Raw genomic sequence first — 72,089 nt, 5'->3', positions numbered from 1 at the left:
TTCTGCATATGGATTAAAATCCAGGTCAGGCAGACTAAGCAAAGATTTCGTGACTGACACAAACTAACAGTCATTCCTGATTAGGCATACATTTAGTGATATACCTCGATTTTAGACAGTATCAGTTAGCAAATATCAACTTTAAATCACATAACGCAAACAATTTTAACGGATGCTAATTCCTCCCCAGCATCTATAGTCCCTGTTAACGAACTACGAGAGATCATAAATATTGCTTCTTCACATGTAACTTACTTGAAATTCCGTAAGGTAAAGCTTTGTGTTGGACAGGGATTCGAACCCAGAATCTAGTCGGACTGGTATCGAAGCACAACAAACTGTGATATATTAGATTTCCTTGGCGGTAGCTAGATGTTTTAACTGAAATGACGAGACGAAACGTTAATTTTTTCCTTCCGAGGACTCCAACCCGGCACCTATCGCTGTTATATTCTAGAGAAAACGAACGTTAAATATGGGTTTGTTGCACCAGCAACGACATGTGAGCATGTTTTAACTAGAAATAATATGACGAAAAGTTCAGTGCTCACTGGGAATAGAGCCCCACACATATCGTTGTTGACTACACACAAAGAGACGTCAGCTACCCAATTTTCCTCCACCAGCAGCTCGGAATGACATGTTGAACTTACAGTGATCTCGCAAATAGTTCTGTGTCCCACTGGGACTCACAAACGTCAGATATCGTTAGTGTTGACAACGAAAGAAAAAACATTAAAAATCGAAATTATTATCCACCAGCAGATAGGTGTTCTCATGCTATAGCTTGATAATACGTGACGAAATCTTTAGTGCTGGATCAGGATTCGAACCCATTTACGCGCAATATGTGGAGATGTTGAGAAATCTGCAGTTTTGAATATACAACAAATTGTAGCCGAGCTGTATTGTCATGAAGGGATCAAATTCCGCGTTAAGGGCGGTCTGAGCTACATTCTCAGTTCAGAACCAATTAAATCGACATACAGAAGCTCGGATAAAAGATGGACTAAGTGTCCTGTGACCCTACGTAGTGTTTGTTTCGTCACTAGAAATAAATAACTAGTATAAGAAAGTTTACTTGTGATAAGAGTTTCTACATGTCGCCATTCCAGACCTTATTGTGGTTCAACCTAACGTCTACTTGGCAGAGAAGGAACATCATCTTTAACGTGAATTTCAGACCACACTGCCATTATATCTTCTTTACTTGGTGTAGTCAGAAGAGAATGGAATCTTACTCTCCCTATCTAGAATCATTGACAGAAGTGGGAATCGAACCCAGACTATAGGTATAAGAGCCTTCCATCAGTCCAACAGACCACCAAACCCCCCTTTCTGCGACTCATTTTCCTATCGTAACGCCGTTGCGCCACACTGGATGAGAATTCTGACACACAGGCTCTCTGCAGTTAATTGCAGAGTGTTTAGTAAATTCATTTACTGACCGAATCACCATGGACTAGCTGCCTCGGTTACCCAGTGCATACCTTCGACTCTATTTTGTAATCACCCAAATAAAATCACGTAACTGCCACCTACACAGAACTGCCAACAGTGTAGGATGCAGAAATTTACATAGGAAGTGTTCCTTTCCACTTGAGCTATTCTATTGCGCTATCTATTTGTAAAAAACGTCGTGCAGCGCAAAAGAAAAGCTGTAACTGTTTCTTTCGGAAGTCTAGACCCGGCCATTTGCATTATCTCGCAGCGCTGTGGTAGGCAGAAGTTCTGGGGGACTTGTTGTTCAGCTCTGGAGCTGTGTCAACTGGTAGCGTAATGGTGAGTGTCGCGCACCATCCATAAGATGTCGCGAGTTCGAATACATTCACTGTTAATTTTTTTTAAAACGCAATTCTACTGCCTGCTGAAGTTACCAATCTAATGGAACTTTGAACGTAATTCCCTTCACTTCTCAACCCAAAATAGTCGCATGTGGAAAAAGGGCTAACTTCTGTGACAGTTTGTTCATTTCAGGTTTAATAGACAGCCAGGCAGCAGATGCATCTCGAAGCTTTTGTATTATGTATGGGGAGAGCGCATCGTGCCCAAATGCGTCAGAAAAGTATTTTCTACATTAGCTATCGTGTGGTAGTGGTATTTTATTCTTCTTGAAACACTGTTTGACAGCTTTAACTCAGAACAAGTTTTCTACATGCATGTAAGCAATAAACTGCATGTGCATCGTCAGACTGTTATAGACAACATCAGAGGATTCGCATATATCGTTGATGATTAATTTCGCTCTCATGTTTGCTATTGTTTTCAAACGTCCCCTTAGAAATATTATACAAGACTGTGCTTAAACTGACACACAATATTTATAGTGCAACGCAATCTGACTTTCAATAATCCCTAAAAAAGAATGGCCCTGACTAACATTAACCTATACCTTTCACAAATCACTTACCTCACAAAAATCTTCGTTACTCGAACTACTGCAATACAGCGAGCGCCACAACTGCCAGCTAAATAAAAGATTCAAACTATGGAAGACACTAACTACTGATAGGCATAATTAGCAAATGAAAGATTTTAATAGAGAACAAACAATGTATTTATCTTAACAGTGTTGAAAATTCATAATATACATAGCAGTTTATGACATCCAGTCTTACAAATTTCAAAACTCCGCCATCTCTCTCCCCACATCCACCACTGCTGGCGGCTCATCTCCAACTGCGCAACGCTACGCGCTGTTCACATCCAGCTGCCGCTGCCCAACACTACAATGGCAGACAACAATGCAAACTAGCCACAGACTGCACACCGCACACCCAGTGATTTTCATACGGAGCGCTATGTAACGTTGCCAATAAGAAAACATAAACAGCCTACTCACAGTTTCAACAACACTAAAGGAAACCTTACCACAGAGCTGGCGACGATGTATGTGTCGTAGCTTCCTCTTACGAGGGCAATAGCGGCTAGAACTCATAGACCGCTATTTAAAGGACGAGATTAGTTGTGATTTCCACCTGCAACGACTTTCCTGGGCTGAAAACCGTAAGTTTACAATCTTTTGTTACACCTCAAGCGATAATAACTGAGATTATTCAATGGAAATGACAGGTAAAATCAAGTGAACTTTGAGGCTTAATTCCTTGCACACAAGGAAGTAACTCGTCGATCACAGAGTTGCCAAACATACGTTGCCTCGTTGCCAAGTCTCAGTTACAGTACCAGCAGTAAGAAGACGAACCGATGTGATCCTACAGCGGGCTGGGAAGTGACCATAGCAGGTGTCGCCAAGGCGCAGCTGCTACGGCCTGGAATACGTAATGCGTCTGATTCGTATTTCTGTGGCTAAAATGGCTCTGAGCACTATGGGACTTAACATCTATGGTCATCAGTCCCCTAGAACTTAGAACTACTTAAACCTAACTAACCTAAGGACACCACACAACACCCAGTCATCACGAGGCAGGGAAAATCCCTGACCCCGCCGGGAATCGAACCCGGGAACCCGGGCGTGGGAAGCGAGAACGCTACCGCACGACCACGAGATGCGGACTCGTATTTCTGTAACTAGGTTTAGGGAGTGGAGCGTAGTTACTAATAATACTCAGAATTGACAGCAAACTAAGCATCATAAATCAGTAACTCTCATAGTTGTTTTTATATTTCTTTCGCAAGTGTACTCAAAACTAAGAAACTCATTCACAGGCGTTTTTGTGCCTCGCCGATAGTCGAGCACAACAAACAAATAAAAAAAAATGTGTGTGTTTTTGACAGAGGGGGAGAGAGAGAGAGAGAGAGAGAGAGAGAGAGAGAGAGAGAGGGAGAGAGAGAGAGAGATAGAGGGGGGGGGGGGGGGTGCGAGAGAGAGAAATAAAAAAGAATGAGAGAGAGAGAGCGTGTAAACAGTTGTTGCAATGAAATTGAATCGTGGTATATAAAGAAATCTTTCATTTGAAATGACACGTTCCACATCATTACGAAATGTCGTATTCATGATCTATGGAACAAGAATTAATGTAATCTAGTGGTGGTGGTGGTTAGTGTTTAACGTCCCGTCGACAACGAGGTCATTAGAGACGGAGCGCAAGCTCGGGTTAGGGAAGGATTGGGAAGGATATCGGCCGTGCCCTTTCAAAGGAACCATCCCGGCATTTGCCTGAAACGATTTAGGGAAATCACGGAAAACCTAAATCAGGATGGCCGGAGACGGGATTGAACCGTCGTCCTCCCGAATGCGAGTCCAGTGTGCTAACCACTGCGCCACCTTGCTCGGTTTAATGTAATCTAATCTAATGTAATCACATCCTATTGATGACTAGCCATGAAGAGTCATGAACTACCGAAATTTTTGCCAATACCAGTAATCAAATCTGAACTTGAAAATAAAAGACGACAATTTATGTAATAAACCGGGACAGCTATCAAGACCCTTTCGTCCCTGTTAGCTAACCACGAAAGATGTCTGATATACCTCCATTCTTAAGTAACACAGTGTGAATGCATTTAAAGATGAAGTGCATGATGTGAAGTTCTGTGACGGAGATACGATCCCAACACGTAATCGAATGTTAATTAAGAAAAATGAAATGTTACGTATCGGTTTTTCTTACGAGCTGCTGGGTGTTTGAATCTAAAATAAGGATACAAACTTTTGTGCCTAAGCGACAGTCGAACTGCAAACCTACTGTGCTTCCACGAATATAGGTTAAGTATCAGTTGCTTACTCACCAACAGTAAGATGTGTGCGTGTTTGACCAGAAATAACGACACCTATTGCGATTGTTGGCAACACATGAACAGACATTAAAGATTCATGTTAATTTTCACTAGCAGGTGGGTGTGCACTTGATAGGGCTTGAAACGAAATTATGAATATTTTTGTACTGGATCCTTTGAAGGAGACCTAGAGATCATTGCAGTCTTGGGAAAAGGAACGAAATGATTGAACTATACTGTTCTGAGAGATTCAGATCCACGAAAGAGAAGATACGAATTCGAATCACAGTCCAGCACCAAATTTTTCAACGTCTCTAGTTCAATCAAGTACAAGTAAAATAAGAGACCTGTTCCTTTAAATGGCTGTCGGTTCATCAAATTAAATAAAATTTTCTAATGTAAGTAAGTTTACAGGCGACTGTATTTCTGTTTGCCATGACTTCCGCTATGTCATTTCCCAACGTAAACCGCCTCTGCCCAGTTGGTAATGAAGGAACGTGACGTTTAATCCGGATTATGGATTATAACGTCTTTCTCTTGAGGTTACCAGAAGTAAAATATATCTGTTTCTGCCTCTTAAAAGTAAATTCCTGAACCCACGCAGTGCGCCTGTGATAATTCGTTCCACCAGACCATTGTGGCCACATTTCCCAACATCAAGAGTGTGCTGAAACGTATGATGTGCTTAGCTTACAAAATTAGTCACGGTGGAAAAAATGCGAGTCTATTAAATGGTTACGTAGAAGCAAGCTTCTGACGCGGAGATTATGCTATTCTCATATCAGCAGGATGTAAAGACTCTTCTCGGCATCATAGGCTCGAAGTAAAGCCATTTTGAATTTTCACAAATTGAGCAAGTTTGTTCAAATGTGTGTGAAATCTTATGGGACTTAACTGCTAAGGTCATCAGTCCCTAAGCTTACACACTACTTAATCTAAATTATCCTAAGGACAAACACACACACCCATGCCCGAGGGAGGACTCGAACCTCCGCCGGGAGCAGCCGCACAGTCCATGACTGCAGCGCCTAGACCGCTCGGCTAATCCTGCGCGGCAATTGAGCAAGTTTCTTAGTTCGAGAAAATCCACTGTGAAGTGTGAAGTTACCGGATAATTCGATTACTACCGTCATTATTACTATCATTTTATTCATACCGCTGCTGGAACACATGTGCTTGAATCTCATTTAATGCCTTTTGGTCACTATAGAAGTAGTTTCCCAAGAACAGGTTCTTTCCCTGTCTACGGAATCCTTTTCATGTTAATATCAAACATCAGCAGTTACACTCGTAGATTACATTAAAACTAAAGTAATTGATGAAGACATTACTTGACAACAAAAACGCACTCCCTTTCTTCATTCACTTGCGCCTAGAAATGGCTATCGAGTACTGCCAAACCAAAAGGCAAGAGATCTTACTGCCTTCCGATATACGTCGCTGTCAGTTCTTCCATATGATTTGGTCGACATGACCTGTTTCAAGTTGTGTATGACAGACAATGTTTTAGAAAATCAATTGTTTTCCTTTTAAATAAACAGAAAAAATTTAATTCTAAGCTATCCAAGTACAAAATTTTCGCAGTATTAGTTCAAATTTAATATTCGCTTCTATAACGTAGGAAAGTAATTCACAGTTGCAAAACTCGTATCCGACTCATTGACCTTACACTTAGTTGCTGACCATAAGTTCTAGCTCAGAGTGATACCAGTTTAAGTAACCTAATGTAGCGAAGACTTTTTGCCAGTGCTCTTTCTCACCCGAAAACACGCAATTAACTCAGTTGGCTCCGTAAGTACACTGTAACAGTAATTTCTGAGTGTATGCAATGCATACGAATAGTAGAATTCAGTGGTGCTCTCTCTTTCATTTCTGTATACAATATGCCTGACCTAAACGTGCCCTTTATCATTACAGGCGCTGGGCGGTGCACCATCATACTGACAACAGTAATGTGCTTATACTGACAACCTGATTGTTCGTTTTACCTGATTTTGTAATCATTTAAACAAAAGAACATGACCTTCCACTGGGAGACATTTCGTCCCACTTTTCCTTCTGTGAAATTTGACAGTAAGCTTTTTGCCTTCCAACCAGCGAAACGCGGCAGAGTACGGCCGGTAAACGATTCACGAACCTTGATTTAGTGCCCTTAAGACGATTTATTTAAACATTGGCGTAGCTGAAGGAATTTAGTTTCTTCTTAAATCGTCTTACGCAGCAACGCTCACAGATATCGCAAATAGGAAAAAGCTCATTATCCAGGTTCGAAGGTTGTAAAACAAACTTCCCACAGACTGTGTCAGGTTGATCTTTTCGTCTGATAACACTGTGTAAGTATTTTGTCTAAGAGGTATCACAAGCAGTGTTCCTGCAGCTGTGGGAATCATTGGTTGAAAACCTACACTGGTGTCACTCTGAGCTAGAGTTTATGGTCAGCGACTAAGTGTAAGGTCAATGAGTCGGATACGAGTTTTGCAACTGTGAAATATTTTCCAAGATTGTAGAAGCGAATATTAAATTTGAACTAATATTGCGAAAATTTTGTACTTGGATAGCTTAGAATGAAAATCTTTCTGTTTATTTCAAAGGAAAGCAATTGATTTTCTAAGACATTGTCTGTCATACACAACTTGAAACAGGTCATGTCGACCAAATCATATAGAAGAACTGACAGCGACGTATATCGGAAGGCAGTAAGACCTCTTGCCTTTTGGTTTGGAAGTACCCGCGAGCCATTTCTAGGCGCAAGTAAATGAAGAAAGGGAGTGCGTTTTTGTTATCCAGTAACGTCTTCATCAATTATTTTAGTTTTAATGTAATCTACGAGTAACTGCTGATGTTTGATATTAACATGAAAAGGATTCCGTAGACAGGGAAAGAACCTGTTCTTGGGAAACTGCTTCTATAGTGACCAAAAGGTATTAAATGATCTTCAAGCACGTGCGTTCCAGCAGCGGTATGAATAAAATGATAGTAATAATGACGGTAATAATCGAATTATCTGGTAACTTCACACTTCACAGGGGATTTTCTCGAACTAAGAAATTTGCTCAATTTGTGAAAATTCAAAATGGCTTTACTTCGAGCCTATGATGTCTCGAAGAGTCTTTACATCCTGCTGACATGAGAATAGCATAATCTCCGCGTCAGAAGCTTGCTTCTACGTAACCATTTAATAGACTCGCATTTTTTCCACTGTGACTAATTTTGTAAGCTAAGCACATCATACATTTCAGCACACCCTTGAGGCTGGGAAATGTGGCCACAATGGTCTGGTGGAACGAATTACCACAGGCGCACTGCGTGGGTTCAGGAATTTACTATTAAGAGGCAGAAACAAATATATTTTACCTCTGGTAACCTCAAGAGAAAGACATTATAATCCATAATCCGCATTAAACATCACGTTCCTTCATTACCAACTGGGCAGAGGCGGTTTACGTTGGGAAATGGCATAGCGGAAGTCATGCCAAACAGAAATACAGTCGCCAGTAAACTTACTTACATCAGAAAATTTTATTTCTCTCTGTCTCTCTCTCTCTCTCTCTCTCTCTCTCTCTCTCTCCATCCCTCTCTCTTTCTCTCTCTCTCTCTGTCACACACACGCGCACGCACACACACACACACACACACACACACATTGATTTCTTTTTTATTTGTTTCTTGTGCTCGACTATCGGCGAGGCGCGAAATCGCCTGTTAATGAGTTTCTTAGTTTTGAGTACACTTGCGAAAGAAATATAAAAACAACTATGAGAGTTACTGATTTATGATGCTTAGTTTGCAGTCAATTCTGAGTATTATTAGTAACTACGCTCCAATCCCTAAACCTAGTTACAGAAATACGAATCAGACGCATTACGTATTCCAGGCCGTAGCAGCTGCGCCTTGGCGACACCAGCTATGGTCACTTCCCAGCCCGCTGTAGGATCACATCGGTTCGTCTTCTTCCTGCTGGTACCGTAACTGAGACTTGGCAACGAGGCAACGTATGTTTGGCAACTCTGTGATCGACGAGTTACTTCCTTGTGTGCAAGGAATTAAGCCTCAAAGTTCACTTGATTTTACCTGTCATTTCCATTGAATAATCTCAGTTGCCGGCCGAAGTGGCCGTGCGGTTAAAGGCGCTGCAGTCTGGAACCGCAAGACCGCTACGGTCGCAGGTTCGAATCCTGCCTCGGGCATGGATGTTTGTGATGTCCTTAGGTTAGTTAGGTTTAACTAGTTCTAAGTTCTAGGGGACTAATGACCTCAGAAGTTGAGTCCCATAGTGCTCAAAGCCATTTGAACAAATAATCTCAGTTATTATCGCTTGAGGTGTAACAAAAGATTCTAAACTTACGATTTTCAGCCCAGGAAAGTCGTTGCAGGTGGAAATCACAACTAATCTCGTCCTTTAAATATCGGTCTATGAGTTCTAGCCGCTATTGCCCTCGTAAGAGGAAGCTACGACACATACATCGTCGCCAGCTCTGTGGTAAGGTTTCCTTTAGTGTTGTTGAAACAATAGCAAACATGAGAGCGAAATTAATCATCAACGATATATGCGAATCCTCTGATGTTATCTATAACAGTCTGACGATGCACATGCAGTTTATTGCTTACATGCATGTAGAAAACTTGTTCTGAGTTAAAGCTGTCAAACAGTGTTTCAAGAAGAATAAAATACCACTACCACACGATAGCTAATGTAGAAAATACTTTTCTGACGCATTTGGGCACGATGCGCTCTCCCCATACATAATACAAAAGCTTCGAGATGCATCTGCTGCCTGGCTGTCTATTAAACCTGAAATGAACAAACTGTCACAGAAGTTAGCCCTTTTTCCACATGCGACTATTTTGGGTTGAGAAGTGAAGGGAATTACGTTCAAAGTTCCATTAGATTGGTAACTTCAGCAGGCAGTAGAATTGCGTTTTAAAAAAAATTAACAGTGAATGTATTCGAACTCGCGACATCTTATGGATGGTGCGCGACACTCACCATTACGCTACCAGTTGACACAGCTCCAGAGCTGAACAACAAGTCCCCCAGAACTTCTGCCTACCACAGCGCTGCGAGATAATGCAAATGGCCGGGTCTAGACTTCCGAAAGAAACAGTTACAGCTTTTCTTTTGCGCTGCACGACGTTTTTTACAAATAGATAGCGCAATAGAATAGCTCAAGTGGAAAGGAACACTTCCTATGTAAATTTCTGCATCCTACACTGTTGGCAGTTCTGTGTAGGTGGCAGTTACGTGATTTTATTTGGGTGATTACAAAATAGAGTCGAATGTATGCACTGGGTAGCCGAGGCAGCTAGTCCATGGTGATTCGGTCAGTAAATGAATTTACTAAACACTCTGCAATTAACTGCAGAGAGCCTGTGTGTCAGAATTCTCATCCAGTGTGGCGCAACGGCGTTACGATAGGAAAATGAGTCGCAGAAAGGGGGGTTTGGTGGTCTGTTGGACTGATGGAAGGCTCTTATACCCATAGTCTGGGTTCGATTCCCACTTCTGTCAATGATTCTAGATAGGGAGAGTAAGATTCCATTCTCTTCTGACTACACCAAGTAAAGAAGATATAATGGCAGTGTGGTCTGAAATTCACGTTAAAGATGATGTTCCTTCTCTGCCAAGTAGACGTTAGGTTGAACCACAATAAGGTCTGGAATGGCGACATATAGAAACTCTTATCACAAGTAAACTTTCTTATACTAGTTATTTATTTCTAGTGTCGAAACAAACACTATGTAGGGTCAAAATTCGGTAGCTGACGTCTTTTTGTGTGTAGTCAACAACGATGTGTGTGGGGCTCTATTCCCAGAGAGCACTGAACTTTTCGTCATATTATTTCTAGTTAAAACATGCTCACATGTCGTTGCTGGTGCAACAAACCCATATTTAACGTTCGTTTTCTCTGGAATATAACAGCAATAGGTGCCGGGTTGGAGTCCTCGGAAGGAAAAAATTAATGTTTCGTCTCGTCATTTCAGTTAAAACATCTAGCTACTGCCAAGGAAATCTAATATATCACAGTTCGTTGTGCTTCGATACCAGTCCGATTAGGTTCTGGGTTCGAATCCCTGTCCAACACAAAGCTTTACCTTACAGAATTTCAAGTAAGTTACTTGTGAAGAAGCAATATTTATGATCTCTCGTAGTTCGTTAAAAGGGACTATAGATGCTGGGGAGCAATTAGCATCCGTTAAAATGTTTGCGTTATGTGATTTAAAGTTGATATTTGCTAAGTGATACTGTCTAAGATCGAAGTATATCACTCTCTGTATGCCTAATCAGGAATGACTGTTAGTTTGTGTCAGTCACGAAATCTTTGCTTAGTCTGCCTGACCTGGGTTTTAATCCATATGCAGAACGAGAAGGTTCGTCGTGTCATTTGAAGTTCATGCATATTCTCAACTAACTGCTCGTGGATAACTTAAAATTTTAATGTCATTTTGTGTGAAATAATAAATACTGTATGTTACTTTGAAGAGGAAATCATGAATACGACGAACTTACTACGTGCGTTACCTATCTGACGTAATAATGAGAGTGGTAACATTTCAGGTATGTCATTTATTGTAATAAATGTGAGCTTACAAGCCTCAAGGACAGCCTTATCTGTGATAAGGTGTTCCCTAATATTAGTAGCACCGTGGTATTACTTTACATCTTCAGTTACTGCGATACAGAGCAGTGTTTTCTAGTGGTGACTTGTTGGAACCATTTTCAATAGTCAAACGACTGTACCGAGGAGCGATTAGAGGAGCTGCTAGACAGCTGCGGTATGCCGGTTGCATGCGAATCAGGCGAAATGCAATTCAGGTCGTTCGGATACTTTTGAGTATGACTGTACATTCGGACTATGATTCTACCAAAGTAATGATGAGGAAACTTCCTGGAAACTTGTATGTCAGATATTCTGTAATAATTTAAATTTTTTCATGCACATTTTCTTCCCTTTTTTCATCTTGTGTATTTGTGCACAAGTCCTATTAATTACGAATGATCTTATTTATTGTTTGTAGCTCCCTCTGTTAAATCTATCATAAAAGTAGAAAAACGTATTGTAAATGATATTTAAAGCTAGGGGGCCATGAGTACCCGCTGAAGTAACTACACTAAAGTGGAAAAAATCGCAACTCTCAAAAATAATTAATGTAGAGTAATGAAATTTCCTTAAAACATTTGTCTACGTATGGTACTTATGTGGTTAACACTGCAAGATCACAGGTTAGTCTAAGCGTGAGATAAGCCATTGCAAATGTGAAATGCTGGTACATTAATAACCGGTATAGCCGCCAGAATGTTGAATGCAAATATGCAAACGTGTATGCATTGTGTTCTACAGATGCCGGATGTGTGGAGTGTAGTACGATGCCTGTTGGACTAGGTCGGCCAATATACGGTCGGTTAATGCTGGTAGTGGAGGATGCTGGAGTTGTTGTTTGATGATGTCATATATGTACTCGGTTGGATACAGATCTGGTGTTCCAGCAGGCTAAGGCAACACGTCGACACTCTGTAGAGCATGTTGGGTTACTACAGCGGTATGTGGGCGAGCGCTATCCTGTTGGAAATCACCCCCTCCAGTCCTGATGATGAATGGCAGTACAACAGGTCGAATCACCAGACTGACGTACAGTTTTCTGCAAGGGTGCTCCTGATGTCTTACGAAATTGCACCCCAAACCATAACTTCAGGTATACGTCCAGTGTATTTAGCAAGCAGACAAGTAGGTTGTAGGCCATCAATTGGCCTCCATCTTACTAACATAAAGACAGAATCAGCTTTAATCAGGATACACAACAGACCTCCAATCTACTCTCCAGTGAGCACTCTATTGTCATCATTGTAGTCGGATATGTCGCCGGTTTGGGGTCAGTGGAATGCACGCTACAGGGCATCTTGCTAGGTGTCCTTGAAGTAACCGATTTGTAACAGTTCGTTGTGTCACTGTGGTTCCAACTACTGCTCAAATTGCTGCTGCAGATGTAGTACGATGCGTCAGAACCAAACGCCGAACACGGTGGTCTTGCCTCTCGGTAGATTCACGTGGCTGGACGGGGCCCTGTCTTCTCGCGACCGTAGATTTTCGTGACCACCGTCGCCAGCATTTGTGTACAGCGGCTACTTTCCTGCTAATACATTCTGCAGTCTTTCTGCAGGAATATCCACCTTGTCGTAGCTCTATTACACGACCGCATTGAAACTCAGTGTGGTGTTGATAACGGCGTCTTTGTCGCATTAAAGGCGTACTTGACTAAGATCAGTTCACCACTTGCAATCTGAAAGGTAACTAATACTCAAGACCGTTGCAGCGTATGGTGAAAGAAAAACTGATTCGAATCCTCATAGTGGCGCTAGTAGCGCTACTCTTATGCGAGTGGTGCGAAATCTGAATACACATCATCTTTCAGATATAGATACACGCCTATCATATTTCGTTTATGTCGCACATCTCTACATATACATCTACATGTACATGGATTCTCTACAAATCGCATTCAAATACCTGGAAGAGGTTTCATCCAACCACCTTCACAATTCTCTATTATTCCACTCTCGTACAGCGCACGGAAAGAATAAACACTTATATCTTTCCGTGAGAGCTCTGATTTCCCTTATTTTACAATGCCTGTTGGACTAGGTCGGCCAATATACGGTCGGTTAATGCTGGTAGTGGAGGATGCTGGAGTTGTTGTTTGATGATGTCATATATGTACTCGGTTGGATACAGATCTGGTGTTCCAGCAGGCTAAGGCAACACGTCGACACTCTGTAGAGCATGTTGGGTTACTACAGCGGTATGTGGGCGAGCGCTATCCTGTTGGAAATCACCCCCTCCAGTCCTGATGATGAATGGCAGTACAACAGGTCGAATCACCAGACTGACGTACAGTTTTCTGCAAGGGTGCTCCTGATGTCTTACGATATTGCACCCCAGACCATAACTTCGTTCCTCCCTATGCAGGTCGGTGTCAACAAAATATGTTCGCATTCGGAAGAGAAAGTAGGTGATTGGAATTTCGTGAGAAGATTCAGTCGCAACGAAAAATGCCTTTCTTTTAATGATTTCCAGCCCAAATCCTGTATCATTTTGGTGACACTCTCTCCCATATTTCGCGATAATACAAAACGTGCTGCCTTTCTTTGAACTTTTTCGATGTACTCCGTCAGTCCTATCTGGTAAGGATCCCACACCGCGCAGCAGTACTCTAAAAGAGGACGGACCAGTCTCCCTAGTAGGTCTGTCACATTTTCTAAGTGTCCTGCCAATACAACGCAGTCTTTGGTTAGCCTTCCCCACAACATCTTCTAAGTGTTCCTTCCAATTTAAGTTGTTCGTAATTGTAATACCTAGGTATTTATTTGAATTTACGGCTTTTAGATTAGACTGATTTATCGTGTAACCGAAGTTTAACGAGTTCCTTTTAGCACTCATGTGGATGACATCACACTTTTCGTTATTTAGGGTCAACTGCCACTTTTCGCACCATTCAAATATCTTTTCTAAATCGTTTTGGAATTTGTTTTGATCTGATGATGACTTCATTAGTCGATAAACGACCGTCATCTGCAAACAACCGTAGACGGCTGCCCAGATCGTCTCCAAAATCGTTTATATAGAGAAGGAACAGCAAGGGGCCTATAACACTTCCTTGGGGAACGCTACAAATCACTTCTGTTTTACTCGATGAGTTTCCGTCAATTACTACGAACTGTTATCTCTCTGACAGGAAATCACAAATCCAGTCACATAAATGAGACGATATTCCATAAGCACTCAATGTCACTACGAGCCGCTTGTGTGGTACAGTGTCAAAAGCCTTACGGAAATCCAGAAATACGGAATCTATCTGAAATCCCTTGTCAACAGCACTCAACGCTTCATGTGAATAAATAGCTAGTTGTGTTTCACAGGAACGATGTTTTCTATACCCATGTTGACTGCGTGTCAACAGACCGTTTTCTTCGAGATAATTCATAATGTTCGAACACAATATATGTTCTAAAATCCTGCTGCATATCGACGTTAGCGATATGGGCCTGTAATTTAGTGGATTACTCCTACTACCTTTCTTGAGTATTGGTGCGACCTGTGCAACTTTCCAGTCTTTGGGTACGGATATTTCGTCGAGCTGCCGGCCGCAGTGGCCGAGCGGTTCTAAGCGTTTCAGTCCGTAACTGCGCGACTGCTACGGTCGCAGGTTCGAATCCTGCCTCGGGCATGGATGTGTGTGATGTTCTTAGGTTAGTTGGGTTTAAGTAGTTCTAAGTCTAGGGAACTGATGACCTGAGACGTTAAGTCCCATAGTGCTCAGAGCCATTTGAAACATTTTTTTTTTTTTTCGTCAAGCGAACGGTTGTAATGATTGTTAACTATGGAGCTAATGCATCAGCATACTCCGAAAAGAACCTAATTGATATACAGTCTGGACCAGAAGACTTGCTTTTACTAAGTGATTTAAGTTGCTTCACTACTCCGAGGATATTTACTTCTACGTTACTCATGTTGGCAGCTGTTCTCGAGTCGAATTCTGGAATATTTACTTCGTCTTCTGTTGTGAAGGCATTTTGGAAGGCTGTGTTTAGCACTGTCTTCGATAGTATCTCCATTGCTATCGCGCAGAGAAGGCATTGATTGTTTCTTGCCGATAACATGTTTTTGCGATTTGTTTACCGTCAGCGTATTTTCAGCGCACCTGCCGCAGGTTTCAAAATGGTTCAAATGCCTCTGAGGACTGTGGGACTTAACATCTGAGGTCATCAGTCTCCTAGAACTTAGAACTACTTAAACCTAACTAATCTCAAGACATCACACACGTCCATGCCCGAGGCGGGATTCGAACTCGCAACCGTAGCGGTTGCGAGGTTCCAAACTGAAGCGCCTAGAACCGCTCGGCCACAGCGGCCAGCACCGCAGGTTTAAGCTTAAACACATGAGCCGGCTATTGTATCACTGCACTGAAACATGACGTTTGCTTGTTCACATGTCGCCCTTGTCAAGTCCGCAACCAGCAGCAAAAGGTAGAGGAAGACGTCAAGATCAAATATACCCTTTGAATGATAAAGAAAGAGAAACCTGTACTACTCACGACCTAAATTTAAAGACTGTCAATTTAACAAAATACAGAAGAATGAAGAAAAAACCAATATATCTGTAGCTTTTTTTAATTTATGGAACAAGCAAATCGAGACGCTGCAATGTCAAATCTTGCGATCTTTATAGGGCAATTCTAAAACGACCTTCCAACTTCAGTTACATAACGAATTTTATTGAGACGACTTAGAGATGTGGTTAAGGTGCCACCAGTACCAAAATACTCCAAGTTTCATTCACTGGGAACGACATAAATTTTATGAAAAAATCGTTAGAGAGTTCTCTATAAAATCATGTGGTTAAATTAAGGCAACATTTTGCAGCAGACATTTCAGTCACATGTTGCTGTAAAAGTTCCGAATTTTACCACCAGGAGCGATAACCCGTTGAAAATCGAAAATGCCAGACTTTACAGTTCCTGAACGTGTTCGTTGCGTAAATTAATTCTGAAAACGAGGGTTGAGCGTTAATATTATACCGAGCACCATAATACACTTCTTAGTAAACCTACAGTCGGAAATACGGAGCCATTTAACACATTATGAGCAGCACCACCGGAAGTGGAAGATGAGACAATGCTTACTCACATCGTTTGGTGACTAATCATCATTTCACATCAGGTAAAGTGAAACTAAAGTTGTAAAGGCGTTTTAGAATGACGAACGTAAAAAGTGGTGGAACAGTCCAAAAACGCACATGTTAGAATTATCTATCTGACGTCGGGAGCTGCAGCGGTGTGGTCGTGGTGGAGGTGAAGAAGGCGGTGACTGTCGCCAAACCTCTGGTCAATTCATCCACAGCGCAAGTAGTGGTGGCGGTGGTGTGATGGGTGGTGGTTTAGCGGTTGGTAACCCTCCACAAGCGTTGATAAAATAATGAAAAAAAAAAAACTTCAGCAAATTACGCAGGGACACCCACATTATTTCTAACAGTCTTCAATGTTATTTCGTAGGTCTTAAGAAAAAATATATCATTCACCGTCCAATAAAGCCACCATAAGATTAAAACCAATTGCAAAATGAATTTTTTGCATAAGCTATGTGTATGGAGTGGAAAAAGTGAGTACGGCCATCCACACGGGTATGGAAAGAAATCCGTTACATTTCGGTTACACAAAAAATTGCATGAATCTTAGAAGTTGTTATTTCAACTAACTATCTTGTAATTACAATTACGAACACCTTACAATGATGTTGTAGGTGTAGGATAACCAAAACTATATTTCTTTTTGTTGACATAACATTAAGAAGATGCAATAGGTTAACTAAAGAGAGACCGCCTGCACACACACACACACACACACACACACACACACACACACACACAGACACACAGACACACACACACACACACACACACACACACACACACACAAGTTGATCACTTACCCGTCCCCTATCGATAAGAGAGCCTGTCACTTTCCCGAGGACCATCTGTATTAGTGTTCATGTTTGTCAACTCCACTGTTAATGAGCCAGATTCTAGCGACACTTACTTAAATAGCCCTACAGATAAACGAAAAAAAAAATAGCTTAAATACCTTGCCATACTTACAGCATCGGTCAGGACAGACGGAGGTCATTGCCTACTACCAACCTCTGTGGTGAGTGATCAGTAAAGGCAGGTGGTAGAACCTCGTATTACAAAGACATTGTACTGCTAGAGGTGAGTGATAGAAACTTACATTATAAAGACACTGTACCGCCATAACAGCGAGTACATGTTCAACACTGAAGGGTCACAGACATTGGTATAGGCAGGGGTATTCAAATACTGAGATATTCAGACAGGCAGAATACGGCGATGCGGTCGTCAACGCCTGTGTAAGACAATAAATGTCTTGAGCAGCTGTTAGGTCGGTAACTGCTGCTACAATGGCAGGATATCAAGACTTAAGTGAGTTTGAACGTGGTGTCATAGTTGGCGCACGAGCTATGGGACATAGCATCTCCGAAGTAGCGATGATGTGGGGATTTTCCAGTACGACCGTTTCACGAGTGTACCGTGAATGTCAGGAATCCGGTAAAACATCAAATCTCTGACACCGCTGCGACCGGAAAAAGATCTTGCAAGAATGGGACCAACGACGACTAAAGAGAATCGTTCAACGTGACAAAAGTGTAACCCTTCCGCAAATTGCTGCAGGTCTCAGTACTGGGCCATAAATAAGTGTCAGCTTGCGAACCATTCAACAAAATGTCATCGCTATGGGCTTTCGGAGCCGAAGGTCCACTCGTGTACCCTTGATGGCTGCACGAAACAAAGATTTACGCCTCACCTGGGCACGTCAACACGGACATTGGACTGTTGATGACTGGAAACATGTTGCCTTGTCGGACGTGTCTCGTTTCAAATTGTATCGAGCGGATGGACGTGTACGGTTATGGAGACAACCTACAAAGAGTAGATAATGTTGAAATGAGAGTAGAAAATATTAGTACTAACATTGCTAACATTGAGAGTAAAGTAGCTTCAGTAACTTCTGGTAATGGTAGTATGCAACAAGTTGTAGCTGCAAACGCCGCTTTTATCCGGTGTCGGCAGTTCCTGCGGCTCGATACAGATAAAAATATCCACCCGCTAGATTTCTGGAACAATTTTGAAGATGTGATTCCACCAACTTGGTCTGAACGAGAGAAAATCTCATTTATTAGAAGTCATTTAGCAGGTGACGCCATGCGTTGGTCAGCTGATGTCATGTTGAAGTGTAAGACATTAGCGGAATTTAAAACAGCTTTCATTAATGAGCATTAGTCTAGTAATAAGCAAAATGAAGTGTTGAGAGAATTTTGGAGTGGAAAACGCTTCAATGTAGGCAAGGAATCTATTAAAGAGTTTGCCAGGTCATGGATCTCACGTTTGTAACATTTGGACGAAAAGCTAAAACCTGAAATGATAATACTAGGTCTTGAAGCCAAACTGCCATGGTATTGGCAAACTAGAATTATATCTGCCCCTAGAGATAATCTGGATCGTTTCATTGAATATTTGGAACGTGTAGAGCGTGTTGTTGCCTATGAGGAGCAAGCACGTAATAACAGAAATGCTAATAACACTAGTAGTAATTTTAAGAACGAGCAGAATGGCAATGTAAACATCAGAACAGTATGTGTTCGCCATCCTAACAGAGGTAGGAATTGGAGAAATAATTATCAGAAGAATGCCATCCAAATGATAGTAATTTTTTTTCGAACAAAATTATGCAGGTAAACAACAGTGCAGAAAGCAATGCGGTGACAGTTAACTATAACGCAAATAAAGGAAACAGTAGTAGACCGAGGCAGGAAAACTAGTTCCCGTCTATGAGGACACTGGCGCTCACCAGGCGGTTACTTTTCCTAAGCCAGTAATTACAGTAATTGGTAACACAGATCAGAATACTCAAACTGAACATGTGGATGAAGGATCGGTAGCATCTAAGGATACAACAGAAATATTAGATCACTCACACTATTTGATAGATACCGTGTAAGAGACGCTTTCTAAGTGGGAAGAGAAAGAGAAGGCACAGCAGTGTAACGGTAGGGAAGAGCTACAAAATACTGAATTGGCAGGTGAAGAAGCAGAAGAAATTCATGCTTATATTTACAATGAGGATGATGTGCTCTTATCTAAAGTGCCTGTGCAGGATGTTGATACTGTACTAATAGATTTAGGACAGGAGGTAAGTGAGAATGTAGAGGATAGCCTGTTGTGGGTCGATGAACCCAGTAACTGTGACCAGTTGTCACTTGAGAAGGAACCCGACGATGATAATGAAAGTGGTTTAGCTGTAACAAGTGTTATGCCCGGTCTGGAGGCGCAGAATCGCTCAGACCACAGTAATTTGGGTCATGTTCAGCAAACTAATTGTAATATAGTCGTGCGGTGTTTCGATTTAAAATTAATAGATCGACTGGAAAAGGCAGCTGAAAATGTAATTCAGGAAACCCCTACACACTTTGACCTAAATGTAATGAAGACAGATGTCGATCACTTTTGTTGGAGACAAATCCAAAAGGAACTATTGGATGAGTTTGAGGAACCACCTGTACAAACTAAAATAAGCCACCCTATAATAATAGTGAATATGTTGGGTATTAATGCACGTTGTCTCTTAGAAAGTGGAAGTGAGGTGAGTGCGATATCTCAGTCCTTCTTTGATGCATTACCTGCTAAAGACAAGCTTACAGTAATGAGGGTATCAGGACTAAGAATAATTGGTGCTACTGGCAAGGTGTCAAAAACGGTAAAGCAAGAAGCTTTGCTGCCCTTTAACATTAATGGTAATTTAATTGATCATCTATGCTCAATTGTAAACAATCTCAGTATTGAGGTTTTAATTGGCATAGATTTCTTGTCGAAATATCAGAGTGTTGTTGACTTTGAAAGAAGCCAGTTAAAAATGGTCTTGCCTATAACCGGAGTAATTACGGTACCTTTTATTGATAAACATGTAGTAACTAATGATGAAACTTGGGAGCTGCCTATACGAGTTCTGAAAAATACGAGATATTGGGACGAAGGTGTCAATCTTAGTAAAAGTAAGCTAAACACAGAAGAAGAAGAAGCAATTATTTTGGACAAAATAGAAGCTAAATTGCAGGAAATCGATAAAATTTCAGCTAATCAGAAGGAAGAACTGAGACAGGTTTCGAAAAGGCATAATAAGGTATTTTCAAATCGACCTGGCGTGGTCGAAGGTTATGAATGAATTCTGTAGGGAGGAGATTGTTCTGTAACCTCTACACAGTGTGGCAGCTGTGCAGTCCCAGCTGTGTGAGATCTTCTTTCCTTTTCAGGTCTCACTCATTCCTCATCTTTCCTGTCTACCATACTTTCGACTCCTACTTTGCAATACAAAAATTTTCCGTCATGGCTATCAAGTCATGAGTTCTGTAACAATTCTATCCATCGATTAGTGAAGAGAATACCTAATGTGACAAACCTAACAGTGACATAAACAATAGAGATGTATGACGTAATTAAAATACAAATGTATTTGAGTAACAAGTATGTATAGAACCCAGGTAATATTGTAAGTGCGAAGTTGTTGGTTTATTGGAAATGGTCCCACAATAATATTTAAAAAAGATATACAAGTTCGTTTGCAAGCAGGATCTGAAGTGACAATGTAAAACCTAGTGTATGCTGTAGAGCTAACTAATTAACAGTAAAAGAGATTGCTTAGTGTTATGAAAAATATGCAGATAAGTTGTAAGAATGAACTCACCTTGTGTAGCAAGGAATGGCAGTGTAATAGAATTGAGTAGTGTTTGTGGTTGAGACGTGAAGGACACGTCCCTGAAATATTTATAAGGTTGGAGCTGGCCGTTATTTGATGTAGTGTGCGACAGGACACACCTACACGTATTGAGGTTACTAGTTGGAGGCGTGAATGTGACCATAGGTACCCTTATGTTAGATGAGACAGAGCAGCTCATGGTGTCCTATAGGTTTAAGGAATTAGCATTACGCTCGTCCATAATTACTTAATGCACTTTAGTGGTAGGTCGAGAGAGACTACCTGCGGTTTCAGCGTCCGATCGAGTGGAAATGCATTGCCACGTGAGCAAACTGATCAGCTGCAATACACTATAGATATGAAATAAATGTGCTATCCTATGCTTTAAATGTTAATAGAGTGATTGTTAAATAAGTACATACACTAGCAACATAATTAAGTAACATAATGGCAGACGTGAAACATTATTTATAGCTCAGCATAAATACACTTCGATGAAGTAAGTACATAATTGCAGATGTGGAACTGACACAGCAGCAGAGGACCAATAAGTGGATTTAGTAGTCAACTAAACGTAGTATGTTTTGAACACTCAGAACTGTACTATTACCAAAAGTTACTCACATGTACAAAGAAGCTGAGAAGACAACTACTAATCAAATATACTCATACTATCTCTAAGAATAAGGAAATCGAAGATGAGTCAGCTAAGTAAATAAAATACAAATGTACCAAGAATGTACCGAGCATTGGTTCAGTGTTCTGGCCCGGAAATAACTAATGGAGATTACATAAGATTCATGATTGTATGCCTTGAGCATAAATTTTCTCTAGTACGTGACTAACGGCGTTTTAAGCCATTTGTTTACCGATTTTATTCGGTTAAGTAACCGCGAGAGTAAAATTGAAAAAGTTCTGTTAACTTTGTTCCAGTAACATATTGAAAGATAAAATGTATATATCCCCATTTCATTGTGACCTACCCTTAGATAATAAGTGAACAGAGTCTGAGGCACTCTTTTTGTTTGTTCTACAGGACAAACCAGATAACGGCAGCCTGGTAGCTGCGTGAAAGCGTGGAGTGACTTGGACACAACTCACAGTGACTCCTCCCCTTTCCCCATGTAATTTAGAGTGAACGTGAAGGACGCACACCATAGCAACTTCCCCTCCTCTATCCTTGTGAATTGAAGTGTAGAACGCCAGCCAAGCGGCTACAACCACGTGTGTAAAAATGAAATTGTCGTGATTTGTGAAATTTTCTTTCAGGTTTAGAAAAGACTGCTAAAATATAATTATCTGTTTATGTGTCATGAATAACTGTGTTATTTTCTTTGAATTTGTATATGTAAACATGTATTTAATGCATTTAAGATTTTAATAATTTTACATATTTTATGTGTTTGTCTGTCTAAGGCAATATGTATGCCAAAGTGTTTCATTGATTTTGCTTAAATTGTGAGTGATAATGTTGCTTAAGGGGCAGTGAACATGCCAGCAATTTAAATAATTGAAGTAGGTTATCAGTTTTCTTTTAATATTTCTATACGTCTACATTTAAATTTTAATTTTTCATAGGGAGTTAAGCTGTACTCTTGCTTCCCTTTTGTAATTAATTTATTATCTTTCCCATGTACATTCAAAAAAAAATTAAGTAGAAGGTGATATAGGGAAGCAGCCTACTCACGCCGTATAATATTCACATCAGTCTTTCCATTGTGTGCCAGACACTCCGCTGTAACTGGATCTGACGTCATAAATGTTGCGCAATACTTTAATGATCAAGTAAATAACCTGAAACGTTTCTAACATGTCAGGAGTAATACTAAATCAATATGTGTTGAATATCAGTTCAATAACTTGAACCATTTTCGATATTTGGACGTTTTTCTGTAAAAATCATTGGCGCAACAGAAAAGAGCTAGAAACTTAAAAATTTGTATTTGGATTCCTTTTGCATAATAATTTAGTAGAAACAGTATTCTGGATCTCACAAATTAAAATTTTACTTGAAATTCATGATTTTCTGGTTTTTGTCTTAGAAATAAAGGAAGCAAGATAGATTAAGTAGGCGAATAAATAATGCTAGGATGTTTATATTTAAGTAGAAGGGAGATCCGCTATAATCATAAAGATGTGAGAAGTTTCAATTGAATAACTATAAAACTATAGCAATAGCGTATCTCCAAAAGGCAAGTTCAGAGCTCGTCTACTGCGTGTAGTGTAATTAAATTAATTCTCTCGCCCAAAATATTTGACTTAGCCACGTCAGACTTTTATTACGATTACTTACCTGTGTGCTGATTGCACATTTAAATTGAGAGCTTCATCGGCCATCAGAAAAGGAAGCAATGATTTATTCTATAACTTAAAGTGGTGCATTACTAGCCCAGCGGCTAGTTGGGATAGCGGAATTGATCAGGCGTTCCCTTAGCCGTCCGCACCCCGGCTTTGTATATAAGAACGCTGCGCGAAAGAAAAAGGCCCCAGTTCTCTCCAGACGCTGAATAGCACACCACCTGTGCCGGGAGTCGCGTCGCGTCGGTATCATTGCTATAAACAGCCTCGGATGCCGTAATAAGTTACTCGGGATACGCGTAACCATGAAATCGTTTTCGAGTGAAGTGTTAATTCGGGGATGACTTTAATGATCTATCTTCAGTTTGCGTATGTCGTATTTTCACGTGCCGTCGCGGGACAGACATTCTACCATTATTTAGCGTGGCGTTTGATGAACATTATCATCAAATTATGGCGAGCATTCACTTAAACATTTAATTTGAACAGTTATAGTTGTATCAGCGCATTAGAAACTGCTCTGTTAGTTGGATTGTGTGGATTCTTTTAGGTCTGTGACTTTCAGAATATAGTGAACATTTTTAGAGAATCGTTTTTGATTATGAATCTTAGACAGAGCCAGTGTTGAGAACGGCAAAAGACTGCATAAATAATAGGAACATTTAACAGCAATTAATTCCACCTGCCGCCCCACATATGGTTAATCGGCTGGGAAAAACCAAACAAAATATTTAACAACAATTAATTCCACCCGCCGCCCCACAAACTTAATTAATCCATGGACCCTGCATGTAAGCAGGGGAATGTTTAAGCTCGAATGGTGTGGGGCGTGTGCAGTTGGAGTGATAAGGGACCCCTGATACATATAGATACGACTCTGAAAAGTGGCACGTACGTAAGCATCCTGTGTGAACAGCTGCATGTATTCATGTCCATTGTGCATTCGGGCGAACTTGGGCAAATCCAGTAGGTCAATGCAACACCCCACACGTGTAGAATTGCTACGGAGTGGTTCCCGGAAGACTCTTCTGAGTTTAAAGACTTCCGCTGGCAGCCAAACTCTCCAGACATGAACATTACTGATCATATCTGGGTTGCCTCGCAACGTGCTATTCAGAGGAGATCTCCACCCCGTCGTATTCTTACGGATTTATGGACAGCTCTGTAAGATTCAAGGTGTCAGATCGCTCCAGTACTTCTTCAGACAATAGTCGAGTCCATGCCACGTCGTCTGCATGCTCGCGGGGCCCTACGCGATATTAGTCAGATGTACCAGTTTCTTTAGCTCTTCATTGTACACTGCCGACCTGCTGCTCACACTGGCTTACATGCGCGGCAGCGTTTTTCTTCACAGTATCATTTTTTGTGTGTCATCGACTGTGGCCGCAGGAGTCGGCCTGAGTTCCACGTTTGCTCATTACCCGCGCTGAACTTAGCTTCCGAGGCTCTTCCTGTTTAACGTCGCTGTTAAAAAAACTCCCCATTTGCCTGGATTTACGCTATTAACGCATCTATTTCACTATTTTAAGTTTTTAAAAAAGCTGTCACTCCATCGGTTTTAAAATTCACAAAAATGTTTATGTTACTCGAGTCATAACGCTGCTATGGAGCGCAACCGAAATACCGTTACAAGCTCTTATTCCATCAGTTTTTTAAATACTGTTAACCGTTATCCCAAGACAGGCTGACAAGGGGAGGCCGCCAATTGTGAAATTCAGATTCGATTCATACTGCGCATAAGAAAAGTTCATGGCCAGAGGTGTAATGTGGCAAAGCGCCAAGATGCACTTCTCAGCCGTTGTCGAGAAAATCGACAGTTAAAAGAAACCGTTGCGGTGAAATACGCTCAACGATTAATAGTTTTCTTCAGCATCGTGGCGCAGCGGTAAGCGCTCGGGTTCGTTATCCGAAGGTCGCCGGATCGAATCTCGCACCATGCAATTTTTTTATAAACTATTAATGAATTACTTATGCATGTTGGTGAAATCGGATCGCTCTCCAATTGTACCGCCTCCATTTTTCCGTTTTTTTAACAGGGTGTACCAAAGCTCTCCCGTCCGCACTGATTTTCGACGATGTTATAAGTTGCGCTAGTGACCGCATCTACCTTCTTTCGAAGTTAGCAGGCAACGACGCTGTTGTGCGGCGGCTCGTTTCGGCCCATTCAACATCTGTCCTTCAAGTGTAACGAGCGAATAACGGAGTTTATATTTCATACATGCCGCAGCAAATTTGTGTTCGTGGGGTCTCTATTCTAATTCGAACGTTTGACTTACGCTATACGTATTCGTTTCGGAATACCGTTTCTACGTCTTCCGTTAACTATACGTGGTTAACATTATGAAGACAAGCCGGCCGAAGTGGCCGTGCGGTTAAAGGCGCTGCAGTCTGGAACCGCAAGACCGCTACGGTCGCAGGTTCGAATTCTGCCTCGGGCATGGATGTTTGTGATGTCCTTAGGTTAGTTAGGTTTAACTAGTTCTAAGTTCTAGGGGACTAATGACCTCAGCAGTTGAGTCCCATAGTGCTCAGAGCCATTTGAACCATTATGAAGACAATTAATAACATTTGTGAAATACAACTTTGTTTGCGGAAAACATAATAATGATGTTCGAAGTCGCCAGTTTTTCCACGACAAACGACTTTCAACAACTTATTATATGCATCATTGTTGCAACTGATTGCCGGGAATTATATATATATATATATACTCATCTGAATTTAAAAAAACAAATACTAAAAAAAAAAAGTTGCATGTCGCGAGATTCGATCCGGCGGCCTTCGGATTACGAACCCGAGCGCTTACCGCTGCCCCACGACGCTGTAAAAAACCATTGATCGTAGAGGGTATTTCATCGCAACGGTTTCTTTTAACTGTCGATTTTCTCGACAACGGCTGAGAAGTGCATCTTGGTGCTTTGCCACATTACACCTCTGGCCATGAGCTTTTATTATGCGCAGTATGAATCGAATCTGAATTTCACAATTGGCGGCCTCCCCTTGTGAGACAAGCAATTATTGCCCATTATTTACTGCATATTCATCTTGTATGCGTTTAATACATATGTAAGTACAGAGGCTCACATTGGTACTCCGCAAGGGCACACAACGTCGTCTGCTTAGATTAGTACAATCACAATTGAGGACACGATTTCTAACCACGTTTTCTGATAAAGATATCGAACACTTTATAGCTTTCAGAAGCTGGACACGGCGTGAAACATGACTCATCCGAGCGAATGACTTTCTTTAATTACTGGCCCGTAGTCTAAGTTTTATGGCTTCAGTACCACGTTATCCCTGCTATGGACATTTTCATCACTGATGACTGGTTGTGGAATTCTACATCTACATCTATACCCATACTCCGCAAGCCAGCTGGCGGTGTGTGGCGGAGGGTACTTTGAGTACCTCTATCGGTTATCCCTTCTATTCTAGTCTCGTATTGTTCGTGGAAAGAAAGATTGTCGGTATGCCTCTGTGTGGGCTCTAATCTCTCTGATTTTATCCTCATGGCCTCTTCGCGTGACATACGTAAGAGAGAGCAATATATTGCTTGACTCCTCGGTGATGGTATGTTCTCGAAACTTCAACGAAAGCCCGTACCGAGCTACTGAGCGTCTCTCCTGCAAAGTCTTCCATTGGAGTTTATCTATCATCTCCGTAACGCTTTCGCGATTACCAAATGATCCTGTAACGAAGCGCGCTGCTCTCCGTTGGATCTTCTCTATCTCCTCTATCAACCCTATCTGGTACGGATCCCACACTGGTGAGCAATATTCAAGCAGTGGGCGAACAAGTGTACTGTAATCTACTTCATTTGTTTTCAGATTGCATTTCCTTAGGACTCTTCCAATGAATCTCAGTCTGGCATCTGCTTTACCGACGATCAACTTTATATGATCATTCCATTTTAAATAAAAAATGGTTCAAATGGCTCTGAGCACTATGGGACTTAACATCTGTGGTCATCAGTCCCCTAGAACTTAGAACTACTCAAACCTAACTAACCTAAGGACATCACACACATCCATGCCCGAGGCAGGATTCGAACCTGCGACCGTAGCGGTCTCGCGGTTCCAGACTGAAGCGCCTAGAACCGCTCGGCCACTCCGGCCGGCGCAGTGAAGATGAACATAACGACACTAGTTGGCTCACTCCCGCCTCACTATGTCCACCATCATTCCTCAACAAAATCTATAGTCGAGGAATAATGTTGTGAACAGAATTGTAAAGCATGTCCAGAGTTATGGTGAAGAAATGGCCGTCGGATGTTGTCTTTCAGCATCCCCAGAGATGTCAGTCGATCACGATACACTTGCGACTTCAGGTAACCCCAAAGCCAACAATCGTACTGACTGAGGTCTGGGGACCTGGGAGGCCAAGCATGACGAAAGTTGCGGCTGAGCACACGATCATCACCAAACGACGAGCGCAAGGGATCTTTCACGCGTCTAGCAATATGGGGTGGAGCGCCATCCTGCATAAACATCGTACGTTCCAGCAGGTGTTTATCAGCCAGGCTGGGGATGATGTGATTCTGTAACATATCGGCGTACCACCCGTCACGGTAGCAGTTACAAAACCAGAATCACGCATTTCCTCGAAGAAAAAAGGCCCGATAACGGTAGATGTGGTAAATCCAACACATACCGTGACTTTCTCGTCGCGCAATGGTGTTTCCACGACAGTTCTAGGATTTTCGGTAGCCCAAATACTGCAGTTGTGGGAGTTGACAGACCCTCGGAGCGTGAAATGAGCTTCGTTGGTCCACAACACGCTACCCAACCAATCGTCATCTTCCGCCATCTTTTGAAACGCGCACACAACAAATGCGCTCCACTTCACTAAATCGCCAGGTAACAGCTGATGATGCTGATGGATTTTGTACAGATACCATCGGAGGGTACGCCTAAGTGCCAACCAAACAGTAGTGTATGGAATGCCGGTGCGACGTGCGACTGCACGAGCGCTGACTTCCCCGTGCATAGAAGAACCCGCTACAGTCCCCATTTCTTCCTGACTATCTCAGCACCATTACGCCTTGTGCTCTGTCAGCCACTACGGGGTCTATCGTCTAAACAACCCGTGGCTTCGAACTTCGAAATCATTCTCGCCACAGCTGCATTTGTCAAAGGACGTTTACCCGTTCGAATCCCCTTCCTACGGCGATAGGATAGTAACGCTGAACTAGCACATTCCCCATTCTGATAATACAGCTTCACTAAAAGCGCCTTTCCAGGTAACGTCAACATGCTGCGACTGCTGGCGCATCTGATTCTCTCTCTTTTTTTTTTTTTTACTTTATTGTTATTTTAACACCTGAACAACCAGGTAGGCTGGCAGCGGCATGCTACGCCGCTCTTCAGCCATAGTGGTGACAATAACAGTACAAGAACGGAGAATTAAAATGAATAGAGTGATGGGCAAAAAATAGTGGTCACAGAGACACAAAAAACACGGAGCCGTTCACACGCGACGATAACGACACTGAAAACACGTTGACATGGCGCACATAACACTGATGAATCTGACGGCACAAGTGAACGTAGAAGCGGGACGGCGGACACTAAAAACACAAAACGACATCACACACACGAGACACAGATGGCGATGATCTCTGGCGCGCCAAAGTCCATGTAGCGTGTGCGAGTCCGGGGACCTGCCAAGAGGGGCAGAAGGGTGAGGGCGGGTGGAGAGGTTGGAGAGGGGAGAACAGAGATGCCAATGGCTGAGGAGATGGGAGGAGGAGTAAAAGGACAGGGGAGGGGAGGCCTGGGGGAGGGGATTATCGGAGCGGTGGAGGAGATAGGGTGAGGTGTGGATGGAGTGGTGGGGTTGGAGGAAGGTTTCATTGAGGAGGAAGGCATCCACGCGGTGGGTGGCAAGGGTGTGCAGGAAGAGGTTCTTGTTGGCGGGAAGGGAGCAGATATTGTTGAAAGGGATACGTTGCTGTCGCGCCATGACAGGGATATAGATGAGGGTGTCAAGACGGGAGAAGATGAAATGGGCCTGATTGTTGGAGTAGGTGGCGTACATTTTGAGGTGGAAAATGGAACGGGCGGCGAGGGAGATCTGTTGGAGGGTGTGGGGGCGCTGAAAGGGATGAACATTCTGAAGGACGATGGTGAGGAACCTGATGATGTCCTCAGTGGTGGGGGGGGGGGGGGGACGAAGGGAATTGCCAGGAGGGGTGGGGGCGTCCAGAGGACAGACAGGTACGGTGAGTTCAGGAGTGGTCGGAGGGGGTCGGGCTTTACACTTTTGGGAGTATGTGGGATGGGGGAGATTGCAGGTATTGCAGGAGGGATGGGATTGAAGGTTAGGGCACTGCCGGAGGAAGTGCGCTTGCCTACAATGCGGGCAGGTGGGGGCCTGGCTGCACTCAGCTGTTGGGTGTGCGTTATAGCTCTGGCAGCACAGGGATTGAGGAGGGGAACGGGAGGGGTCGACCTTGTAGCGCTGGTTGAAGAGGAGGGCACCCTCCTTCAGAAGATGGTCAATGGAGGGGGCGTCCTCGGAGAAAACCCATATAATGTGGGTGGGGCCGGCCGAGTGGAAAATGCGGCGGACCGCCTGCATCTCCAGCGGGGGATGCGCCTTGAGCTCCGCCAACACCTCCTCCTCCGTGATTGACGAACTGAGCCGAGTGATCACGGTGGTGAGGGTCGGCGGGTGACGCAGGGGTTGGGGTTGGCGGGTAGGAGATGGAGAAGGTGCAGGGGCGAGGGAGGCATTGGGGCCAAAACGGGTGATGGGGAGGCGGGAGAGGATGTCAGTATGGAGGGTTGGGCTGGGGGAGGAGATGAGAACAGAATCCCATCTGGGAGTGAGGAGAGAGATGGGGGCACCAGGGAAATGTTGGCGGAGGAGGAGGGAGAGATTTCAGGCCTCGAGAAGGGAAGGATCGGGATGGGAGAGGAGGTATTTGTATAAACAGGGGGGGGGCAGGAGGAGGAGGAGGAGGTGGAGGGAGCAGGGCCAGGTTGGGAGACATCCATGGCACCCTGGGGGGGGGGGAGAAGGAGGACGGGGCGGGGCCTTTTTGGGAGCAGAGGAGGTGGTGGTGCCACTAGGCGTTTAATGGCAGCAGAAGGGTGGGTGGTGTTATGAGGGATGGGAGCTATAGGGAGGTGGTGGGAAGGGACAGGTCCCGGCGTGGACGCAGCAGTCGGCGCCAGAGATGGTGACGGTGACGGTGAAGGCGACAGCGATGATGACGGTGGCGGCGGTGATGGCGAAGGCGATGGGGAGAGCTCGGCATGGACAGTGGCCCGACGGGCCACCACCCTAGCTGGAGCTGCAGTGACAGGCTGGGGGAGTGGGGGGAAAGGATCAGATCAAGAGGAGCGGGAGGAAGAAGCTGGAGAGGGGGTGACAAAGAGCGAGGGCGAAGGGAGAGTGAGAAGAGGTGGGATGGAAGGAGGGGGGGGTGTGACTGGGCACACCATGTTATAGTGGTGGAGGCGGCGGAAGGGGAAGTATAAACTATGGCTGTGGTGGTAGTGGTGGCGGTGGTGGTGGGGGTGGACATGACGACAGGGAGGAACAAAAACGCACAGGACGAAAAAGAAAGGACACAAACTGGGGACAGACGGAGACAAAGACGGAGACGGAGACGGAGACGGAGGAAGACGAAGACGGACGAAGACCAGGGTCAGACGGCGGCGGCGACGACGACGGCGATGGCGACGGCGGGTGGCAGGAACGCCGCAGCTGCTGCTGCTGCTGCTGCCGCGGACGGGGCTGCTGCTGCTGCTGCTGCTGCTGCTGCTGGCTGGCTGGCTGGACCACTGCTGCTGCTGCTGCTGCTGCTGCAGGAGGACTGGCTGGGCCGGGACCGGGACCGGAACAGCTGCTGCTGCTGCTGCTGCTGCTGGACCGCTGCGGCTCTGCTCGGCTGGGCTGAGCTGGCTGGCTGGCTGGCTGGCTGGCACCTGAAAAACCTAGCACTTCGATTAGTGCTGGAATGGCACAATCGAAGGGCGGTAACCTTGCGGAGTACCGCCGGAGATGATTCTCTCTCTCATTGCAGCTCCTTTTATACACGATTGTCAAGCGCAGTCACTAAGGTTTGGTGTCCAGCGCTATCTGTCGGACATTTTGTGAACTTTGTTTGTTTCGGTTCTAATAAAACCCCATGTCATTCCAAGTACGTGTGTCAATTTTTACCTCTCTATCTACATTATTCTATGGTTTATTAGGTTTTCAAATTTATACTGACTTTTTGATCACCCGGTATTTCTACTCTGAGTCAGAGGGTTCGTAGTTGAGGGCCACACCACACCATTTTGATTTTGAAAGCCTGCAGTGTTTCGTGTCTTTTTTTATATAAACTGAACATCTTCGCAAATCATAAGAGAAAGATCATAGCATTTATTCGTCACTCTCTTGTCTCTCTGTATGTCAATGGACATATGAAACTTCGACAGAGTTCCGGTTCTGAGCAGATGAAAATTTGATGAGTTCGTAAGGTTACATCCCGTAACGTGTTCACTTAACATCAATACCAAAAAAGTTTCCGGCATGTCGAAAATTCGGTAACGTCATCGTAAAAATACCTTTTCTCAAAATGCACGCATATAATTTGTTGTCATAGTTAAAACTAAAATGAAAACATCGTGCAGCTCCTCCAGAACACATCGAGGCATTTTACATATTTATAAAGTGAGTGGTTGGCGAGTCTGAGCGATTTGAATTAAATGTCAGATTACGCGCGTAACTTGACACCTCAACGTGTTCCTTCCGAACTGTCAGTCCTCAGATAATTTTGAACAGGCTATAAGCACATTCAAACTGCGCGTCGTGCTCGGTGCCCTACGTAGGTGTATGACTGCATACAGCTTTAAAAAAGTACACCGCCTGAAACAAGTATGACATAGCTGCACTATATTAAAGTTCTTTGGACAGCTATACAGAGAGCGTCATGTTTACGTGGAGGTGACAAACAATGATGACCTCCATTTTTAGAGCACAAAATGTACATAATGTACAGTGTGACAATTATTGAACTATATGAAAAGAAACGTAAATTAGTTGCAAACTACGGCATGCACACCCATTATTCTACATGTAAACGTTACTACAGATATTCGGATTTAGGTTATGACATCTTCGATATGCCTGCTGTCACTGGCGATGATTTGGCGCAGACGAATAGCGAAAGACTGCATGACACGCTTAACTGTCGGAACATCGATGCTATTGATGTTCTCCTGAATGGCTGTTTTCAACTCAGCAATGGTTTTGGGGTTACTGCTGTACACCTTATCTTTAATATAGCCCCACAAAAATGAGTCGCATGTGTTCATATCCGGAGAATATGGCGACCAATCGAGACCCATGCCAGTGGCCTCTGGGTACCCCAGAGCCAGATAGCGGTCCCCGAAATCCTTGTGCAGGACGACAAACTCTCTCCTGCTTCGATGTAGTCGAGCTCCGTCTTACATGAACCACAACGTGTCGAAACCAGGGACACTTTGGATAATGGGGATGAAATCATCTTCCAAAACCTTCACGTACCGTTTGGTAGTCACCGTGCCATCAAGGAATATCGTACCTATTATTCCGTGACTAGACATTGCACACTACACCGTCACCCGTTGATGGTGAAGAGACTTCTCGATCGCAAAATGCGGATTCTCAGTCTCCTTGTTGACGAACCCATCCAAATGAAAGTGGGCTTCGTCGCTAAACCAAACCATGCTAGCGCATACTAATTCCCACCATGCCCCGCAGCCATCCGTGCAGTTTGAACGTCCTAACGCAAACCGTTAAGAAGTTATGACGATTTTGTTTCATACAGTTCAATAATTGTCACCCTGTATTTATACGTCAAATCACAACCCTAGAAGTGAACGAAGTGATCGGTAGGAACATGTTTGCGTCTATACTAGAGCGTATAAATGTTGTAAACGCTAATAAACGGCGTTTTACAGCATGATTTCATGTAACGTCGGCTACCAAGTACCTTACAGAACTCCTACTGTCAGATATTCCACAGCGCTCTGCAGTTTCTTTACTGGTGCACCGGGAAAACATCCCGCCAAGCATTATTATTATTATTATTATTATCTTTTTCCTGTCTCAGACGTTAGTCTGGTTAAAAATGGAAAGTGACGCGGACCTTGATCAAGTGTGACTTCCTTTTAACTGTGCGGTATATGTTATAATGCATTTAGGAACTTTCGGGTAATTGAACATGTATCAATAATTACAGATTTCTGTAATTGTGTATATAAGTTTGGATGTAGCTGTATTGCGTTGATGTACTGGTGGATATTGTGTGGTATAACTCCTGTAGTTCATAGTATAATTGGTATAATGTCAACTTTATCCTGATGCCACATGTCCTTGACTTCCTCAGCCAGTTGGATGTATTTTTCAATTTTTTCTCCTGTTTTCTTTTGTATATTTGTTGTATTGGGTATGGATATTTCGACTAGTTGTGTTAATTTCTTCTTTTTATTGGTGAGTATGATGTCAGGTTTGTTATGTGGTGTTGTTTTATCTGTTATAATGGTTCTGTTCCAGTATAATTTGTATTCATGATTCTCCAGTACATTCTGTGGTGCATACTTGTATGTGGGAACGTGTTGTTTTATAAGTTTATGTTGTAAGGCAAGCTGTTGGTGTATTATTTTTGCTACATTGTCATGCCTTTTGGGGTATTCTGTATTTGCTAGTATTGTACATCTGCTTGTGATGTGATCTACTGTTTCTATATGTTGTTTGCAAAGTCTGCATTTATCTGTTGTGGTATTGGGATCTTTAATATTATGCTTGCTGTAATATCTGGTGTTTATTGTTTGATCTTGTATTGAAATCATGAATCCTTCTGTCTCACTGTATATATTGCCTTTTCGTAGCCATGTGTTGTATGCGTCTTGATCGATGTGTGGCTGTGTTAGAAGATACGGGTGCTTGCCATGTAGTGCTTTCTTTTTCCAATTTACTTTCTTCGTATCTGTTGATGTTATGTGATCTAAAGGGTTGTAGAAGTGGTTATGAAATTGCAGTGGTGTAGCCGATGTATTTATATGAGTGATTGCTTTGTGTATTTAGCTAGTTGCTGCTCGTTCTATAAAGAATTTTCTTAAATTGTCTACCTGTCCATAATGTAGGATTTTTATGTCGATAAATCCCCTTCCTCCTTCCTTTCTGCTTAATGTGAATCTTTCTGTTGCTGAATGTATATGATGTATTCTATATTTGTGGCATTGTGATCGTGTAAGTGTATTGAGTGCTTCTAGGTCTGTGTTACTCCATTTCACTACTCCAAATGAGTAGGTCAATATTGGTATAGCATAAGTATTTATAGATTTTGTCTTGTTTCTTGCTGTCAATTCTGTTTTCAGTATTTTTGTTAGTCTTTGTCTATATTTTTCTTTTAGTTCTTCTTTAATATTTGTATTATTTATTCCTATTTTTTGTTTGTATCCTAGATATTTATAGGCATCTGTTTTTTCCATCGCTTCTATGCAGTCGCTGTGGTTATCCAATATGTAATCTTCTTGTTTAGTGTGTTTTCCCTTGACTATGCTGTTTTTCTTACATTTGTCTGTTCCAAAAGCCATATTTATATCATTGCTGAATACTTCTGTTATCTTTAGTAATTGGTTGAGTTGTTGATTTATTATTATTATTATTATTAATATTATTAACTATGTCCTGTCTATATACAGTTTTCATAAACTATGCTGACTGCGTCACATATGACACAGGAGCACTATATTTAAAAATGTGAAAAATTCAGATTGATGACTGGTACCTACAAACAATGTTATTTGGCAGTGCTGCCTTTCCCATGTACGTATTTTCTTATTGCATCCACTGGACTCGCATTCAGGAGGACGACGGTTCAATCCCGCGTGCGGCCGTCCTGATTTAGGTTTCCCGTGATTTCCCTAAATCGCTCCAGGCAAATACCGGGATGGTTCCTTTCAAAGGGCACGGCCGACTTCCTTCCCCGTCCTTCCCTAATCCGATGAGACCGATGACCTCACTGTCTGGTCTCCTTCCCCAAAAAACAATCCAATCCAACAACAATCTTATTGCATCATCTGGACAAGTCCTAAGAAGTTGGGGATTAGGCATCTCACAGTCGTCGGCTAATCATAATTTTGTGCGTACTTTTCTAAAGACTGCCTGAGACTAGTAAAAAATTGCTCCTATTTACCACAAAGTCAGCATGTATGCGTTTAATACTTCTGTAAGTAATAGAAGTAGACTCAGGTGTTGTGTAGGAGGGCACACAACCTTACCTAGCTCGCTTACTACAATCACAATAGAAGCAACGATTTCTAAAGGTGCGTTTACAGCTGTGCGCCTTGAGGCTAGCAGCCGTGCGACTGTAGCTTGCCCACACGGAAGTACGAGTATTTGCGTCCTGTGTAAACGTAAGTGTGAATGCAATCGCCCGCAAGCACATATTGAGGAAGAGGCATGAAGCTGCACACGTGCCTCTACTTGAGTGTGGGGTAAGCACAGTCGCATGGCGACAAGGCGCAAGCAGCACATGTGTAAACGCACCTTAACTATGTCTGCCGGCAAAGATATCAAATAATTCTGGCTTCTTGATACGTAAAGGAGTCAATGTGCATCGAGCAGACTTCGGCTATTACTTATTACAGACTTTTGCATTTGCACTTCTAAGGTCGCCCTGAAATTTTGTCTACTGGGATGTCATAACAGCTTCTGTGTTGACCTCATGCTAATGACGCTCCGAGAGATGCGTTCTGCATCGCGGTGTCGTTTATTGTTGAACTTCCGAGGACGTACATTTCTTGATGAGTCAACCAATCTAATGCTTCTCCCTACACGTTACTTATGAAAAGACCGTAAAAGTAAAAACAGAGATATTTGAGCTCACACGGAGGCTTACCAACAGTCGTTCTTCCGGCGAAACATAAGCGATTGGAACAGGAAAGGTGGAGAGCGACAGTGGTTCACAAAGTACCCTCCGCCACACAACGTAGGTGGCATTTCGGAGTATAAATGTAGTTAATAATGAACGCATTGTGATATGTTATGTCTCAGGATTGCTGCATTAGTCCATGTAAATAATAATTACGTTAGTCCGCAGCTCGTGGTCAGCCGGCCGAAGTGGCCGTGCGGTTAAAGGCGCTGCAGTCTGGAACCGCAAGACCGCTACGGTCGCAGGTTTGAATCCTGCCTCGGGCATGGATGTTTGTGATGTCCTTAGGTTAGTTAGGTTTAACTAGTTCTAAGTTCTAGGGTACTAATGACCTCAGCAGTTGAGTCCCATAGTGCTCAGAGCCATTTGAACCATTTGAGCTCGTGATAGCGCGGTAGCGTTCTCGCTTTCCGCGCCCGGGTTCCTGGGTTCGATTCCCGGCGGGGTCATGGATTTTCTCTCCCTCGTGAGGAGTGGGTGTTGTGTGATGTCCTTAGGTTAGTTAGGTTTAAGTAGTTCTAAGTTCTAGGGAACTGATGACCATAGATGTTAAGTCCCATAGTGCTCAGAGCCATTTGAACCATTTATTTTGTGTTAATGTGAATGCAGTTGCCATTTTTGACAGCGATCTTCGTTTGCAGCTTCTTCCACACCATTTTCTTGTGTGATTTTTCCATATTTTGTGTTCAAAAACTTTAGTGCTTGTTTGTTACATGTCATAGACTCCTCTTTGTCGAATGGTATTTGTAGTACTACTTTATCCGCAGCTTCTTTGAAAATTTCAGTTTGTTTTTGAGCTGTGGAAATATCCCTAGTTAAAATTGCCAGATCACTTGCAAGGGAGAGGCAATATACTCTACTATTACTTCTGTCTAACTTCATCGATTGATCTGTATTTTGACCTGATTTTTGACCTCGCCATTCTGAGTTCACCCAATGAGTCTACTCAACCCCACCTGATACCAGGTACAGTCATCGTGGAGCATTCTGATAATCACACAGTTATTTAGGCAATAACTACAGAATTGCTTAAAATATCCTCATTATAATTTCTAGAATACTACAGCAACTACAGCAAGTTGCTTCAACCAGTTTATCGTCATCGTTCCCATCACATCATGCTATCGACAAAAAAAGTAAATACGGAAATTTGAATGCTTAGCAGTGTGATGTGAGAATGACGAAAAAAACATGCAGTCGACGTCTTCATCAGTCGTTGTCGTTGTCAAGGCGCAAATGCAGCAGTATAACATCACACAAAACATAATGACAGTTATGGGTAGATACAGTATGTGATCAAAAATATCCGAACACCGGGCTGAAAATGACTTAAAAGTTCGTGGCGCCCTCCATCGGTAATGCTGGAATTCAATATGGTGCTGGCCCATCCTTAGCCTTGATGACGGCTTCCACCCCAGTCATGCGTCCAATCAGGTGCTGGTAGGTTTCTTTGTGAATGGCAGCCCATTCTTCACGGAGTGCTGCAGTATTTTTATTTATTTAATCGTATGGCTAGGGTCCCCCGCTGGGCAGGCCGTTCGCCGGATGCCGGTCATTCAGTTTCACGCCACTTCGGCGACCTGCAGTCGATGAGGATGATAGGATGATGATGAGGACCAGCACAACGCACAGTCCCTGAGCGGATAAAATTCCCCGCCCCAGCCTGGAATCGAACCGGGGCCCAGAGGATTGACAATCCGTCACGCTGACCATTCAGCTACCGGGGGCGGACAGTGCTGCACTGAGGATAGGTATCGATGTTGGTCGGTGAGGCCTGCCACGAACTCGCCGTTCCAAAACATCCCAAAGGTGATCTATAGGTTTCAGGTCAGGACTCTGTGCAGGCCAGTCCATTATAGGGATGTTATTGTCGTGTAATCACTCCGCCACATGCCGTGCATTATGAACAGGTGCTCGATCGTGTTGAAAGATGCGGTCGCCATCCCCGAATTGCTCTTCAACAGTGAGAAGCAAGAAGGTGCTTAAAACATCAGTGTAGGCCTGTGCTGTGATAGTGACACGTAAAGCAACAAGGGGTGCAAGCCCCCTCCGTGAAAACATGACGACGCCATAACACCACCGATTCCGAATTTTCATGTTGGCACCATACAAGCTGGCAGACGACGTTACCCGGGCATTCGAAATACCCACACCCTGCCATCAGATCGCCACATTATGTACCGTGATTCGTCACTCCACACAACGTTTTTCCACTGTTCAATCGTCCAATGTTTACACTCCTTACACCAAGAGAGTCGTCGTTTGTCATTTACCGGCGTGATGTGTGGCTCCTGAGCAGCCGCTCTACGATGCAGTACAACTTTTCTCACCTCCCGCCTAAGTGTCATAGTACTTGCAGTGGATCCTGATGCAGTTTGGAATTCCTATGGTATGGTCTGGATAGATGTCTGCCTATTACACATTACGACCCTCTTCAATTGTCGGCGGTCTCTGTCAATCAGCAGACGAGGTCGGCTTGTACGCTTTTGTGCTGTACGTTTCCCTTCACGTTTCCAGTTGACTATCACATCGGAAACAGTGGACCTAAGGATGTTTAGGAGTGTGGAAATCTCGCGTATAGACATATGACACAAGTCACACTCAATCACCTGACCACGTTCGAAGTCCGTTGAGTTCCGTAGAGCGCCCCATTCTGCTCTCTCACGATGTCTAATGACTACTGAGGTCGCTGATATGGAGTACCTGGTAGAAGGTGGCAGCACAGTGCACTTGATATGAAAAACACATGTTTTTGGAGGTGGCCGGATACTTTTGATAACATAGTGTAAATACTTACACGCTTCTTTCGTGAACGGGCATTTTTAACAGTTCCAACGTCTGCAACGTTTCGTGCATATTAGTTATAGTATGTGACAACTTAAACTTGCGCCCTATTGGCCATGCATTAGAACGGGGTCTTGCCTCCCCTCCCGTCCACTCCTCGCACTACCCCTCCTCTCTGCACTTGTCCCTGACACGTGGCTGGATGTCGTAATTCCTGGAATGATCTTGGAGCAAGGGTGCAAGCACACTTGTCTGAGCGTTGTGCTTGAAATGTTGGATGTAATATGACTCCAAAGGTCATTTGAATGTTGGCTCGTACCGGCGGTGCCCTATTACTTACACGTGTGCATTGTGTTTGCGGAATTGTGATAGGATGTACAGCATTACTGTGAATTTTGTGTGTTGTTTAGCGATTTATTGACGTTTCGTGATATTGGTCTACATACTCAGGGATGAATAGAGACTGAGGCAGCTTCGTATCTAGTCGAATGATACTGTCGCGTCCTGCTAATAACTCAGCAGCAAGCTTCCTATACGTGTGTCACAGCTGTAAAAAAATGTTATTTAGAACAGAAAACACACTATGCATTTCGTAGTTACTACTAACTTAAATGAATTTATAATGGGACAGATGACATGTGTACTACAAGTCTGATTTTCGTTAGAGTCTTTGTGTAGACAATAACATTATCTGAGAAAGCTGTGAGGACCTTCCAGCAAACACTAACACGCCTATAACAGTCCTTTGGCTCCAAATTATTGACACATCCGTCGATTTCGTCCACATATTTCAATTCCATCTACTACGAAGTTGCTGATTCCATTTATATTCCGTGTAACATTCAGCGTCAATGTTCTGCAGATAAATAGTCCGTGATCCAGGACCTGTGCGACTTTCTCTTTGTGTACGGACGTAGAAACCCACCCCTGGTGTGGGTATGGTGTAGAGTGGGGTGGGGAACCGTAGCCAATGTAGTTGACGTTCGGTGCCATGGTGCAGTTGGGATTCCTAATCTCACATCCCAGACATGCGGAACAATCGTAGTAAGTGGCTGCAATGACAGCCAGTGCGACATGCAGTTATTCGCAGGACAAGCGACGTCTTTCCTAACCAAGCTCACCAGCTGCAGTGTGTTTGTGTAAATAAATACGACTCTGACATACCTGTATGAGTGGGCACACAGTGCATGCGGCAGTGCCTTGTGGCCTCACAGCCGACTTTTGCACTCACTGGTCGCTATTGGCAGGCAGGATGCTGCAAATGTTTATAAAAAAGGCCATAATTGCTCCCTTCCTTCCTAGTACACCAGGTGGAGAAGTGTGACCATGTAAAGACTCTTGTGGTATTTGTCAAATATGGAACCAAGGGCTGCCATTGTAGTTTGATTATGCATCTCCATATTGAAAAATGTTTAAAGTAGCAATAATGTACTTTGTTTATAAATTGCTACGTAGTGAGAGTGTACTTTGTTTCAGAAATGAACAACAGCACTTACACAGATTGGTTGGTACATATCAAGGCTCCACTAAATCAGCCCCTACACAACCATAATGTAATCTTTACATAGCAAAGATCTCTTGTTACCTAGAAAAGGTAAACTTTGTTTTCTAACACGTACAAGTTGGCTTCGCCCGCCATCTTTTCCAAAATATCAGTTTTTAGTAACAACAATAAGTCATCTTGGACATCCTACAGGTGTGCTAGACGCCATCTGCCTATTGTATCGTGTATTGGTAATAAATCATTGTGTCTTGTGTGATGTACAGGTATGTACCAGGTCTTGGGTCCCCTTATCTTTGAATGTGGCGAGACGGGGAGGCTGTGGAATTGTCTAGAATCATAGTTCCGCATGTTGGATCGCCATCATTTATTGTAACATCATACTGATCACTATTTTAGTTACTTTGAATTTCCATCGTCTTGGACAGGCATCTTGGTGAGCTAGGGGGATGAGGAAGGGGTGGGGGGAGGTGGAAGGGGAAAGAGAGGGCAATCTAAAATCTTTGGGATGTATATGATCTTCATCAGACAGGTCCACAGACAGCTTGCGTGGTCTAATGCACAATAACTCCTCTTGACCCATAACTAATTTCTCTGTCAGCCAGCCAGGGACCTGCGGATTTGGTAATAGCAGGGTCATAAATTATCCTGAACTCAGCTACATTGTTTTTGCCTTGCAGGAGCGCACATAATAGGTGTTAAATTCGGCTTTCACCCAGACAGGGGGACGGGCATATGGTTACACCTCAGGTATCGTAATATCTTCTCCATTTTTTGGATACAAATTAGTTATGTGCAAAGAGAGACGGATCTTCCACTCGCCTTCACTTACAATCTGTCCACTACACATCCCGTATGGGAATATGTGCAGATATTTTGATATGTGGTACCTTAATATGAGCAAACGTCAGTGCATTAATTGCTTTTCTCTCTGTGCCGAGTAGTCTTCCCACACACATGTCACAAACTTTATGATCTGACGTTTTCTGCACGGTGGTAACTACGCCGCTAAGTGGACTATGCCGGTCAGTGTAGGCTAACCTTCCAGTTTTGCGCCCATGCTCCCGCACTTCAATACCTGACCTGCTGTTCAACGGGAAATAAACGTTAACGGCTTGCTCGTGCCACCTGTTCTTGGAGGTCTTAACCAATCTAAAAACATACTACTCGTAATAGCTGTAATTATTAGTCTACAAATGACGTAAATATTGATGTAATGTTGTTCAGTACACCGTTTTCAGACACCAACAGAAATATTTGCACTTACACGCATTTCACATATACACTCCTGGAAATTGAAATAAGAACACCGTGAATTCATTGTCCCAGGAAGGGGAAACTTTATTGACACATTCCTGGGGTCAGATACATCACATGATCACACTGACAGAACCACAGGCACATAGACACAGGCAACAGAGCATGCACAATGTCGGCACTAGTACAGTGTATATCCACCTTTCGCAGCAATGCAGGCTGCTATTCTCCCATGGAGACGATCGTAGAGATGCTGGATGTAGTCCTGTGGAACGGCTTGCCATGCCATTTCCACCTGGCGCCTCAGTTGGACCAGCGTTCGTGCTGGACGTGCAGACCGCGTGAGACGACGCTTCATCCAGTCCCAAACATGCTCAATGGGGGACAGATCCGGAGATCTTGCTGGCCAGGGTAGTTGACTTACACCTTCTAGAGCACGTTGGGTGGCACGGGATACATGCGGACGTGCATTGTCCTGTTGGAACAGCAAGTTCCCTTGCCGGTCTAGGAATGGTAGAACGATGGGTTCGATGACGGTTTGGATGTACCGTGCACTATTCAGTGTCCCCTCGACGATCACCAGTGGTGTACGGCCAGTGTAGGAGATCGCTCCCCACACCATGATGCCGGGTGTTGGCCCTGTGTGCCTCGGTCGTATGCAGTCCTGATTGTGGCGCTCACCTGCGCGACGCCAAACACGCATACGACCATCATTGGCACCAAGGCAGAGGCGACTCTCATCGCTGAAGACGACACGTCTCCATTCGTCCCTCCATTCACGCCTGTCGCGACACCACTGGAGGCGGGCTGCACGATGTTGGGACGTGAGCGGAAGACGGCCTAACGGTGTGCGGGACCGTAGCCCAGCTTCATGGAGACGGTTGCGAATGGTCCTCGCCGATACCCCAGGAGCAACAGTGTCCCTAATTTGCTGGGAAGTGGCGGTGCGGTCCCCTACGGCACTGCGTAGGATCCTACGGTCTTGGCGTGCATCCGTGCGTCGCTGCGGTCCGGTCCCAGGTCGACGGGCACGTGCACCTTCCGCCGACCACTGGCGACAACATCGATGTACTGTGGAGACCTCACGCCCCACGTGTTGAGCAATTCGGCGGTACGTCCACCCGGCCTCCCGCATGCCCACTATACGCCCTCGCTCAAAGTCCGTCAACTGCACATACGGTTCACGTCCACGCTGTCGCGGCATGCTACCAGTGTTAAAGACTGCGATGGAGCTCCGTATGCCACGGCAAACTGGCTGACACTGACGGTGGCGGTGCACAAATGCTGCGCAGCTAGCGCCATTCGACGGCCAACACCGCGGTTCCTGGTGTGTCCGCTGCGCCGTGCGTGTGATCATTGCTTGTACAGCCCTCTCGCAGTGTCCGGAGCAAGTATGGTGGGTCTGACACACCGGTGTCAATGTGTTCTTTTTTCCATTTCCAGGAGTGTATATGAGGGGTGCTTATACATGTGCGGGGTGCATTGTCTGTCCTGTTCCGGTAGATATTAGTAATTTTAAGTTTTAAACTTGTAACTGGCGTCAGTCCAAACAAATTATGCTCATCACGTCTTTCACCGACGCCAAATGTCGACGGAAAGAGTCTGTTTGTTTCCTATTACAAACAAAATTATTTTTAAAGTGAATTTTACGCCCCTATTCGAGAGAGCGGTCCCAAATTAGTCTGGTATGATATTCGTCTTATCGATTTGTATTATCAAGGCAGTAGATCACGAAGAAGGTCCAGTTCTTCAGCAGTGACAGCACGCCCTAGCCCGCTCTGACTGCTACCGCTATGCACAAGCGCTGTTCGTTCGCTCCTGGAGTACTGATTATTCTTCCTCTTATAATATCACAGTTAATACACAGCGATAAATCGAATAACGCACTAGACCAATTTGAGAGCGCTCTATAGAATGGGCACGTGGAATCACGATTTTGTTTGTAATGGGAAACTAATCAACGCTTTCAGTCGAAGCTAACGTGGTATGAAAGACGTCTTGAGCAGTATTTGTTCGGGCTCACTCCAGCTACACGTCGCAAAAACGAAATTGCAAATATCTGACGAAGCACCAGAGAAAATGCTTTTGACTCCTAGTGCTCCTAGTAAATATGTTACCGGTATTGTGTGAAAGCCTGGTTTTCTACAGAATGCCTAGGTAACGTATAGGATGCCTGATGGTTTTAGGAAAACTGTAAAGTATAATTTTTTTGTGGAAATGTTACGTACTTTTCCTAGCCAGTCTATACAATTTCTAGCCATTATATAAAATGACCAGTACCATTTAAGCGCAGTGTTAAAAGGGCACATGATGAGAAGCCTTTGCTAATTAATAAGCATTTGAAACTGAAAAACCAACCTGTGTAATAAAGCTCAGGATAATCTTGCCGAAATCAATGAAAGCAGAACTGAGATTTAAGTACTTGTTGTAGTAAGTACTTACTTTTTTTCTTCTCAAAAAACAATTTACATTTTGGAAATTTTATTTTGTATATACATTTCACGACTTAAAGGAGAATACGAACAAAATATTGTTACCAGTAAAACACAAAGCAGAGCTGGCATGACCCACTTGTTGAAGCAGGGAAGGCTGAAGGGACATTTTGAATTGCACTTAACTTTTTTTTTATACACAAGCAACACGTATTTTGGGATTTCGTGTTGCATGCATCTGACGAATCCTTGGGCGCTTCCTGTGGACTGTGAAATAGCAGCACATCAGAGTGGTATTTCGTGGTCAGGAACGTCTTCAATTCTCATTAAGTTCTTTGGACATACGGGGAATTCTGATTTTGCGTAGAGCTGCTGCAAAAATCCTTCTGCAGTCCCAAGCCGGTAAAGGCCATCTTCCATCACTTTCATAACATCTTCCAAAAGATTGCGCGAGTCACCCCGCCCTTTGTCGACGTCAGGAATCTGGACGCTTACAGTATCACCCAAAGGCACAGGAGGAATTTTTTGTCAGAATCCCTTCTCCCTTCTGAGTTTTAGGCCTGAATCTCAAGGTTCAATTTTGACTCCATCTTACTTTCGATAGCTTTCTCAATATTGAAGCAAACACTGCACAAAATACTAACCCCATAACATTCTAACCACAGCAATGGAAGGCTCTTCGATAACAATGGCATCATCAATGTTTGGGTTTCCTCCATCATGGATTTCATTCTCATCTATGTCTCCTGCAGGGAGCTTTGCCTCTTGCATTGATTCAACTCTTTCTTTCTGCTGTTTTATTGTTTGTACGTTCTCTATAATATTTTTCGGCTCTTCATGAGTCTCTACGTCTTGTAAAACGTCGTCAGGCATGGACGACGTCGAAAGGCCTACTCTAGCTTTGCAGTCGAACAGAGCTTGGTATGGTGACCTGTTAATCCCAGAATGAAAAGCTTTGTTTTTCATAAGTTGAACGAATAGCAATCCGTCCCTCCAGCAACGATTTTCGATGATTTTCGATGTCCTGATTTGCTCTTTCGACGCTCCACTGACTTTGCTCGTGGCGCGGCTTACCAAGGACGATCTTCAAGATGGGTCAAAACTCCTCTTGGTTGTTTATGTAGTGTTGGAAAACTTCCTGCCGTTATCGGATTTAAGAGTCGCTGGAGCACCTAGTAACTGTAACACGACGGAGAAACTACATTCAATCACAAACACGTGATCGCGGATGCACAAGCGGCGGCTAAGGTCAGCTCATATTCGTGTTGACAGGTGAAATCAGCTTGACAGGAGCACGTGGAGGGCCAGTATCACACTATGCTCCACAGATGGAGTTGTCTCTGGACTTCCACCGGCCGCTAAGGTGACCGCGTGACTGGGAAAATCCTACTATTGAACAGCACAATGGCTGCTCGTTACTCATGGCCGCTTTTCGCGTCCAATGCAAAATTAGAGCTTACCCTAAAATTAATAAAGATTGAGCCATATGAGTCACTGAAGAGCCAGTAGGCTTATTTAAAAAGGAAAAGATGGACAGTCACGCGCGTGAAGACCCGCCTTCGATATCCGCGTTAGTTTATAAGTCATTGTAAGTTAAATGGTAAAAATAACTCATGAAATGTAAAACTGGATATCTCGGCAACGCATTATCTGAGTGCCACAAACGGGGTGTCTATGGATACATCTCGTAGAACTGTATTGGACTGTGATAGTAGATAGATTGAAACCATTCACGTATTTAAATGAGAAGCCGAAAAGTGGATTCTGCACAATTAAAAACAGCTTTTCTTACTAAATAATTAGAGAAACATTAAAAGTAGCGCCAGTACTGTAACTTTAGATATATAGGAAATTATTTAATGTACAATTTAAATTGTTTGTTAATATTTACACTTGTAAATCCGAGAACGGTCGAAAACCATAGAAATTATTGTTTATAAGTAAACTGTGGCAGACAGAAGAAAACTAATGACAGCAAAATATTTATCAGAAAATGTCCATGTGATTTGACGTTTCATACTTATATAAAATGTTAAAATTAAGAATTTCAGCAATTTTCACATTCAGTAGTTTAACTGACTTAGGTGGTGCTTGATCGGGGTTTCCTGGGTGAACAGCGGCAGTGGAGTTCAGTTCCGAACGCCGTTGGAGGCGGGCAAGCTGTGTTAATCTGTGTTAAGAGAAAGTTTTATCTGATGAGCTGTGAAATAGCCGCTACTTTCGGACATAGATATTTTTCGGCAACTGATGAACTTGTTACTTTTCAGGCTACATGGGATAGAAGCCACACTTACAAGGTTTCAGTGTGTAGTCCTTGTTAAGTTTATAGTTTGATACACTGTGGAACTTCAATGGTTTTCTGAAAATAACTCACGCAATTAATCGTGGTCTACTCAACCACCTCCAAGATCTTAAGAAACCCAGTCAGGCTATGAAATGAATTTATTGTGAACTGTGACTTAAGATATTTCTATGTTCTTACTGGAAATAAACTCGAATTTGTGAAACTTTTAAAGTACGTGAGTGCGTACGTGATTTTTACTTAACGAATCCTGCCTGCATTTATACAAAATACTTTTGTGGAACATGGGGCACATTGTGACGATAGTGAGTTGGCGCTCCATAGACGAAACGCTACCCAACTTGTAACGTGTGGGCAAATCTTTTCATGCAGTAGCACGTGGGGGCTCAGAGCTGGTATAGGACACCTGAACAGTTTATAACTTTGATTTTCGGCGAGTTGATGAGAGAGATTGCATTTTATTTCATCATACACACCACATGCATATTCTCGTACACCCCGTACTGTTGCACAAAGTAAATGTGTCGATGAGGACGTAAGCTGTTTCTTCCTCTCTCTTTGATTTCAGCACCCTGAGAACTACAAACATAGTGATATGGTCTTGGTAGACCGTTATAAGCTTGTACTCTCTATCAGATTGGTCCTGAAAATCGATGAGATCGTCCTGGCGACGGCACTGAATTCCGAAAAAACCATTGGCTTGATCACAACACCTTTCTTAACACGTTTTTGCTTCTTCTGGCAAGGCTCACAAAGGTGAGCGTCCAGTTCAATATCAAGACACGTAATTTTCTTATACATGGGTGAAAGTTCTTTCAACATCCTGTGCCGCCGCTCCAAGACCAATAGCCAAATGGGCGTTATGTCGTATACCAAATATCTCGGAGTCCGCGACGTAATATTGAATAGCACTGGTACTGTCTTTAACGGGATAAATCAATTTAGTCTTATTCTCAACCATCATTACGTCATAGTGTTTCTGCAGCCAATAGTACCCTGGTTCCTTCGTCATGCTCATATTAGCCATTTTCACATCGTTGACTAACTTTTGGTAACGTGTTTTAGCAGTATTAACTCTTACTTGAGATAATTCAACGCAGGATCGTCGTTGAATGCCATCATGGCGTGACTCCTTTCTTGGCACTACATTCCCTTCCGACATGGTGATACAAGAACAACGGGAAAGGATGACGGGGAGCGTCTGTGGAACTTCAGCCGGATGCTATACATGGAAGAACTACAATGAAGAGTTGCGCGGAGTGACCGCACAATTAGAGGCGTCATGTCCGATTAGGCAACATGTTTCCAGTCATCAACAGTCCAATGTCTGTGTTGACGGGTTCAGGCGAGGCGTAAAGCTTTGTGTTGAGTAGTCTTCAAGGGTACAAGAGTGGGCATTCGGCTCCGAATGCTCATATCGATGATGATTCGTTGAATGTTTCGCACACTGACACTTGTTGATGGCCCAGCACTGAAACCTGCAGCAATTTGCGGATGGGTTGCACTTCCGTCACATTGAACAATTCTCTTCAAACATCGTTGGTCCCGTTCTTGCAGGATCTCTTTCCGGCCGAAGCGACGTCGGAGACTTGATGTTTCACCACATTCCTGATATTCATGGTACATTTGTGAAATGATCGTACGGGAGAATCCCCACTTCATCGCTACCTCTTAGATGCTGTGTCCCAACACTGTTGTGCCGAATATAACACCACGTTCAAACTCACTTTTATCTTGATAACCTGCCACTGTAGCAGCGTTCACCGATCTAATAACTGCGCCAGACACTTGTTGTCTTACATAAGCGTTACCGACCCCAGCACCGTATTCTGCCTGTTTACATATCTCTACATATGAATTCGCATGCCTGTACCAGTTTCTTGATCGCTTCAGTGTATTATGGCGATACCCGTGGGGTGGTAGTTGAACGTCGTACAACAATACGTTGACTTCGCAATCATTAAGCAAAGACCCGAATCACACGACAAACAGTGGTGGTGGGAAAAAACGACGGGATTAAGCGTATTATATACTTTGCCAGCAGAAAAGTACACAATGCGTAGGCAATGTGCAAAATATCAGTCTTTCCATATTTTGACGTACGATTTTAGGCATTCTATACATCACCCAGGCGTTCTTTAGAACTCCGGATATTACACACTGCCGGTAACATGTACACCCAAAAATTAGTATGATTTTAGTGACTGTCATTGGTTGTGTGTGTTACTGTAGTAATATTTACCAACAGCCAAATCACTGTACAGCGAATTTTACATTCGCTGTTACATAAAGCGAGAGTCTGCAGAGGGGATGTAGTGAATAATATTGTACACACGAACGTACATCTCGAAAATGCCCGGTTCCACGTTATAAAGACTGCAAAATTGACTCAAGATTTTAGCTCTCCCATTAATATTGACGTTTTACCCTGAATGAGTTCCTAACATGGGAACTCAGCATCTCATCCCCCGCAGATGTAGCGGTAAGATGGCTCATTGGATAGCCCGTCATAAAAGGAACACAGATCAAGCATTAATACAGGAGGAAGGTGTACAGAACTACGGAAAAAAGAAAAAATAGAAACAATCAACGGTTCAAGATTGTCATGTGTAACATCGAGCGCGCCCTTATCGATGGCGTGTCGGATCATGTGGTCACGGCATTGGACTACGAAGGGGAATTTCGGGTTCTAGTCGTTCTCACGTCCCGCAATTTTTTTTCACAAAATTATAAACTGTCCGTCCTCTCATTGACGAGTCTGTTAGCTGTTTCAAATTTGTGTCTGTATCGTGGTGTAACGTCCGTCTCCAGCAGCGACGTGTAACGAAGAGACCTCCAGACGTATGTACCTTTTATTTGTTCTACACAAGTACCAATGTTATGCCTCTTGCGTTTCGTTTTGGAAGTTTTGATTTCTGAATTCCTTCGTTGTAACATAGTTCACACCCGTTTATTTGTTTTTTCTTCTTCATTTCTGTTAAATGTCTAGTATGCATCTTGCCTACTCTCACTATTCGTCACATTTACTTGCGACAGTAATATATTCTTAAATGATTCATATTCTGACACCAATGTACGGTATGACAACTGCCAAGTCTACAGAAGGTGAACAGACACATCAATGAACGGACGGAGAGTTCATGGTTCAAATGGTTCAAATGGCTCTGAGCACTATGGGACTCAACTGCTGAGGTCATAAGTCCCCTAGAACTTAGAACTACTTAAACCTAACTAACCTAAGGACAACACACACAGCCATGCCCGAGGCAGGATTCGAACCTGCGACCGTAGCGGTCGCGCGGTTCCAGACTGTAGCGCCAGAGTTCATGGGTTTGTCGAAAAAGGATCTATTGAAAACAGATCTGCAACTTTGCATTCTAACACCGTGACCACACTACCACGACGCCGTGATTCTTGCGAGACGCTCGATGTTGTACAACATGAACTAGGACGTTAACTGTTTCTATTTTTTTCTATTTTCACAGTTCAGTACATCTTCTTCCTGTTTTTGTGCTTGATCTGTGTTCAGTTGTTGGCGGGCTATCCACTCCGTCATTTTACCACTAAATCTGAGGGGGGTGCGATGGGGAGTTCCCTTCTAAGCATCCGATAATGTGTTGTCACAGTCTTTTGTTACTGTTGCCTTCGGTCTGAGACCAGCATTAGGGGTAAAGTGGTTAAGTCGAGCTGAACCATGTTGTTGGCTGCGAAAGTCGCCTGATATCACTAAATTATACTTGTTCTTGCATGACTATATGAGCAGTCATGGTCGTAAAAAATTTGAGGAATCTGAGGTAGACATTTTACACATCGATCGAAGTAACTTTGTGATTGACGTTTCAGAGAACGGAGTGGTAACGACCAATTGTTGTTGTTTCTCATGTGCCCGTGGTTCGCCGGCCTCTGTGGCCGAGCGGTTCTAGGCGCTTCAGTCCGGAACCGCGCTGCTGCTACGGTCGCAGGTTCGAATCCTGCCTCGGACATGGATGTATGTGATGTCCTTAGGTTAGTTGGGTTTAAGTAGTTCTAAGTCTAGGCGACTGATGACCTCAGATGTTAAGTTCCATAGTGCTTAGAGCCATTTGAACCATTTTTGAGCCACTGGTTCGCTGTGTTGCCTTTCTTGGTACATGCAGAGCCTTGTCAAGCGTGGTAGGATGCACAAAGACGGCAACGATCCTGCATTAGTCACAAAGTTACTTTATTCTATGTATAGCACGCATTGTTTGTACGGCGGAAATGATTCGCCATACAACAAATATTTAGGAGCGTATGTATAGTAATATTTTGTGCAGATAAAATCCGTTCAACGTATGTGGTGATTACTTGATAGAGCAGTTTTCGTAGTTTATTAAACAAGAAACACCAATAATACCACGAACATGACCGAAATTTGTTTTTCTTTTACGCGACAATCGATCACAGTTGTCATATACTCCTCTGTAAATTTTATTTATTACTTTCGCCACACAGCCTTCAAGAAACGTGTAAAAGGAATTATCAAACTTGTTGTATTTAGCCAAGTAACGGCTCTCGTCTAGTCCGATGTCAGCGCTTAGCTGGAAACATTGCAGATAAACCGAATCTAGAGAAGCTCTTGACAGCGTTGTGAAAAACGCGACCATTTTTATTTAGCATTGTTGTATTTAGCCAAGTAACGGTTGGCGTCTAGTCCGACGTCAGCGCTTAGCTGGAAAATTGCAGATAAACTGAATCCGGAGAAGCTCTTGATACCCTTGGAAAAATGCGACCATTTGCAATTAGCAGAGACCAGGTTTCGAGTACACGGGTCCGAGACTTCGTGCCCTACGCCATACTCGAACCCTGGTATTTTCGTTCACGCGCTGCGATGACGTATAACGCATTCCTGGCTTTGTAAGGCTGGCATGTCGAGTGCTGCACATGCCGACGTATAGTCAACGAGGGGCTCTTCCAGCGGCGACGTAGCGTCTGCACCTACAGCGGAGAATTCACATTTACACGTGAGTGGCCAGCATCTGCAAAATCATACGCAGCGGACGACGAGGATCGTTAGCGGCGGTTCGGGCTACGTTGTTCCAGGACACACTCAAAGTTCCAGTAGTGGTGGATGCGTTGTGTCGGACGGCGTAGCTAATATTAACGGGCTGCCGTACTGCTCTGCTCAAGTGTTTAGGAAAAGCGAATTGTTTCGTATCACGGAACAACAGGTATGGCATGCAGTAATTCAGTTGTCTACTGGGAAAAATAGAAGACACATATGAAAGCAACAGCCCCCCCCCCCCCAAAGAAACTAATAATTTAAGATTGATACTAAAGACAAAAACCTGCAGCAGAAGGAAAAGAATAATAAATGAATGCACATCTCTCTGCAGTGGAACTGTATTCTCTTCCATCAACGAACTTTCAGACAATACCAGCCCATAAACACATCCTCCCCCCCCCCCCCCCGCCCCACACACACACAATGTCAGCAGTAAGTGAAACGTATTGCAAACACACACACACACACACACACACACACACACACAATTAGTTAGTTTCAGGGTTAACCATTATATTCTCTGTCGCACAATTTCGAAGTAAATGAGTTTTCTACATTACGTAAGTTCCGTGTGGTTGCAGCTGACAAACTATGAAAGGAAACAATGCGAAACAAACACACAAACAACCACCAAAACCACAGAATATGGTAACAAGGTATACATACAAAACAGCGTCTGTTCCTCAAATTTGTAAATACTGTCTTAAAAGCTCAAATTTATCTGTGCACAAGTACTGAAGAGCATTTTTTTCTGTTTAGTAGGAAGAAAATAAAAGGCCACTTATGATGCTCAACCTTCAGCGAAACATGTCTGGGAAATAGAAGAAAATACAAAAAAATGGTTCAAATGGCTCTGAGCACTATGCGACTTAACTTCTGAGGTCATCAGTCGCCTAGAACTTAGAACTAATTAAACCTAACTAACCTAAGGACATCACACACATCCATGCCCGAGGCAGGATTCGAACCTGCGACCGTAGCGGTCACGCGGTTCCAGACTGAAGCGCCTTTAACCGCACGGCCACACCGGCCTGCAAGAAAATACAAAATTGTGTTTTGCTCACTGCTCCAAAACAAATCTACGTATGGTAGGTACTTTCTTAATATTACATGAAAAGTATCATATGTACACGTGACAATAAAGTTATGATTAGTGTCCGCTGTTACAAACAAATCCAGACACTGTTAGTGGATTGAAGATCGTGTGATAGAAGTGTGTAACGGGACATCCTCCTCTAGCATTTTTTTCCTCAACACTAGTTGTTGATACCAGTATTAGTTTTCGAATTTTGGAAAGGTCAGCATTATCTCAGGTGCTTTTCTGAAAACTTTCATGTAATTTTATACACAATATGTTATATTTCAAGCTAATATTTAAGAAAAGGAATTACTTTATTTTCGATGTTACAATCGATACATTCGAAATTACTAACTGTTTGGCACACTTCAAATATCTGTTATTAATTACGCAATCTTGTGCTGTTTACTATGTTTATATCTGGATTCATTTATGAAATAATAATCGAAACTAACAGAAATTAATTTGTCAAGAAAAACTGTAAGCCCTTTGGAATATGATTATCGCCGCAGAGTGTACTACTAGTAAGCATGTCACTGATGCTATCGGACGTGTTTTTGCATTGTGATTTCAGCTTTGTTAATGTGAAAATTCAAAAGAATGTATGATACACTAAAATGTGACAAAATATATTAACGTAACAACAAAAATTCTGCAACAGCAATCTCCAGATTTATTTAGATCAATTCAACCACGAGGACCTAAAATGTGAGAAACTCAGCTTCATGAATCAGGTCCCTAGACGAGAATAACTGATCCAACTCTACACGAAAAGCTAAGTTAACTATAATGTTTACTGTAGTCTTCGCTTCTCTCAAATTTTTCATAAATTAATTTGCTTATTGTGGACAATAACTGGAGTCAGGAAGGAGGGGCGAGATTACAGGCTGCCGGTGGAGATGCGATAGCGTTCATCAGTATTCGTCAAACATTATACGTATGTACATCAGTATTCGTTCAGCCTTGTACGTATGAGTTCAGTCCAATGAACATGGCTGTTGCCATTTTGAAAGATGGGAGTATCCACAGCAAACTCTTCACGAAGATTTCGTGTTAGGACAACACTTGGTCACCGAGAATTTTGAAATAAACATCCTCGTTCATAATACGTTTTGTACAGGATTTGCTGTTGGCGTAAGGAATGTTGGATGTGGACAGCCGGATGAGTGGAACAATATCAGTTAAAAAAGAACGAAAATGTAAAATAAGGTTCATTCCAGTAACTCTAGCCGAAGGGATACAGGCATAAAGCTGCGGCTAGTGGTAGGAGACTGCGGGCAAGACTGATGGGGCACGGCGCACGAATGAAGAGAAACAGGAAGATAGTGTGATCGGTTCGAGGGCTGGCTAGGAAGAGGACGTCCCGGTGGTACCGGCACGTTTTCTCTAAACCGTTCTGCGTACCCCAGGTGAACCTTCACAGCTCCGTGATTGGCTACTGGAGGATACAATGCAAAGCGTGACTAGTCAGCCGCGCTTTGGCGAAGCTTTATGTCTTCAGCATTATTTACTGTGAGCGAGTTATTCACGTGGACTGAGCGTTGGTAGGTGGCAATATTCATTGACATCCCGTACGCACACGTCCATTACAGTGGAATGCAGTTCTGTTACATCTGAACGAAAATGAGGAAAAACAGAAGAATGTAATTTACCAATAAACTTTTTTCCATCAGTCTGGCAGATACTTGAAGGTATCAGATAGGTTATATAATGGTAAGACAGAGATTTTGGAACCAGGTTTTAAATTGTAAGACATTTCAAGGGCAGATGTGGACTCTGATCACAATCTATTGGTTATTAACTGTAGATTAAAATTGAAGAAACTGCAAAGAGGTGTGAATTTAAGGAAATGGGACCTGGATAAACTGACTAAACCAGAGGTTGTACACAGTTTCAGGGAGAGCATAAGGGTACAATTGACAGGAGTGGGGGAAAGAAATACAGTAGAAGAAGAATGGGTAGCTTTGAGGGATGAAGTAGTAAAGGCAGCAGAGGATGAAGTAGGTAAAAAGACGAGGGCTAGTACAAATCCTTGGGTGACAGAAGAAATATTGAATTTAATTGATGAAAGGAGAAAATATAAAAATGCAGTAAATGAAGCAGGCAAAAAGGAATACAAACGTCTCAAAAATGAGATCGACAGGAAGTGCAAAATGGCTGAGCAGGGATGGCTAGAGGACAAATGTAAGGATGTAGAGGCTTATCCCACTAGGGGTAAGATAGATACTGCCTACAGGAAAATTAAAGAGACCTCTGGAGAAAAGAGAGCCACCTGTATGAATATCAAGAGCTCAGATGGAAACCCAGTTCTAAGCAAAGAAGGGAAAGCTGAAAGGTGGAATGAGTATATAAAGGGTTTATACAAGGCCGATGAACTGGAGGACAATATAATGGAAACTGAAGAGGATGTAGATGAAGATGAAATGGGAGATACTATACTGCGGGATGAGTTTGACAGAGCACTGAAAGACCTGAGTCGAAACAAGGCCCCGGGAATAGACAACATTCAATTGGAGCTACTGGCGGCCTTGGGAGAGCCAGTCCTGAGAAAACTCTACCATCTGGTGAGCAGGATGTATGAGACAGGCGAAATACCCTCATATATCAAGAAGAATATAATAATTCCATTCCCAAAGAAAGCAGGTGTTGACAGATGTGAAAATTACCGAAGTATCAGTTTAATAAGTCACAGCTGCAAAATACTAACGCGAATTCTTTACAGACGAATGGAAAAACTGGTAGAAGCCGATCTCGGGGAAGATCAGTTTGGATTCCGTAGAAATGTTGGAACGCTTAAGGCAATACTGACCCTACGACTTATCTTAGAAAATAGATTAAGGAAAGGCAAACCTACGTTTCTAGCATTTGTAGACTTAGAGAAAGCTTTCGACAATGTTGACTGGAATACTCTCTTTCAAATTCTGAAGGTGGCAGGGGTAAATACAGGGAGCGAAAGGCTATTTACAATTTGTACAAATGGCAGTTATAAGAGTCGAGGGGCATGAAAGGGAAGCAGCGGTTGGGAAGGCAGTGAGCCAGGGTTGTAGCCTCTCCCCGATGTTATTCAATCTGTATATTGAGCAAGCAGTAAAGGAAACAAACGAAAAATTCGGAGTAGGTATTAAAATCCATGGAGAAGAAATAAAAACTTTAAGGTTCGCCGATGACATTGTAATTCTGTGAGAGACAGCAAAGGACTTGGAAGAGCAGTTGAACGGAATGGACAGTGTCTTGAAAAGAGGATATAAGATGACCATGAACAAAAGCAAAACGAGTATAATGGAATGTAGTGGAGTTAACTCGGGTGATGCTGAGGGAATTAGATTAGGAAATGAGATGCTTAAAGCAGTAAAGGAGTTTTGTTATTTGAGGAGCAAAGTAACTGCTGATTGTCGAAGCAGATAGGATATAAAATGTAGACTGGCATTGGCAAGGAAAGCGTTTCTGAAGAAGAGAAATTTGTTAACATCGAGTATAGATTTAAGTGTCAGGAAGTCGTTTCTGAAAGTATTTGTATGGAGCGTAGCCATGTATGGAAGTGAAACATGGACGATAAATAGTTTGGACATGAAGAGAATATAAGCTTTCGAAATGTGGTGCTACTGAAGAATGCTGAAGATTAGTGGGTAGATCACATAACTAATGAGGTGATATTGAATAGAATTGGGGAGAAGCAGCAAATCCGGTCGGGTTTGAAACCGATTGTCCCTGACAAAGAGTTGCACTCTTCTCTGATCCCTGTCGGCCATAATCTTTTTAAGGCCACTGTTTTTACGTAGTGTTACACCGCTGCCAGTGGCACGCCATTCCTTCGAGAGACGTTGTACAGTCTGCGTTGATACGCCAACAAATATGGCAACTTGATTCACAGTGTGGTATTGAGCACATCCAGAATCGGTAGTTACTTCTGAAATCCTGTCACGTCCCCACGCTGGCTTTTCTTACTGCGCTTATTCCACATAACCGAGGGATACGTAGGCAACACTTCAGTGCCATCCCTTACGCCACCGGTGGAGGTTTGTATGACCGCCTGGTACTTACGCCATTTACAGCGCTCCAAACCGACCAGTTTGCTGTTTAAAAGGAGTGAAAATATTTTATTTGTTGACCTTATACAGGTTCAATCACCATGCATGTGCCGACGGCTGGCGTAGCAAGTGCCGTCAAGTTTAGTTACATTTGTATATAGCAAATGAAAGGTACTAGGGCTATTCGAAAAGTAATTTCCGATTCATCCCGAAATGGAAACCAATTTGAAAATCAGAAATATTTTATTTGCAGCAGTTGACTACAGCTTCCAGCCACTGCTCTACATAGTCACCACTCCGACTTAGACATTTTTCGTAGCGTTGTACCAACTTTCCAATACTCTCATAATAGAAGGCAGCCGCCTGTGCTTCACGCCAGTTCTCTAGGCTCATCTATAGCTCGTTGTCTGTGTGGAAATGTTGTCTTCATACCTAGTAGTTAATGTGAGTAGAGATGGAACACAGAGGGAGCCAATTGCGGGCTGTAGTGCGGGTGATCAAGCACTTCCCATCGAAAACGCTGCAGGAGCATTTTCATTGCCCCTGGAGATTGCAACCGAAGATTGTCACAAAGTAGGAACCGTGTGACAATTCTGTAATGTGGGCTGCATAACATCAGACGAAATCTCTCACCAGGACCTCATACTTGGCTGGAGACACTATTTTCTATGCATATTTATATGCTCACCATGAGCTCAGAACTAAAAGAGTGAAGTGATGTAACCGACAGGCATACTAAAGACACTGTCGAATACATATGTGCAAAACGTTATTAGATATTACAGTGATTTCCATTTCTTGACCGATCGGAGCTTACTTTCCGAATATCCTAATATGTTCTGGTGTCTTTAATTTTGCCGTAATTCTGACTACTGGAGATAAAAAAACCAGGAATTAACCTGTTCCTTAATTCGTCTTCTAACGTCAGCTGTCAAAAATTTCTCTTTACTGGCGTGTGACACTGCAGTTTCTTTAGGTCTTCTGTTAGGCTCTCATGCTGAGCAAATGGCAATGTGCCGGCATGTAGCCATATAAGCTGAGGAAACGACACTTCGAACAGTTTTAGCTAATGAAGCAACTTGCAAAAGTTGTGCACATAAATAATATTATTAAATAAATTTGTTTCCTTGGAGTTTTATCATCATAAGCAAGAGTACAGCCATCATAGGAAAGAGTGCTGCCACGACGTCGAAAATAATTTAGAACATGTAAGGCGGAGAGCAGTAGTCACTGAAGGATGGAATACTATCAGAAATGCAATGTAGCATTAGAGATAGATATAGGAGAAGTGAAAATAACAAGGAATAAGAAAGAGTGGATAACAGATAGTATATTCAGAAGAAAGAAGAATACAGTAAAGAAAATTGAACAATGAACTGTGATGGTTAACTGACTAGGCTAGAGAGGACTAGATGAAGAAACAATGCGATGAATTAGAAACATTGGGAAACAAAGGGAAACTGGAAGAGATGTAGAGAACAGTGAAATATTTTTCAAAAAGGGAGAATTAAAAAAATAAGTAGTCAAGGAATATTAAATAAGCGTGGGAAGAAGAAAATTTGTGTAGACTGGGGAAGAAGGTTTGGATGGATTGTGTGAAGAGTTACATGGGTCACTGACGGAGAACACCAGGCTTGTTTTGGAAGATTAAAGCTAGTAGAATGAAGAAGACTATATCCAAAGATATTTAGTAGAATGTGCAAAGCAAGATGCAAAGACAGCAGAATTAGTTTTACGAGTCATGTTACAAAAGTATGCAAAAGGAAAAATTGAGGAAAATACTGCGGATGATCAGTTCGGTTTCAGCAAGGTTAAAGGAACAAAAAACACTAGAGGTTGTCTGAGGATGACTGGACAAAGAATGATGGAAAGGAAGAAGGGGTGTATATTTGTTTTATCGACTGGGAGAAGACATTCGACGGAGTCATCTGTACTATATTCCTGAGAATTTAAAAAAATACTGGCATAGACTCGAAAGACAGTAACCTTCGCAGTAGCATAGCGGAGGGGGTGGGGTGGGGGCGGGGGTGGGAAGAGGAAGGGTGAGGACATTTTACGCCCAGACTTTGAAAATATCGTAAACTGTACTATAATAGTTTAGTACGTTAAAAATCTTCATTGTTTTGATGATTTTTTACACCATATTCGTTAAATGTTTTGAATTTTTCAGTAGAACTTAACACAGATTTAAGTCATAGTAGTGAATCTGACTTTCAGAGCAGATGTCACAATGATTTCTGCAGGTTCAAGACCTTTCTTACACATCTATATATATTTAAAAAGTATGTTGTGAATAAAAAACGACAATTAACGAAACAATTATTTTTTAAACTTTTTTGTGATGGTCATATAGTACTGGTCCCCTCAGTGTACACTATGCGAGAAATTTGTTGGTAAGATATTTCCAGGTTCTGTACCCTACCTATACATCACGATCTATTCAAAAACTATGGTGTTAACAAAAGTTAACAACAGTTAACGAAATCTGTTCTACCTTGATCCTTTTTGTTGCGGGCATGAAGTATACCTCCTCTCCAGCCTGGCAGTATACGTCATGGAAAATGCGTTGGTATTGCTAGGTTTAATACAGGAAATGTACACAAATCAGAAAGCGACAGCTGGAGTATCGAATGAGGAGACGGAAGAGGTAAGCATTGGAAAGGTGTAAGACAAGGATGCTCACGTTACCGAAGCTATTCAACATATCTGGAGAAGAACTGTTGGAAAAGGCCATGGACAGAAGAGTCACTGTAATTGTAGGAGAAAGGATAAAGACTATTTTTACACAGATAATCAAACAACGATGGCGGAATCAGAGGAAGAGCTACAACAGCTGATGACGTGTATTGCGAGACAGGGCGAAAAATATGGGATGAAGATAAATATGAGAAATAGAAATGTGATGAGAATTGACAAGGAGGAAGCGCCAGTTAACATATTCTTAGATTAAAAAAAGATAGGACAATAAACTCGCAGCCGTACCTGGGAAATTTTATGAATTTGGTCAGGGGCCTGCACGGAACAAATGAGGAGGATATCTGTGGGAAAGAGAGCCTTTGAAAAGGTGACGCAGTTATTAACAGCTAGAAGAATCCTAATGGGATTCAGGAAAAGATCTGCTAAATATTGTCTCTGGAGTGTAGTGTCACAGAGCAGTGGATCACAGACGATCAAGAAGAAAGAGGAAGATATTCTGAAAAGTTGAAAATGTGGCTATGGAGAAGAGTGTTTTAACTGAAGTGGACTGACAGAATGATGAATGAAGAATTAATGACGGTAACAGGGGAAGAAAGAATATTATTCTAAGTAATCAGCAAATGGAAAAAATCTTGGCTGGGACATATACTGAGAAGGAATTGTCTACAGTTATATCGGGAAAGTGAAAGAAAGGAGAGGAAAAGGTAGGAAGAAATTGGAATGATGGAAGACAGTAGGAATGGAGCAACATATAAATAGATGAAGTAAGGTCCTCAGAACTTGACAGTATGGAGAGGTCCCCGTTGAAACTTGGAACTTGACACGATGGATAGGCCCCAGTAGAAACTTGACATCGAAATAAGTGTCCAAGGAATAGAAAAGCAACTGGAATCATTCAACATAGGAAAGTCCACTGGACCTGACGGGATACCAATTCGATTCTACACAGAGTACGCGAAAGAACTTGCCCCCCCTTCTAACAGCCGTGTACCGCAAGTCTCTAGAGGAACGAAAGGTTCCAAATGATTGGAAAAGAGCACAGGTAGTCCCAGTCTTCAAGAAGGGTCGTCGAGCAGATGCGCAAAACTATAGACCTATATCTCTGACGTCGATCTGCTGTAGAATTTTAGAAAATAATTTTTGCTCGAGTATCATGTCGTTTTTGGAAACCAAGAATCTACTCTGTAGGAATCAACATGGATTCCGGAAACAGCGATCGTGTGAGACCCAACTCGCTTTATTTGTTCATGAGACCCAGAAAATATTAGATACAGGCTCCCAGGTAGATGCTATTTTCCTTGACTTCCGGAAGGCGTTCGATACAGTTCCGCACTGTCGCCTGATAAACAAAGTAAGAGCCTACGGAATATCAGACCAGATGTGTGGCTGGATTGAAGAGTTTTCAGCAACAGAACACAGCATTTCGTTATCAATGGAGAGACGTCTACAGACGTTAAAGTAACCTCTGGCGTGCCACAGGGGAGTGTTATGGGGCCATTGCTTTTCACAATATATATAAATGACCTAGTAGATAGTGTCGGAAGTTCCATGTGGCTTTTCGCGGATGAAGCTGTAGTATACAGAGAAGTTGCAGCATTAGAAAATTGCAGCGAAATGCAGGAAGATCTGCAGTGGATAGGCACTTGGTGCAGGGAGTGGCAACTGACCCTTAACATAGACAAATGTAATATATTGCGAATACATAGCAAGAAGGATCCTTTATTGTATGATTATACGATAGCGGAACAAACACTGGTAGCAGTTACTTCTGTAAAATATCTGGGAGTATGCATGCGGAACGATTTGAAGTGGAATGATCATATAAAATTAATTGTTGGTAAGGCGAGTACCAGGTTGAGATTCATTGGGAGAGTCCTTAGAAAGTGTAGTCAACAAAGGAGGTGGCTCACAAAACACTCGTTCGACCTATACTTGAGAATTGGTCATCAGTGTGGGATCCGTACCAGATCGGGTTGACGGAGGGGATAGAGAAGTTCCAAAGAAGAGCGGCGCGATTCTTCACAGGGTTATTTGGTAACCGTGTTAGCGTTACGGAGATGTTTAGCAAACTCAAGTGGCAGACTCTGCAAGAGAGGCGCTCTGCATCGCGGTGTAGCTTGCTCGCCAGGTTTCAAGAGGGTGCGTTTCTGGATGAAGTATAGAATATATTGCTTCCCCCTACTTATACCTCCCGAGGAGATCACGAATGTAAAACTAGAGAGATTCGAGCGCGCACGGAGGCTTTCAGACAGTCGTTCTACCCGCGAACCATACGCGACTGGAACAGAAAAGGGAGGTAATGACAGTGGCACGTAAAGTGGCCTCCGCCACACACCGTTGGGTGGCTTGCGGAGTATAAATGTAGATGAAGATGTAGATAAGACAGATTACACTAGAGACGAAGCAGACCAACTGTAAATTTCAAATTTTCTGACTTTCGGTAATAAATTTCGTCTCACTCGTTACCATACCAGGGCTTCTTACCTTAGATCGTCACGTCTGACCTTCGCCATCCCCCAGAAAGTTTGTTTCACCAACATGGAAACACACTAAGGAGTGACTGTCCAGATTTAAGACAACTGTACTGCGCGTTAATTCAGATATTTAAAAAAAAGAGATAAGAATTCACGGAAATAGCCGTGAGAAACTGGACACTCGTGTGTGATATTTATTGCTGAGAGCTGTAATATTGTGACATGACTAAAAAAAAACATTGCTCTAGTAAGGAGTGTGACATCAGCTGGAAAATTCATTCCTTATATTGCATTTCGCAAATTACAGAATGAAAGAAAGTATATTCCAAACCCTGAACATTTAATTCTATCGAGGAGGAGAAGAAATTTGATGGCCTTTACAGAGGAGGCAACGAACCGTTGATCAGGCCATAGGGCGAGGCCGGGACTCGCTTTCTTGTTTGTAACGGCATTGTAGCGAGGCTGAGCCTCCATACTCCTAGCGAGATTATTTAGGTACGGGAAACGGAAGATACCATCAACTCAGCGGTCTGTCTTGGAGATAAGGTTGTGACCCAGCCTATTGTTGTATTGATTAATTTAATAGATAAAAGATGACGGAGAAAGGACTCAGTGTAGTTCTCACATGTTGAATTCAGAATCTAGACAAGTACCTTAATATAATAACTAAAACCACAATAATTAAGAAAGTAAGGATAGAAAGCTACGTTTCCAGAGGAATTGAAGCATCCTGATAACCAACTTTATATCACCTTTCTTGGAAGAGGTTGTTGAGTTCTACGCGTGACCAGTCTTTCCATTGTAGCTTATTTTACTTGTTATTTAATGAATATCATGATATCCTTGCTTCCGGGGAATGTTCTTATTCTGCAGTGTATTACTGTGGCGACCTTGCTAAGAACCTGATATGAATATCTGAACTGCTTCAGCACCAGTTGTCGTATCATCAACTCATCCCATAGCTACCAAATACGTTACACTGGTATAGCGATTTTCTTACGTTTTAAAGTTTTTCTTCACGGTCTCCACAATTCGATCTTTGAGCCAACATCCAATATATGAAGATCGGAAATACTATAACGTAATTTGTATAATTATAACGTACGTCTACCGAATTATTCTGTTTTGGAAATTTTTAGTGTTACGTTTTAAATATTTATTTGCACAACAAATTTTTATATCAGTTCTATGACGAAATGTGACAGCAGTGGGAAGTTAGTGAGATAATGTGCGAGATGAAAACTTTAATCTTGATCAATGGATTCCCAAGTCCTTTTTTCGAAACAGAATTCTGATGTATCTTATACTTTGCTACACATACCTACAATATGCTCATTATGCTTTGAGTTACCTGTGAAGTCATGGTGAGTTACGTTTGAGTGCAACGTTATTTTCTTGATGTTGATTCGTAGGTAAGTGAATAAATGAAATAATGGACATACAAATATTTATTTTCAGTTATAACTTATTTCGGCTTCGTCTGGTCACCCTACAATACTACCACTGATCGCACCACATTACATCTCTGTATTCACCACTTCGTTAAAATAAAACTTCTCCGATAACTTTCTTAATCAACAGCCACGACGTTTCAATCCCGCGTCCGGCCATACTGATTTAGGTTTTCCGTGATTTCCCTAAATCACTCCAGGCAAATGCTGGGATGGTTCCTTTGAAAGGTCACGGCCGACTTCCTTCCCCATTCTTCCCTAATCTAATGAGACCGATGACCTCACTGTTTGGTCTCTTGCCCCAAACCACCCAATAGCCATGTCTGTATCGTACCCTCAGTATTATATCTAAAACTGTTAATTATCTGAATATTTGTACAGCACTCCTGCATCATTCGCTGTGGTACGACGTTACTTTAGCGTCCCCTCCAGCGGTTTAGCGTATCTACGTCACACGCTACGCTTTCCACCTATTGCACCACATTTTTTCACTTAATTTTCCGGTAATTGCAATAGTCTTCCAGACAATTTTATTTTCTTACCAGCACTTTTTAACATGAAAATGATACACAAAAGTTGTGTGAAATTAAACATTTATTCACCAAATAAAAAATTTTAATTATTTGTCACTTGATAAGAGAGTGAGGTGACATTAAAGTTTCAGAAGATATGTTCACTTTACACTGCAGCTGAACTGTTTCATTTATGTTTACCTGTCACTACACTCTTTGCTGCTGACAAAGTCTAATGATAGGTCACTAGATACTGAAGTAAACAAATAGTTTCTTGTGATCACAGTCAGGAATTGTTGGTAATGTGGATAGTCTTCTCCTCCGTCCCACGCTCGAACTCGAATGCTTCTACTGTAATCAATGAAGGGTGGTGTAAACATCCAGTGATTACAGCAGAGGTGGTGCAGTATCACGAGAAAGTTTCAAGCCACACATGTACCACGGTGGTAATGGTACGTTCAGAGCTACTTCCACGTAGAGCCTTCCCTCATGTTTCTGGGAACGACGCAGTTCGCTGTTTCAGTTGGTTCTAATTTGCAATCCCCACATACTGGAGTCGGTCGACGTGTAAAACCTGGTCCGCATTTCCAGTAACTACCGAGAGGAAGCAATGGAACGCAGTAGCGTGAAATGAAAAGTTACACGCGCGTGGAAAGTGTGAGATCGTTTGCGACACCTAAGAAACCTGGGAGACAGTGGCAGTTTTAGTAAGATGTTACATGAAAATACAGTACTATTAAGCATCAATAGTTTTGTGTTAGCAGAAGATACAACACCGTGTTACGAGTGGAGGCCGAAATGCACGCGTTCTAGCTCACGCAGGCTGGCGTGAGGAGGGAAGAACTACACTGACGTGAGGTCTGGTACATGACAAGGAATGAGAATTCAGAAAACGGACGTAATTAGTTCGATACTTAACTTTAATCCATTAAAGATGAACGTCGCTCTTGACGGTATATGATTCACAATATTATCTGTTCAGAATACATTCTTGAAGATATGAATTATAGTAACTGAATATGGCGCCTTGCGAGGTCGTAGCAAATGACGTAGCTGAAGGCTATGCTAAACTGTCGTCTCTGCAAATGAGAGGGTATGTAGACAGTGAACCATCGCTAGCAAAGTCGACTGTACAACTGGGGCGAGTGCTAGGTAGTCTCTCTAGACTAGACCTGCCGTGTGGCGGCGCTCGGCCTGCAATCACTGATAGTGGCGACACGCGGGTCCGACGTATACTAACGGACCGCAGCCGATTTAAAGGCTACCACTTAGCAAGTGTGGTGTCTGGCGGTGACACCACAAATAGACTAGGCGCTAGGAAAGAAATTGCTGCACTCAGATAAAAATATTTACATCTACACCTACATCTACATGGATACTCTGAAGTGTCCCTCTTAAGTGCTTGCCAGAGCGTTCATCGATCCACTTTCATTCCATTTCCATAGCGTTCCTCTCTCAAACAGCGAGCCGGAGAAACGATAAGTTGAATCTTCCCGTGCGAACTCTGATTTGTCTTACTATATTCCAGTGACCATTTCTCCATATATAGGTTGGTGTCAACAAAATATTATTGCATTTCAGGAGAAAGTTGGGGACTGTTATTTTGGGAAAGCACGTCACCGCAACGAAAAACGCACATGTTTCTTGATTGCCATCCCAACCTGTGTAATATCCGTCACACTCCCTCCCCTATTTCGTGGCAATACAAAACGAGTTGCCCTTCTTTGGACTTTATCGATCCACTGTGTCAGTCATACCTGGAAAGGATTCCATACAGCACAGTAATACTCTAGCCCAGGACGAACAAGCGTAGTGTAGGCAGTATCGTTAGTAGACCTGTTACATCTTCTAAGTGTTCTGCCAAAAAAAGGTCACTCTTTCTTTTGCGTTCCCACAACATTATGTATGTGATCGCTACAATTTAAAGTGTTCATAATTGTAATTCATAGGTATTTAGTTGAACTGACAGCTTTTAGATATGTGTGATTTACCGTGTAACCTAAATTTAATGGATTTTTTTTTTAGTGCTCATGTGGTTGACATATTATTGTTGCCAAGATAGACACGAAGCCCACACTCAAAACAGTAGTATAGATTTGTGTGGCAACTAGCTTTTAAGATCATGAAGAGACTTGAGACGTGTATGATGAGATAAAAGAAATTACTGAGACAGCTAAGGGAGACGAAAATTTAATAGTCGACGGGCAATGAAATTCAAAAATGGTTCAAATGGCTCTGAGCACTATGGGACTTAACATCTGTGGTCATCAGTCCCCTAGAACTTAGAACTACTTAAACCTAACTAACCTAAGGACATCACACACATCCATGCCCGAGGCAGGATTCGAACCTGCGACCGTAGCAGTCGCGCGGTTCCGGACTGAGCGCCTAGAACCGCTAGACCACCGCGGCCGGCCACAGAAATTCGATAGCAGAAAAAGGCAGAGAAAGAAAAATAGTGGGTGGATGTGGGCTGGGGAAAGGAATGGAAGAGAAAGCCACCTGGTAGAATTTTGCACAGAGCGTAATTTAATCACACCTAACAGTTCGTTTAAGAATCACGAATGGAGGTTGTATACGTGGAAGAGACCTGGAGACACCGAAAGGTTTCAGATTGTTTATATAATGGTAAGACAGGGATTTCAGAAGCAAATCTTAAATTGTAAAACATTTCCAGGGCCAGATGTGAACTCCGATCACAATTTATTGGCTATGAACTGTAAATTAAAACCGAAGAAACTGCAAATAAATAGAAATTTAAGGAGATGGGAGCTGGATGAACTGAAAGAACCAGAGGCTGTAGAGGGTACAGAGGGAGTTTAAGGAACGACTGAACAGAACACAGGAAAGGAATGCAGTAGAAGAAGAATGGGTAGCCTTGAGAGATGAAATAGTGCAATCAGCAGAGAATCATGTAGGTAGAAAAACGAGGACTAGTAGAAGCCCTTGAATAACATGAAAGGAGAAAATATGCAATAAATGAAGAATGCGCATGGGAATGCAACATGTAAATGATGAGACTGCAGAAAGTGCAAAATGACTAAGCAGTAATGTCTAGAGGGCAACTGTAAGGACTTAGAAGCATATGTCACTAACGGAAAGATAGATGCCGCCTACAGGAAAATTAAAGATATCTTTGGAGAACAGAGAACCACCTGTATGAATCTCACGAGTTCAGATGGAAACCCAGTGCTATGCAAAGAAGGTGGAGTACAAAGGTGGAAAGAGTATATAGAGGGTCTTTACAAGGGCGATGTACTTGCGGCCAATATTATGGAAATGGAAGAGGACGTAGATGAAGATGATACAGGAGATATGATTATGCGTAAAGAATTCGACAGAGTACTGAAAGACCTAAGTCGAAACAAGGTCCGAGAGTAGACACCATTCCGTCAGAACTACTGACAGCGTTGGGACAGCCAGCCATGACGAAACTCTTTCATCTGGTGATCAAGGAGTATGACTCAGGCGAAATGCCCTCAGAATTCAAGAAGAATATAATAATTCCAATTCCATCGAGAGTAGGTGCTGACAGGTGTGAAAATTACCGAACTGTCAGTTTAATAAGGTACGGTTGGAAAATGCTAACATGAATTCTTTAAAAAAGAATGGAAAAACAGGTAGAAGCCGACCACGGGGAAGATTAGTCTGGATTCCGGAGAAATGTAGGAACACACGAAGCACTACTGACCCTACGACTTCACGAAGAAGATAAATTAAGGAAAGGCAAACCTACGTTTCTAGACTTAGAGAAAGCTTTAGACAATATTGATTGGAATACTCTCTTTCAAATTCTGTGGATGGCAGGAATAAAATATGGGTATTGAAAGGCTATTTACAATTTGTACAGAAACTAGCTGACAGTTATAATAGTCGAGGGGCACGAAAGCGAATCAGTGGTTGAGAAGGGAGTGAGATGGGATTGTAGCTAATTACCCATACTATTCAATCTGTATACTGAGCAAGCAGTAAAGGTAACAAAATAAAAGTTTGGAACAGAAATTATAGTCCAGGGACATGAAATAAGAACTTAGAGGTTTGCCGATGACATTATAATTCTGTTAGAGACAGCAAAGGACTTGGAAGAGCAGTTGAACTGAATGGACAGTGTCTTGAAAGGAGGATATAAGATGAACATCAACAAAAGCAAAACGAGAATATTGGAATGTAGTCGAATTAAATCAGGTGATGCTGAGGGAATTAGATTAGGAAAAGAGACACTTAAAGTAGTAGATGAGGTTTGCTGCTTGGGCAGAAAAATAACTGACGGTGTTCTAAGGAGAGAGGATACAAAATGTAGACCGGCAATGACGAGAGAAGCGTTCCTGGAGAAGAGAAATTTGTTAACAGCGAGTACGGATTTAAGTGTCAAGAAGACTTTTCTGAAAGGATTTGTATGGACTGTAACTATGTATGGAACTGAAACACGAAAAATAAACCGTTGAGACAAGAAGAGAATAGAAGCTTTTGAAATCTGGTGATCCAGAAGAATGCTGAAGACTAAATGAGTTGATCACGTAACTAATGGGGAGATACTGAACAAAATTGGGGAGAAAAGAAATCTGTGGCACAACCTCACTAGAAGAAGGGATTGGTTGGGAAGACATATTCTGAGACATTAAGGGATCACCAATTTAGTACTGGAGGGAAGCGTGGAGGGGGAAAATCATAGAGAGAGACCAAAAGATGAATGCAGTAAGCAGATTCAGAAGAGTGTAGGTTGCAGTAGTTACTCGGAGATAGAGAGGCTTGCACAGTATAGAGAAGCATGGAGAGCTGCAGTGTTCAGACTGAAGACCACAACAAAAACAACAACAACGTGGATGACACCTACTTCTCATTGTTTAGCGTCAATTGCCGCTTTCAACTAATAGGCTTATGCTTATCACGACGCAAAAAAATTGATACACCACAACATCAAAAACTACGTAACATGCTAAACAACAAGATACGAAGTGATTCTATGTCGGAAAAGCATAATAAACAGAAAAATAAAATAATGTTCGGCTGTTCGCAGATGACAAGCTGTAGACTGCATAACAGACCCGAAGCTACTATCATAAATATCCAGCAGCTCCGTATGATGTTGTTGTTGTTGTTGTGGTCTTCTGTCCAAAGTCTGGTTTTACGGAGTTCTCCATGCTACTCTATCCTGTGCAAGCCTCTTCATCTCCGAGAAACTACTGTAACCTTCTGAATCTGCTTAGTGCATTCATCTATTGGCCTCCCTCTACGATTTTTACCCCCCACGCTTCCTTCCAATACTAAACTGGTGATCCCTTGATACGTCAGAACGCATCGTACCAACCGATCTCCATATTATGTTGTTGTTGTTGTTGTGGTCTTCAGTCCAAAGTCTGGTTTTACGGAGTTCTCCATGCTACTCTATCCTGTGCAAGCCTCTTCATCTCCGAGAAACTACTGTAACCTTCTGAATCTGCTTAGTGCATTCATCTATTGGCCTCCCTCTACGATTTTTACCCCCCACGCTTCCTTCCAATACTAAACTGGTGATCCCTTGATGCGTCAGAACGCATCGTACCAACCGATCCGCCGGCCGGTGCGGCCAAGCGGTTCTAGGCGTTTCAGTCTGGAACCACGCGACCGCTGCGGTCGCAGGTTCGAATCCTGCCTCGGGCATGGATGTGTGTGATGTCCTTAGATTAGTTAGGTTTAAGTAGTTCTAAGTCTAGGGAACTGATGACCTCAGTAGTTAAGTCCCATAGTGCTCAGAGCCATCTGAACCATCTGTACCAACCGATCCCGTTATTTGCGTGTTCTAGCCATCTAATCTTCAGCATTCTTTCGTAGCACCACATTACAGAAGCTCTCGTTGTCTACACTATTTATCGTGCATGTTTCACTTCCTTGCATGGCTACACACCATACAAATACTTTCTGAAAATCTTCCTGACACATAAATGTATACTCGATGTTAACAAATTTCTCTTCTTCAGAAACGCTTTCCTTGCCTTCGCCGGGCAAGATTTCAAATCCTCTCTGCTTCGATCATCACCAGTAGTTCTCTGTTCTCCAAAGATATCTTTAATTTTCCTTTAGGCGGCATCTATCCATACTTACAGTTGTCCTCTAGCCATTGCGGCTTCCCCATTTTGCACTTCCTGTCGATCACATTTTTGAGATCTTTGTATTTCTTTTCGCCTGATTCATTGACTGCATTCTTCTTCTACTGTATTCCATTCCCTTGTTCTTGTCAATTGTTTTTTAATACCCCCTCTGAAACTCTTTACAACGTCTGGTTCTTTCAGTTTACCCAGGTCCCATATCCTTAAATCCTAACTTTTTGCTGTTTCTTCAGTTTTAATCTAAAGTTCGAGACCAATAAATTGTGCTTGCAAAACAATACAAACATCTTCTTTATTTCCAAGTGTACTATAAAACTTAAAACTTTGCACATATTGTAAATAAACGTCATAGAATGCCTCAGATGAATGATACATGTCTCAACTCTGTACTGAATGCAAACAAATGTCAAGAATGTTGGCAATAATCGCTCATTTTGCAAATATAAATGTTTTCTACCAAAAGTATCTTTAGAAGTTAATATATAATAACTTTGCAGCAAGAAAATAAACAAATAAACACACTGAAGATTGCATAAAAGGTGATTAAACATGTCCGGGAGAAAACAAAGCTACAAAGGTGCCTTACATAAGCCGTAATTCCTTTACAGTAATGTCAATATCTCTCGGTTCAACAAGAAACGCTAATTACAAATTTTAGTTACTGTCAGTGGTTACTGGTAGAAAGAGTGGTCTATTCACAAGAGAGGGCAGGCACCGAACTGCTAAGCTAGCTCACTACTCGTCTACGATCGGTTTCCGAGGAGATAATTAATAAATACATGTATAAAATCTGACATTACGTCAAGACGGAACAGTCTGTTGAAAAATTGCCTCGAACGAGATACACTATGGGCTCAAAAGTATCCGGACACATGGCTGAAAATGACTTAAAAGTTCGTGGCTCCATACATCGGTAATGCTGGAATTCGATATCGTGTTGGCCCACAGTTAGCCTTGATGATAGTTTCCACTCTCGCAGGCATGGGTTCAGTCAGTTGCTGGAAAGTTTCTTCGGGAATGGCAGCCCATTTTCAGGGACTGCCGCACTGACGAGAGGTATCGATGACGGTCAGTGAGGCCCGGCACGACGTCGTCCTTCCAAAACATCTCAAAGGTGTTCTATAGGATTCAGGTCAGGACTCTGTGCAGACCTGTCCATTACAGGGACGTTATTGTCGTGTAACCACTCCACCACAGGCCGTGCATTATGAACAGCTGCTCGATCACCGAATTGCTTTTCTACAGTGGGAAGCAAGAAGGTGCTTAAAACATAAATGTAGGCCCTTGCTGTAACAGTACCACGCGAAATAACAGAGGGTGCAAGCCCCCTCCATGAAAAACATGACCATTCCAAAGCCTCCGAATTTTCCTGTTGGCATTACACACGCTGGCAGACGACGTTCACCGGGCATTCACCATACCCACACCCTGCCGTCGGACTGCCACATTATGTACCGTGATTCGTCTCTCCACAAAACATTTTTCCACTGTTCAATCGTCCAATGTTTGCGCTCCTTACACCAAGCGAGGCGTCGTTTGGCATTTACCGGCGTGATGTGTGGCTTGTGAGCAGCGGGTCGACCATGAAATAAGTTTCTCACCTCTCGCCTTGCTGTCATAGTACTTGCAGTGGATCCTGATGCAGTGATTCCTGTGTGATGGTCTGGATAGATGTCTGCTTATTACACAATACGACCCTTTTCAGCTGTCGGCGGTCTCTATCAGTCAACAGACGAGGTCAGCCCGTACGCTTTTGTGCTGTACGTGTCCCTTCGCGTTTCCACTTCACTATCATATCGGAAAAAGTGGACCTAGGGACGTTTAGGCTTGTGAAAATCTCGCGTACAGACGTATGACACAAGTGACACCCAACCACCTGACCACGTTCGAAGTCCGTGAGTTCCGCGGAGCACCCCAATCTTCTCTCTCACGATGTCTAATGACTACTGAGGTCGCTGATACGGGGTAACTGGCAGTAGGTGGCAGCACAATGTACCTAATATGAATAACGTATGTTTTTGGGGGTGTCCGGATACTTTTGGTCACAAAGTGCAGCTGTGGGATATTGGTTTAATCCAAGGCAGTCCACGATCGGTCTTAAGGTGGCGGCATGCGAACTAGTTTGTGAAGGGCAGATCCACGTAAAGACAGAATTAATTGTTAAAGTTGCCTCGGAAAACAAATTTGTGCGATCTGATGTTGATTCTAAGATCATTGTAGCAGTTTTGTGACTTTTTCAGTGATTGGCAACTAATC

This window comes from Schistocerca serialis, chromosome 3, assembly GCF_023864345.2.
Source record: "Schistocerca serialis cubense isolate TAMUIC-IGC-003099 chromosome 3, iqSchSeri2.2, whole genome shotgun sequence".
Taxonomy (NCBI): domain Eukaryota; kingdom Metazoa; phylum Arthropoda; class Insecta; order Orthoptera; family Acrididae; genus Schistocerca; species Schistocerca serialis.
Note: the sequence above shows the minus strand (reverse complement) of the source record.